At 36.6% G+C, this 69480-nt stretch overlaps 8 protein-coding genes and 1 pseudogene across 9 annotated transcripts; 3 read left to right on the forward strand and 6 right to left on the reverse strand.

Moving 5' to 3' along the window:
* The first annotated feature begins 4506 nt into the window (after positions 1-4506).
* Positions 4507-6303, forward strand: LOC110904120 (pectate lyase). The gene is made up of 3 exons (XM_022149942.2): positions 4507-5363; positions 5700-5838; positions 5973-6303. The coding sequence occupies exons 1-3, from the start codon at positions 4513-4515 to the stop codon at positions 6192-6194; spliced, it is 1212 nt and encodes a 403-aa protein (XP_022005634.1). The 5' UTR covers positions 4507-4512; the 3' UTR covers positions 6195-6303.
* Positions 6304-7614: 1311 nt separating this feature from the next.
* Positions 7615-12366, reverse strand: LOC110904122 (flocculation protein FLO11). Its single transcript, XM_022149943.2, has 2 exons — positions 9281-12366; positions 7615-7861 (listed from the first exon to the last, which is right to left on the reverse strand). Exons 1-2 carry the CDS (start codon positions 9963-9965, stop codon positions 7848-7850), a joined length of 699 nt encoding a protein of 232 aa, XP_022005635.1. The 5' UTR covers positions 9966-12366; the 3' UTR covers positions 7615-7847.
* A 6932-nt stretch (positions 12367-19298) lies between these two features.
* LOC110904123 (protein SIEVE ELEMENT OCCLUSION B) lies at positions 19299-23327 on the reverse strand. Its single transcript, XM_022149944.2, has 7 exons — positions 22626-23327; positions 22372-22515; positions 21820-22268; positions 21615-21730; positions 20836-20978; positions 20263-20754; positions 19299-20178 (listed from the first exon to the last, which is right to left on the reverse strand). The coding sequence occupies exons 1-7, from the start codon at positions 23229-23231 to the stop codon at positions 19537-19539; spliced, it is 2592 nt and encodes an 863-aa protein (XP_022005636.1). The 5' UTR covers positions 23232-23327; the 3' UTR covers positions 19299-19536.
* Positions 23328-24413: 1086 nt separating this feature from the next.
* LOC110904124 (28 kDa ribonucleoprotein, chloroplastic) lies at positions 24414-26698 on the reverse strand. Its single transcript, XM_022149945.2, has 4 exons — positions 26274-26698; positions 26069-26170; positions 25114-25389; positions 24414-24658 (listed from the first exon to the last, which is right to left on the reverse strand). Exons 1-4 carry the CDS (start codon positions 26622-26624, stop codon positions 24593-24595), a joined length of 795 nt encoding a protein of 264 aa, XP_022005637.1. The 5' UTR covers positions 26625-26698; the 3' UTR covers positions 24414-24592.
* A 3175-nt stretch (positions 26699-29873) lies between these two features.
* LOC110907520 lies at positions 29874-30742 on the reverse strand (annotated as a pseudogene).
* Positions 30743-38521: 7779 nt separating this feature from the next.
* LOC110904125 (E3 ubiquitin-protein ligase RGLG2) lies at positions 38522-44310 on the reverse strand. Of its 2 annotated transcripts, XM_022149948.2 has the most exons (13): positions 43992-44310; positions 43082-43483; positions 42660-42744; positions 42445-42585; positions 42237-42350; positions 42043-42140; positions 41878-41957; positions 41684-41789; positions 39623-39750; positions 39312-39528; positions 39158-39214; positions 38856-38937; positions 38522-38659 (listed from the first exon to the last, which is right to left on the reverse strand). In XM_022149948.2, the coding sequence occupies exons 2-12, from the start codon at positions 43433-43435 to the stop codon at positions 38857-38859; spliced, it is 1461 nt and encodes a 486-aa protein (XP_022005640.1). In that variant the 5' UTR covers positions 43436-43483; positions 43992-44310; the 3' UTR covers positions 38522-38659; position 38856. The 2 variants fall into 2 exon arrangements, with proteins under 2 accessions (XP_022005640.1, XP_022005638.1); XM_022149946.2 differs by having other exon boundaries at positions 38522-38937.
* A 1234-nt stretch (positions 44311-45544) lies between these two features.
* LOC110904127 (surfeit locus protein 2) lies at positions 45545-48399 on the reverse strand. The gene is made up of 5 exons (XM_022149950.2): positions 48016-48399; positions 47799-47896; positions 46458-46805; positions 45909-45960; positions 45545-45820 (listed from the first exon to the last, which is right to left on the reverse strand). The coding sequence occupies exons 1-5, from the start codon at positions 48288-48290 to the stop codon at positions 45745-45747; spliced, it is 849 nt and encodes a 282-aa protein (XP_022005642.1). The 5' UTR covers positions 48291-48399; the 3' UTR covers positions 45545-45744.
* A 7049-nt stretch (positions 48400-55448) lies between these two features.
* Positions 55449-57949, forward strand: LOC110904128 (GDSL esterase/lipase At5g14450). The gene is made up of 4 exons (XM_022149951.2): positions 55449-55840; positions 56115-56497; positions 57062-57335; positions 57609-57949. Exons 1-4 carry the CDS (start codon positions 55591-55593, stop codon positions 57857-57859), a joined length of 1158 nt encoding a protein of 385 aa, XP_022005643.1. The 5' UTR covers positions 55449-55590; the 3' UTR covers positions 57860-57949.
* Positions 57950-58216: 267 nt separating this feature from the next.
* LOC110904129 lies at positions 58217-63838 on the forward strand. Its single transcript, XM_022149953.2, has 14 exons — positions 58217-58804; positions 58904-59008; positions 59355-59438; positions 59806-59921; positions 60013-60114; positions 60522-60638; positions 60741-60800; positions 60887-60953; positions 61201-61254; positions 61385-61459; positions 62017-62074; positions 62190-62671; positions 63130-63240; positions 63333-63838. Exons 1-12 carry the CDS (start codon positions 58610-58612, stop codon positions 62204-62206), a joined length of 1050 nt encoding a protein of 349 aa, XP_022005645.1. The 5' UTR covers positions 58217-58609; the 3' UTR covers positions 62207-62671; positions 63130-63240; positions 63333-63838.
* The last annotated feature ends 5642 nt before the right edge of the window (positions 63839-69480 follow it).

The following is a 69480-nucleotide window of genomic DNA, read 5'->3' on the forward strand; positions in this document are numbered from 1 at the left end:
GTTTGAAAAGAAGAAAAGGGAAAGTTAGATGGTTGTAACTTTTACAAAAAGGAGATGGAAAAGAAGAAAAGGAGAAGCAATCCCAAACACCCTCAATATATATTATCTCTGTTTGTTACGTTGTCAGCTTAACCCGTCCACCGGACGGGTATTAAACTAGTTGGTATTAAACCCTAACAATCGAACCTGTTCTCAAAGAGTTGATCATGTGATCAAGGGGTATAGGGTGGCAAGAAGGGGTTGTAATTAGAACAATTGCGATCAAAGGCCTGTTGGTTATTCCAGACTCCAGTACCTGCGTTTAAGGGTGCTTGACGGCGAGAAGAAACAAGGATTGTATCTGTGGTTTTAGATGGAATGGTGATCGATCAGATCCGTTTAGTGCGACAAAGAAGGACTAAGATTTGTTTTTTTGTTTCCTTCATTGTGGTGTGCTGAACGTGGATGATATGCGTAAATGCAACATATAAATTACATCAAACAAGACGTAAAATCAATCTTTTTTGGTACTAATGTTGGAAAAAAGCATGTTTCTTTGTTTACTTTTAATTTACAGGATCAAAAGAGAGCTTAAACGAACAAAAGGAACAAATAAACAGCAGAAACCAACATAAATACAAAGAAGAAGGATTGACACGACTCGCCGAACCCCCATCCACATCCAAACCAACAAAAATAACAAAAACAGAAGCTTAGGCACAGGACCGTGCCCACCAGGCATGGGGTCGTGCCCAGTCAAGATTCCTTGCAAAAAAAAAAAAACACAACAGCAAAAGACAAACCAACACGGGATTGTGCTAACTCAACATGGGCCGTAGTTAACTCAAAGATTGGCAGAATCTGAGATAGTACAACAAGTACAATCACCACGAGGTCGTACTCTGCCACCACTGGGCGTGTTAGTACAAGACCTGACATCTGCAGTTAATGAAGGGAGAGAAACTGAAGACCAAGGGGTCGTGCCAGGTGGGCACGAGGCCGCGTGAATGCTCTTTTTCCAACTATAAATAGGGGTGTTTGGTTTCATTCCAACCCATCTCTTGGCAAACCACTTCTCTTACACTTGCCATCAGTGCACCACCACTACAACACCAACACCCACCACCATCATCCATCTTTCATCTTTTAGAGTTTGTAGTAATCTCGGGATCCAAGATCGATTGTAAGAGTTCTTATCAAACAAAGGCCATGCTTGGCTAAAATCTCTTACATCACTTGGTGAAGACGACTCTTTTATGTATTACTTTTGATTTCCAATCTTTTGATAACTTTTTATTTGGGTATGTATGAATGACTTTAATAACTAGTTTTTTATATTGAAGATGAATTTCACTTAATCATTTCTTCATGTTTTGTTGATTCACTCATTCGTGTCTTTACGGTCTATTCACTGATTAACTTTGTTACTACCACTTTAGCCACGGGGCCGTGTCCACCAGGCATGCCCCCATGCTGCAGTGACCAGTAACAACAAAATTGTTACTTTTACCTACTTTTTGCATATTTAATCAAAACAAATCATATTTGGGACACATTTAGGACAATGTGTAATTTAAGTGTGTGTGTGGCGGGGGGGGGGGGATGTCAAAACCTTGAATCTCTTGTCCGAAAAACAAGCCTTACACAAAGCTCGTCTTGGAAAACCGCTAATCACCCCTAAATGATAAAAGGGTATTTAAGTACGTCCTAGTTCATTCCTATGAAATTCAGTGACAAATTGTGAGGCTAAGCATTTTATGTGGTAAATGATGTTGCGTAATCATGGTAACTACGATGCTTTTATGATTTAAGGAAAATCAGCTATGCTAGAGAGAAGTGGGGTTGCTTCGAATGGAATTGGGGACATTTGTTGGGAATTATAGAGATAAGTTTCTCTACATGATTCAACTTCATTTCTATTCTTAGTTTCCAAAAAGGTCTAACACTATGATTTTACAGGTGTGACCTCAGGCGTGTGGCCTTCTCCGGCAGTACAAACTGCTGCGGCTGTTGTACCCTTGGAGATAGACGTCGTCTTTGGTAGCGGCGTGAATCTGTTTTATGGGAAGTGTGTTGAACACGTGCCTCAGCCAGAACCGCCAACATTTGTTTGTTCTTTTTGTAGGAAATTATTGTACAAGAAAACGTGGTTCAAGACCTTGTTGAAGCCTAAACAACGGACTGAAAACACAACTAAACACACATGTAGACGCGGTTAAAGTTCTTGTTGAAAACCATAGTTTGAATCAATTTAATTACATATGTTGTATTATACATTATATTCGTTAAGATTCGTACACGGTATATGTTTACTACAATTTCCTAAATATGTAAAGAGAGTATCTTTACTATTTTTTATTTATATAAGTTTTTATTAAAATTGTGACCCATGTCCTATAGGTATGATATGCATGACAACAATGTGGCTTAATTGGAAGACAAGAAATACAAAGGAATTCGACAATATTAATCAGGGTCGGCTATGATGGTGTGCGGGGAGGACTTCCGCACAAGGCCCGTGATTTCGAGGAGCACGAGATTTTTAAAAAAATTCGATATATGTATGTTATTTTAAAAAAAAATTGTAAACACATACCAAGTCCAATATAGGCCCATTATCAAATACTTTTTAATGGTTTATAATTTAGCCCACTACACATTAGGTTTATTAGCTCAATACTAATATGATTTTAATAAAAATATAACACACGATGGCAATTTCATGGACTCCTGGAATCTGAAAAGACGAGACGAACAAACTCATTAGAGTAATGAACAGTTGAACATCATCACTTCATCAGAAATTCGCTGAATCGTTGGGCTTAGGCTGCTACGAACAGAAGATTCAGAGACATGAACAAGAACAACATTGATCAGAGACGCGAACAAGAACATCGATCAGAAGATTCAGAACTCAAAAGGTCCATTCGTAGGTTTAGTGTTAATCGTTAAACTGTTAGTCTATTAATTGTTGTTAACATCAGAACCATGTCGTCCGTATCCGCGTATGGCGTATCGTATTGAATTTCAGAGTAAATTATTTCTTATTTATTGTTGATCAAGCTATAGCTTCTTCAGAGAGATGATTTGACCAATTCAAATGGTATGAGGGGTTATTTGGTTTTTTGTTTCCACAGAAGTTGAGAAATATTAAAGATGAAGATCTTAAGTCGTCTTGTTATTGTCGAAGATGCACTCAAGTTTGAAGGGAGCTTAGATATTGATGCCGAGGCACTATATATGGAGCTTAAGTTATTTCGTGCATCACTAACCAATAAATTTAGCTACCCTATAGATGTTTTGGAGCATATGAAAGAAGAGGATTATTTCCCAGAAGCATGCATTGCATATTGAATATTGTTAACTATTCCAGTCACTATGGCATATGCAGAAAGAAGTTTTTCAAAGTTGAAGTTGTTAAAATCTTACTTACGATCTACAATATCTCAAAATAGATTTAATGGGTTGGCCATGATAGCTATCGAGAACGAAGTCTTAGATAATATAATTTGTGAAGAGTTGACCATCAATTTGTTATAAAGAATGCAAGGAGGGCTGCACGAATCATTGGTTAGCTATTAACTTATTAGTTATTACGGTATGTAACTCATTAGAATACTATGATTTTGTCATTATCATAATTGCATTTTTTTTGGGGTAAAGGGTTTACCCCGGTGATTTCATTCCAAACAAAACAAAGCATACACAAGTGGAGTAGAAATACCTACACCAGTTCTCTTACATGACATGCCATATAAGAGTAAACACCAAAAAAGAAAAACACAGCTAACAAAGCCAAACTAGTTAGACACAAAACAACGCCAAATCAGTTATCTTCGAATGTATATTGTTTATCAAATACTACAATTTATGTCATTTTTTTCGTAATTATATTGTTTATCGTTAAAGCATATGGGCACATTTTTTGAACTCGAACAGGGTACGTGAATTCTCAGAGATGCTACTGATATTAATGAATCGCGTGATCGAACGGTAGAGGAAATAAAGGCGGAACACTTATTTATGGTTAAAAGAAAGATCGAAGTTCAAAAATTTAGATTGGGAGAGATGACGAGACTTTAATATAAGAGATGTAATCACGTAATTGTTTTGTTGTTTTTAGTGTAGTTTGTGTTTTTCCATCCTGCTTTTGCTTCTTAGGTTTTACAGTCTTCGCTCCGCTGGCTTTCGCTCCGCTGGCTCTCTTTTTATAATCATAGAATGTTTGTTGTTAAAAAAAATCAAAAGTTACTAATGAGTCGCAATATTGTATGGGGATCTAAAGTCGCCAATGAATCATAAATTCATAATGTTGTATGTGATTTAATACACCACGTGAAACAGTTGAAAAACTTACACACCAACCGAATAAACGACCCAAGTGAGAACTCCAAGAAAATATAAGGCCGTTTAACCCAAACTACACGTGGGTCTCCAATACCAGATCAATTACGCCATTTATCACGGCACCATTATTATTATTACTACTATAAAAACACTCCTAACACATTCATCAATCTCACCCCTTCACAAATGGCCATCACATTTCTTCCAATATTCATCCTCTTGCTTTCTTCACTAGCCATTGCTACTTCTTCACCACCAAATCAAACCCCACATTCAGTCGTCAATGAAGTCCACCGGAGCATCAATGCCTCCAGGAGAAACCTGGGTTATCTCTCCTGCAGCACCGGCAACCCCATCGACGACTGCTGGCGGTGCAATTCCAACTGGGCCACCAATCGCCAACGCTTAGCCGACTGCGCAATCGGGTTCGGAAAGAACGCGATAGGCGGGAGGAACGGTCGGATATACGTGGTCACCGATCCCGGAAATGATAATCCGGTGAACCCAATGCCCGGAACACTCCGACATGCCGTTATTCAAGATGAACCATTATGGGTCATATTTAAACGTGACATGGTTATACAACTACGTCAAGAACTTGTGATGAATTCGTTTAAAACTATAGATGGAAGGGGTGTGAATGTTCACATTGCTAATGGTCCATGCATCACCATACATGATGCTACTAACATCATCATACATGGGATTCACATACATGATTGTAAGCAGGCTGGAAATGGTATGATTAGGAACTCACCACATCACGTTGGACATTGGGATCAATCCGATGGTGATGGGATATCCATTCTTGCAAGTAAACACATATGGATTGATCATTGTTCGTTGTCGAATTGTCATGATGGACTCATTGATGTCATACATGGATCCACGGCTATCACTATATCTAACAATTACATGACTCATCATGATAAAGTTATGTTGTTGGGACATAGTGATAGTTTTACACAAGATAAAGATATGCAAGTCACTATTGCTTTTAACCATTTTGGTGAAGGTCTTGTTCAAAGAATGCCAAGGTAAGCTACAACCACATTGCATTAAAGTATAATCTAATATTTTTATATTCTAGGTGTGGTCTAGCAAAATAATATAAGCGTTTCTACGATGTTTCTTCGTTTCTCAGGAGTTCAATACTTGTATTAAACTCTAAAAAAATCTGACGCCAGATATTCACGTGGCAAGCGAACTCCTTGAGTCAGCCAGATATTTATAAGGATGCTCCTTTGACTAGCGGGCTCCCTATAAACCAAAACAAGTTAAATAACGATCTAGAAGCGCTTATGATTTTGTTACGACACCTATAAGTAATTACAATGGTCAAGTTTTTGACTTACAAATGTGAAATCTTGCAGATGTAGACATGGGTATTTCCATGTGGTTAACAATGACTATACACATTGGGAAATGTATGCAATTGGAGGTAGTGCATCCCCTACCATCTACAGCCAAGGAAATAGATTTTTGGCACCTAATACAAGATTTGACAAGGAGGTATGCATGCATGCATGCACATACATATAAGTCAATATACATATACAGGAAAATGAAATACTGATCAATGGTTGTTGTTTTCGAATATTGTATACTACTATTACAAGTATACTAATGGTATAATGTATGCGTAGGTGACAAAGCACGAAAATGCACCCGAAAGTGAATGGAAGAACTGGAATTGGAGATCGGAAGGGGATTTGATGTTAAATGGTGCATATTTTAGGGAATCTGGTAGAGGTGCCGCTTCATCGTTTGCAAAAGCTTCGAGTTTAAGTGCTAGACCATCGACACTGGTGGCGACAATGACACAGAGCGCTGGTGCACTCGTTTGCCGAAAAGGGTCTCATTGTTGATTATGGGTTATAGCTTATATTATACATCAAACACTATTGCATTTTGAGTTTCTTCAAATGTTGTATGTTAGCAAGAAGTCAGCGTTTGTATTTGGTTGAAAATGGATTAAGATGAGTTCTAATTCATTGGTGACAAAAGTTAAACTGTTAAAAATAACTAGGAAATTAAGTGCAAAAGAGTAGACCATTTGAATATCTGCCGTTTATTTAAAATATTAGATTTAGGGGCTTTTTGGCAACTTCTAAATGATTAAGTGCCAAACCAGTAAGAGATCTGAACCATTAAGTGCTGAACCAGTAAAAGGTATGAACCATTAAGAGCTAGTATAATGTTTAACCGTTCAGAGGCAAATGTTTGACCAATTCAGACTAGAGGTCTTAACCATTCAGACTCAGTATAATGCTTAACCATTCAGAGGCAAATGTCTGAACCATTTAGAAATTTGCTCGCGAAACAAACAGTTTGAACCATTAAGTGCTGAACCAGTAAGAGATCTGAACCACTAATAGCCTCATTAAAAGACAAACAAATAGCCCCATAAACAGTAAAGGATAATCAATATAGGGTCAGGTACACTGGTTGAAAGGTCAAACCTAAAATGAAGCCGAAAATCTAGGGGTGAAGGGGGCACCCCCCTAATGAGGTGAGGGGAAACTTTTTTTAACCCAATCATACGTTGCCATGTCATTTTCCCTCTATAACTTCCCTCTTGTCCAAAAACGTACGGGGTGCACCCCTCTTAGAGGAATTGTTTTTTTATTCAAAAAAAAAAAATTGATTGGTTGAAAATGAGGGTAGCCCCACCATCTCCTCTCTCTTTCTTCGGTGAATACTCCCCTCACACCCTCCCCGATTTGCCTCCCCTCTTGGATGGCGGCACCTTCCCGCACGGCAAATGATGATCCCCGAAGGGAGTCCCCGAGGGTGCCCCGGGTGCCCTAACACGAATTTGAACATGACACAAGCTTTCTCTGAGAATCTGAGTTTACACAAAAGCAACCCATTTAACCTGAAAACTTGTTTTGTTTTCTTTTATTTTGCTTAGTAATACACAAAATTACAAATTTACAAAAAAAAAAAAAACAGATGTATATAAAATAATCACATTTAAAAATACTCAGTTAATTTCTTTATTTTTTTTAATTATAGAATAAAATACTTATTTAGTATAGATTATGACACAAAACACATTTCTATGTTTTTAAAATAAACATATCAAAACAAACACAACCTAATTAGCTAACGAGTTTTCAGGTACAACAAAAATTGACTCAAACCTTTTTCTATGATTTCGTGTAGGCTTGTCTTGTATCAGATACTCGCACCAAGTTTTAATGAGTTAAAATAAGAGAGTCTGGTGTTGGACAAGTAGAACCCTAGAGGTCTTTGTTTGAAACAAAGGACTTATGCATAAAAATACGATCCAAATGTTAAAATTTATATAAAAAATACTTACTTATAATCGATTTATAAGTAAACGGTTTAAATACTAAATAGTCTTTAGAAATTGCTTTTTGGATATTTGTTTTAGTTAATCTTTCTCGATCTAAATTTTGTGTTTTTCCTCTAAATAGAAAACGGTGGTGAAGTAGATCTAGCTATTGGCCGTCAATCATGCATGGGTGGATAGAAGAAACAGTCACTTTAATATTCTACCCCTTCCGACCTGCAAAATAAACAAAAATAAGTTATTTTCTATTCAATATCCAAAATTTATTAAATGAAACAAACTAATATAATATATTAACAACACAAACAAACGTAACAGGGTCATGTAAGACTATTGTCATGAGAATATGAATTTTTGACACGATACGAGTCTAACATGAAATTCATATGTTTGCATTTAGTCTAAATGAGTTTGAGTTAGTTCTGAGTCGAATACGTGAACACGTGTAGCTAAAAGGATCGTGTTCGAGTCAACCTAGCGGCTTCACAGTTAACCCATTGAAAGGGTTGTGTTCATTTCATTTTTTGAATACATATATCATGTGTGTGTTCATGTGTGTGACACAACTTTTGTTTTCATGTTGGGTTCGACCCACGAACACGACCGCTTAAACAACCCTACACGAGATGTGCTCCCTAAATGATGTGAGTTCGAGTTTCATATAACCTAAATTATTATTTAGAAATTTAGTGAATTATAAGACCTATGCATTTAGTCAGCTCAATTTAAAACACAATTCATTATTTAGCTTTAACATTAAACGGTAAGTTTTTTAAAGTATTTTTTTAATAAATTTATTCAATTACTCGTAATAATTAATAACATTATTTTACTACTAAACTACACATTTTATCCAACACATTGGCCAAAATCCTTTAATCATTACTATTATCAATGTTCTACATACAATCTTAGACTACACGGTGTGAGGGAGCGCCACGTGTCTACCACAAAAACCATGAGGTGGTGGGGCGTGGTGAAGGGGACTTGAACTCTCTCTCTCTCTCTCTCTCTCTCTATATATATATATATATATATATATATATATATATATATATATAATATTAACACAAACAACAACCACATTCAAACAAATAACATCCAATCACTGTCTCTTTCTCTCTCTACAACAACCAATCACCACCATTCATATCACCTTCATCTCCACCCCCACGCCCAGCCTCTTCTTCAAGTCCCTTGCCCCACACCGTCTCCACACCACCATACAAGGTGGTGTTGGAGGCATGGAAGGGGTTCAACCCCCTCCCCCACGCCTCCACACCGGATGGTCTTAAAATAGGCCCTAAAATGCACGAAATACCAAGTAAAAACAATACATAAGGTGAAACAGCATATCTTAAGTTTATTTACAAGTATTTATTTGATGATTGTATCCATGCTTGTATATCAAAGATGCCCATTTCCTTTCATTGGCGTTAACCATCTCATGGCATAAAATCAAAAAGACTTGTAACAAATAGTGTAATGCATAAGCAGAAAAGGTGGAATATATAAAAGAGCACACCAACATTGGGTTTTTAAGTAGATAATATATGTGTTTCCGTCCTAATAAAAATGTAAAATCATAAATCGTTCTACCATCTATGACATTCATAATCTTGAAGAGAATCAAACCTGCAATAGCAGCAACACCGGAGTCGATAGCGGCCTTCAACATCTCGGCAGCCTTCAACCCTCCAACTTCATCTTCTTCAGATTCTTTAGACTTTTTAGACGCTGGTGCATCATCATCATCATCATCGTCATCAGCATCAGAACTCGGCGCAGCATCAGAACTAGGCGCATTAGCAGCGGATTCTGGTGCGTCAGAGGATACCGGTGCAATAGAGGATTCTGGTGCGTCAGAAGATATCGGTGCAATAGAGGATTCTGGTGCGTCAGAGGATGCCGGTGCAATAGAGGATTCTGGTGCGTCAGAGGATACCGGTGCAATAGAAGATTCTGGTGCGTCAGAGGATTCTGGTGCTTCGGAGGATTCTGGTGCATCAGAAGATATCGGTGCATCAGAGGATTCTGGTGCATCAGAAGATATCGGTGCAGCAGCTGAGTCATCAGCAGATGGACTAGGGGATGAAACGTCATCGTTTGAGGATGATGGGGATGGGGAAGAGGCGGGTGAGGAATCCTCTAATGAAGACGGGGAGTCAGATGAAGGGCCTGCGGCTGGCGATGGTGTTGCGCCCTCATCAGAAGCCTTTGGTGGTGACGCTTTGGGGGAGTCTGCTGGTGCAAGGGAAGCCGTGACAGCACTGATAACGGCAATGGAAACTAGAACGAGAATGAGCAATTGGCGACCCATAATGCACAAAAGTTGGATTATTTGATTTGAAATAAGAAAGTTTTATTTAAATTGTGGAAAATTGCATTGAGAAACAATGCTTATTGAAATGATGTAATGTGGACGAAAAATGATTGAAACTTTTTTGTATAGTGAGATGAGGAGAAATATGTGTGAGGTGTAGATACAAATTAGGGAGAGAATAATGGAATTCTTTTAAGGTTCTTATTAACCAATTCAAACTACTCTCAATATAGTAAATAAACCACGAGTTTTCAATGGATGAACCTTCTTAGGGCATATAAGGGTGCACGGGGTGTATTCGGTGAGTGCATTCGGTGACCACATTCACCTAAGGGGAACACCGCCGCCATCCCTTAGGTGAGTGGTTTAGGGGAGTGAAATGGGTGGGGATTCACCGAAGAGAGGGGGAGGAGAGAGGGAGGAGAGAGGATGAGTGGACCAATGAGAGATTTTCTTGCTTTTTTTTTTTTTAATAAAAAACCAAGTCATCTAAAAGGGGAGTGCCGCCATCAATTTAGGGTGTTAGGGGAGTTTAAGAGGGGAGTTGACATGGCACACGAGTATTGGTTTGGCGTAAGAGAGGGGACTCACCTCTTAGGTGAGCACCCCTTACACCCTAAGATACCACAAAAGACCAACAACCAACTATTCTTTGACCTAAAGGTGGCGGTTGCTAAACTTTTGGGTTGAATCGCTAAGAACACAATTTTTTTACTGTTCATGAATATAATACATATAAATAATAACTGTATATTTAAAAAATTAAAAAAATATATATTGAACCGTTAACATGGCCGGTTCCAGGTTCTAAACGGTTGCCAGACCTTTTAAAACCGTCAAAACCGAATCGTATAAATCGCAAACCAGGCTACTTGTCTCGGTTTCATATGATATGATTTGACATATTTATCTTTGCTTGATCCACATTTCTAGTTGTACCTTAATGATTAGGACTCTTGTTCAGAAAGAAAATAAAACAAAAATCTTTCTACATGTACTCTACAAAATAAGTTTGAAGGCGAGTTCGTATCACGTTGTCCGGCATGGTTTCAGAGGCATGTGTTATGCGTCTTTGATTTCATATCTTCTTGTTAATCTATATCTTATGAAAACGAAACTCTCTCTTTCTTTTTATAGGCTAACAAGAAGATATGAAATCAAAGACGCAGAACATATACCTCTAAAACCATGCCAGACAACTTGATCTAGCAACTATATCAACCGTCTTATCATATCTACATATATACGAACTAGCCTTCAAGCAAAGATAAATACGTCAAATCATATCATATCATATCAAAACACTCCTAAGAACTCCAAAAAACAGAACAAAAAAGGCACCAATTTAAACCATTAAGCCCTTCCAATTCAAGCAATAAAACTTAATCTTTATGTGAACTAAAATCACACAAGAACTTTACACGAACTGAAACAGGCACATAAAGATTTATAGTTTGACTATTAGATAGAACAGGGGACTTAGATATTGATGTTTAAACTCACAACCTAAGGGTTCTAGAGATAACAAACGGTCACTTGTAATCAAATAAACTATATAACCCATTTGATTCAAGCAATGAACACAAAAATTAGGTCCTGCAAAAGAAAATTCTCACGAGACTAAAATTGATTAAAAAAACTAACTGCACATTCCAAAAATGAAAAATAAATATATATAACGACTGAATGGTTTACATGGCCGGTTCCAGTTCCAAACAGTTGCAGGACCTTTAAACCGAATCATACAAATCGCAAACCAGCCTACTGTTTTCGGTTTCATATGATCTGATTTGACATATTTATCTGTGTTTGATGACCTTCATTTCAAGTTGTACCTTATTGATCTTAGGACTCCTATTAAGATAAAAAAAAAAAAAAACAAATATATTTCTTCATGTACACTACAAAATAAGTTCGTATTTATGTAGATGATAATACGGTTGATATAGTTGCTAGATCAAGTTGTCCGGCATGGTTCTGCGTCTTTGATTCCATATCTTATTGTTAATCTATATCCTATGAAAACAAGAAGCATAACATATACCTCTAAAATCATGTCGGACAACATTATCTAACAACTATATCATTTGAGTTATCATCTACATATATACGCCCCGGTTGAGGTGTGCGCATATAATGTATATATGTGTGGGTTCTCAGGGGGCAAAAGTGAAATTGCACTAATATTAAAGTTATTTTTACTAATTTCGTGAAAATAATGTTAAAAGCGGTGGACGGTTAATCATGCATCATGTGGTGGCGTTGATAGCCAAAAGACAAGGGGTTACATGCACTAATTCGCCAAGTGTTATGTGCCTTATGTCCAAGGCTTGATGCAAAACTACTATCGAGCCAAGGGTCTCATTGGAAGCAGCCTCTCTATTCCTATGGGGTAGAGGTAAGGTTGTCTACATCTTACCCTCCTCAGACCCTACCTTAGCTTTGCTATTGGTGGGATTTAGTGATTTACTGAGTATGATGATGATGATGATGATGATGATGATGATATATACAAACTCGCCTTCAAACGTGGTTTGAAATACACATGAAGAAAGATTTTGTGTTTTTTTTTCTGAACCATAGTTGTTAATGGCGAATAGCGATAAGGTACTTATATGCTACATAGCAAGTAGCAATAGATAGCGGGCGCTATTTTATAAATAGCGATACACTAGAAAAAGAATCAAATTTTATTATATGTATATTATATCAAAACACACTGGTATATACGCTATTTTACGTGTATATTTAACAAAAACCTAAAATCCAACTATCTTATAGCTATAATTAATCGCTATTTATATTTAAAAAAATAACTAAAATCCCGCTATTTATTGCTACGTACCATGTGGCGACCTTCGACCTATTCGCTGCAGCGACCGCTAGTCCCCTGGTGATAACTATGTTTGAACAAGAGTCCTAAGATCAATAAGGTACACAACAAGAAACGACAGGCATCAGGCAAAGAAAAATTTATCAAATAATATCAAATCATATCAAAACACCACTAAAAACTCCAAAAATCAGAACAAAAAGCCACCAATTCAAACCAATGAGCCCTTCCAATTCAAGCAATGAACACTAAATTTGACCCCAAAACTTAATCCTTAATCAAACAAGAACATTACATGAACTAAAATAGGCACATAAAGGAAGTTTCTTTTTAATTCCCAAAGAAGACCCCATGAGATCAATTCATAGTTTGGCTATTAATAGTTTGACACTGATGTTTGAACTCACAACACAACCTAAGGGTTCTAGACAAAGGGTCAGTTGAAAATTGAAATCAAACAAATTATTAAACTCGTTGAATTCTAGCAATGAAGAGTTGAAGACCAAAAGTAGATCCTGTAAAAGAAACCCTCACCAGACAGAAATAATTTAGAAAAAAAAAACTAAGTTTTCCTCCTGAGACGCTTTCTGAGCTTCTTCAACTTGTGCTTGTTCATCTTCTTCTTCCTCTTCTTCTTCACACTGTCAGCCCAAATCCCTGCTTCATCAACAATGTCTTCTTCTTCTTCTGGTACAACAGATTGATAAGAAATTGGGTTCAGAAAAGTCCCAAATGAGAAACTGGGGTAAACAGTTGGAGAATCAGTTGTTATGGGTAGGTTGTTGAAGAAGGGGATGGGGTCGGGTTTGGGATGGGATAAGTGGGTGGGTGAGGAGAGAATTCGTTTGTTGAGATCTGTGATTAGGGTTTTGGTCAGTGATTGCTTTCTGACGAGCCTTTGGAGAAAGGAAGCCATTGATGAGAGGTAGAAAATGAAAACATAAGAATGGATCTGTGGTACCTGGTATTGTTATTTGCTGCTTAGGGTTTTAGCGAGTTTTAAATTTGGTACATAAGAAGGGAAAAAAAGTTAAAAATAATATTTTGTATACGAATGGGAGTAAGATCAAGTACAAACCACATTTTGTATACAAATTGTAAAAACCATTTAAAAAATGTTATGTGACATCCAACTAATTATAGATAAATGGTAAAATGATAACCTAAATAATATCAATTATCTTTAATTTCTTATAATTATGCTAACAACAATTAATTATTTATTTGGATCTTCCTTTTGTTTTCAATGTGCTGATAAAAAAAAGTGTTGATATCATTTCAAATATGTGCTAAAATCAATTATTTTGATTAATTTTCATGTGCTAATATTATTCAAAAGTGCTACTTTTATGTATGCATTATTTTAGTATGTGCTAATTTAACTTTCTTTAAGTGCTAGGATATGTTCTTACGGGTTGTAGGATAAATATGGTTTGTACCGGAACCAACCCCTACGAATAGATATGGCCGGCTAGTGTGGGATGGCGTCCCCTTCCACGTCAGCTTGTTCACGCTTGGCATATCACCTAGGGGACGCCAAAGGCGGGTTTGTGTGTGGCTTAACGAGCGCTAAGGGTGGGTTTGTGTTGGCAGGGTTGACCACCAATCAAAAGCCTCCATTTGGAGGGGTGGCGCCAACCCACACCCTCTAGCCTAAGTAACCGGTTTTTCTTGTCCGTGTTCGTTTATGTTGTTTCATTAACATTCTAAACAAATGCAAATTAACAGAATGAACGAGCACATATAGATAGATTGTAACACCTCGTAAAATCACGTCCAATAACGTATGGACACGTGTCATGAGTCTTAAAACGTGTAAAGAACTGATTTAGAGGGACTGAAGTTGACAAACAAGGGATCTACGTGTGTAAAAGGATTCAAAATGTCATAAATGAATAAACGTACCCTTATATAACCCTACACGACGTTTATACCCTTAAACGAATAATTCATGGATCATACGAAGCTAATTGTGGAAGAAAGTGAGAAATTACAAACTACAGGGGTTAAATGTGTCAACATGTTTAAAGTATACCTCTGAGTGACCTTTTTAGCGAACCCGAAGCTTTGTAATGATTAATTATGCTCACGAGAATAAGTGATAAAAATTTCACAAGGTTTGATAAAGTATGAGAAAGTTATGACAATATTCGTATACGAGGGGTCAAAAGCGTCAACGTTGAAATTTAAGGCCTTACGGGTGATCACAAAGTTAACCGAGGACTTAACGGTGTTTGGTTATGCCTTGGAGCCCTTAAAAGTAAAGTTAGAGGGTTGAAAATGCAATAAACAAAGTTAAAACCATGTTTGGAAGGACCAGGGGCTGAAATGTAATTAGCTGAAACTTGTTTGGCTGGTTACCTACTTGCTAGCGTAGCGCGAGCAACTCCCCCTTTTGTCGTAGCGCTACGCAAGGACCTTAGCTGGGCAGAAATCATGTACACCTGCAAGTTCAGCAGGTTAAAACGACTTAGAAGCCTTGTATTCTATTCTAGGGGCTTGTTTGATGGGTTTTCAAGCTTAGGGACACTTGTAAATGATCAAGGAACATCTATAGACTATTGTGGAATGATCTTGTTGCATCTAAAGTGCTATATAAGGAGTTCTAAGTTGCAACACTTGGACTTGCACTTGGAAACCTTCATAACCCAAATTTTGGAGATTCCTGGAGCTCAAGACCTCTTCCTAGTGATCATTAGTCGTGCTTAGGACCTTTGTACGTGTCCTTAACCTTCCTTAATTCAGTTTTGCATAGTTTATTAGCATTTAGTCAAACCGTCGTAATTAAGGTTTGACTTCGTCATTAATCTTAATTGCTCCATTCAAATTTCATTTTGAAGGTACCTATGAGTTGGTAATTATGTGGGCATTAAACCCTTAAAAGGTCACCCTCTGATTCTCACTCTAATTAGGTCAATTGTCGAGTCAAACTTGATTATAAAAAGTCAACAGAAAGCTCATTTTCGAATAAATGCATAATTAGCAATGTAGAAGCTGTGCAACCTGTTTTGACATTAATATAACTTGGTAATTAATGTAAGAACATGTCTAAACATTTTCAACTCGACAATTTTTAGTTTAGGCTCGGTTCGGGACCGAAAGTCGCATAGTTTGACTTATGCTTTGACTTTCAGTTCTGACCCGTTTGAGCATGATTTAGGAATGCCTTAGAACTTTATTAGGACCAAGTTACCTATAAGTATAACCCTCTAAGATTATACAACTTGGTTCATTAGTTATCCGATTCATATGCATGATTCCGTTAAATGCTTAAATGTTGACTATTATGCCCTTATCATCTTAAAATGTGATTTTTGATAAAGTGAAAGAATAGAAACCTTCACTACTGATTTGTAGACTTGTCCCTAAAATTTGACATCAGTTTGAGGTCTAGATTAGGAGTTATGCTCGTTAGCGTAATTAGAAAGTTTTTTAGTAATTAAACCGAATAATTAGCATATAGCCTATCTAAACCTAATTTTTGATACCTAACTTATTACCCACTGATGTAATATAATATTTTGGGATTTTTGAAGATTTTTATTTATTTTTAGGCTGAGCATAACATAGAGTTCTAAGCTTAATTCGGTAATTGCCGGTTTTGCCCTTTTGGGCTATAAAATGAGTTTTACAAATCCTTTTGACCCCAAACCTTTTTCTACTAATCTAATATGATAAATAAAGTATTTTGAGCCTTCTGTATTTGATTTATACTTTGCTCAGGTAAATACCCTTAACTTATTTTCCCTATACGGGCTTGGGATACGATACTATAAAAGTACCGCTTGGTCGGGTGTATGTAGTCATTTAAATCGTATTGTGATTGATGTATTTACATAACCTGTTTGATATGTATTATTTCGTGTATGGCCCTTGGGGGTTAAATGACCATGTCCCGGATATTCTTGGCATCATTCAAAGAAATGGCCACGACCTAGGCACGGGGTGTAGGCGTATACCTGACAGATGCATTATGTAAAAACTGGTATCCCACTATAAGGTGTCGACCTTGTGGGCATTATACCTGTGGCGTGTCAGTTAACTTAAGTCCGGCCTTACAAACCGGCCCTAATGGACGACAAATGAGTAAAACTGTATACAAGATTATTTTGAATAATTGTCCCAAGTTATAAAATATTTTTGCCGAAGTGCATTCAAATAAATTTTCAAACTCTTTTCAAAATGAGTCAGTTAAGTTGTATTTACCAGTGCAAACTGACGTATTTTCCAAAAAAGCTAAGTGCAGGTACTAAACGAAATAGGCTGGCTACTCCAGGCATCATTACTCAAGTCTCGCAAGCTTTAGATGTCAAAGTCTGTTGAACAGTTTTCCTTTTTATTTGATCCGCCTGTGGATCCGTTTCGACTGTTTTGTGATACTTAAACATTACAATTTATTCAGTTGAAATGAATCTATCTCTTTTGCTTCCGCTGTGCATTTATATGTTGTGTTGTTTGACTATGATGATATCAATTACGTCACGATACTCCCTACCGGGCCCACCGGTGACACGTGGAAAATAGGGGTGTGACATAGATACTCGAACAAACATGAACAATTAAACGAACGAATATTTTGTAAAAGAACAGAACAAACACAGACAATGAACTAAAGGATTTTCTTATTCAGGTTCATTCATTAATATTTTAAACGAATACAAGTGAACATAATGGACGAATACAAACAAATAAGATATCGGCAGTCATTTTGGACAAAAAATTAAACCTAAGTATTCAATTAGCGATGATTTCTGAATGTTATTACCAGTTATAACTTATAAGTATCAAGAATGGGCGTGAAGACTAAAGGCTAAAGAATAGGCTGAGATCTTATTGATAAGGTGATGGATTGATAGGCTTAAACGGCTAAATAGATTGAATGAATATATAAACGAACAAACTTAAATGGACGTAAATGAACGAGTATAAACGATTAAGGGAAGCCTACATAAACATAAATGAATAAAAGATATATGTGTTCATGTTCCTTCTTTCAGTTAGATGAACATTTTTTTGTTCGTTTACTAAATAACGAACATAAACGAACTTCATGTTGTGCGAGTCACTAAACGTTTGGTCCGTTTGCAAGCCTAATCAGAAGTTGACAATACGCATGTTTCGATTTGCCGTTTTTAATTATTGAATTCGAACATGTCTCATATATATGTTTGTGTAAAAACCGTTAACTTTAATCGTAACACACTTGCATTACCTAACTTAAACACAACTCATTTCACATTTTTATCTAAACAAGTCAAACCGATAAACAGGTGGTTAACAAGTTGTGGCAGACCGGTCATAAATAGCCAAATAGGAAGGTAGGTCGAGTGGCAATGAAGGATTTGAGCTAGTGCCACTTTTGGTGGATTAAGAATATGAAGAATTTGAGCTAGGCCTTGTGCAAGGTTGCCGGTTCAAATCATGAGCCCACCCGGGTTTTCGTCCCACCATATGTTACGCCAGAGAGTTCTGCTCTTGTGGTGGCACAACGACTGTCAAGTGGCAGCCGACGGTATGGTTTCCCGGGGAAACGCCCAAGCCAAACTTTGAAGATAGCGTGGGCCCGGTTAAGACAATATAGTCTGGCGGAGTAGAGCAACGGGGCTCTCCAATTTGGGGGGTGCGATTGCCAAACACAAGAAAGTCGCCGCTAAGACCATGTGTAGTGGTGAACAAAAATAATGCCCCCACCATGGGGCATTATCCGACACGTGGCATCCTAGTCAGCGTTGGGCATTATAGCAAAAATGGCGTAGTGGGGCATTATTCCAATAACCCCCATGCAATCAATAAATAATTATTATTTTTTATAGAGAAAAGAATTTAAAAAAAAAAGCAAATGGATAATGCAAGACCCCACCATGTGGCCTGACCTTCTTCTCCCATTGGCCAATGCAAGAATCACGCCAAAAGCAAATGGATATTGCAGCGTTTTCCTCATCACGCCAAAAGCAAATTTCTGAAATTTTTTTTAAAAATAACGCCTAGTGTAATGGTGCTTTGGGTGTTTTCGGGCGTTTTTTTGAATTTTTTAAAAAAAAAACGCCCCACTACGGATGCTCTAAAAGAAAAAAAAAACCTTGGTAAATGAATCGAAATGTGAAATATTGTGCCGTGGTATTTGTGAAATTTTAAAAGTTCAAATCCATTCCTGTTCTCCAGGCTAGTAGTATCTTCTCTCTATTTCTGTTTTCTGAATCTTTGATTTCCAAATCAATTTTTGTTTGATCATATTCATAAAACATAAAAAAAGTTACAATTTAGGTATTAACTGCAGCACTTGGTGTTCTATTTTTATTTATTGAGTTAACTTAACTCAAATCATCATGACAATGCTTTCAACCCACATTGTTGTCGAGTTCAATATATTTGATGAGACTTGTTATGAAAGGATACCAATTTTGTTTAATGTCAAATCCTCAAGGTCAATACTTTTGTTGATCCTCTTTGTACATGTATGAATGGAGATAATAAATGTGATATGCTAAAATCGTTAGTTACCTCAATGGAAATAAGGTTTATTATTAAAATTCATAAATATTTTATTACATCAATCAAAAGGAGATCCATCCAACTCATACAGAAGTATAGACCCACCATATTACACTCAGGTAAACACAATTACACTCTTCACACACTCATACAGCAGCATAACAGAAACAATCACATGCTGCTGTTTATTCACTTAGTAATAAATAGTACTAGCATCATAGGCTGCGGGTTGATATTACTCGATCAGTAGGGTTCAAGAAGGCCGGTTTGGTCATGGCAACAGATAAAAGCAATGTGTTTCTCCATCATCCGATGGCACTCAGGGCAGCGCATGCCTTCGGGAATTCTACCTGCTGCATGGGGAAACTCAAAGCGGCAGCAGTTATTTGCTGCAACATGAAGCTTATCATGGTACTCTTTAAACGACAAATTGAAACCCCTAGTACTGATGTGTTCTTTCCATAGGTCATAGTCAGCAGGGGTTTGCAACATGGTGGTGCCGTGACCATTCGTCAGAATCGTTGATCCTTGGCAAAGCAAAGCCCATGATCCGTTCTTGTCGTAACTGAGTAGCTTCTTGATCTGCAGCATTATCGGGTCTTGATCGTCAGCCCGTTTGAGTTGGATCTTGGAATACAACATGCTCTCTAATCGGGTCCAGAAGAACCAGATCAGGGTGGTGTCTTGCCAGCAGTAACTTAGCTTTTCCACGTTAATGGTGGCGATCGCCTTTCGTACGTTTTCTCTTTTCTTGCTCTTTCCAACGTATGCCATCTCTAGTGGGATGCCTGCAGCCGAAGCCATGGCCCGTGCACTTCTTGTGAATTTGCGAATCCACTCAAGGTCGTCCCCGCCATACAAGAAGATGTATTTGTTATCTCTTACCTAAACGGTAATCCAATTATTTTATAAAATATACATGAAATAAATTCTATAACTGATAAGCTAGAATGGTAAATGCTGACTGACCCAATCGAGTATGGTCGGGTCCATGCCACTGACTAGCAACTCTAGCCTCCACGTTTCTTCCCTCCACAAAGCTTCCTCTCTAGCAGTGGTGAACGGGAAGGCGGTGCTTCCCCAAATCCACATCATGTGCAATGCATTCGGGCTCAACTCTCTTCCTTGTGGGTCCAACACGACAAGGATAGGCCTGCTCCTAAAGTGCCACCTGTCACCAATGGACTTCTTCACCGCCCTGTCGATATTTGAAGGGTGGTACACTGAGTACCATGGCATATTATTCCTCATCTCCTCAAATTGCATGTGCATAGCTTCAGTGTACTCAACATAGGGGTCCACAATAGGGACCCACACCACGTCATACAAAGAATCGATCCTGGACCCTTGAACACGAGACTCGCTATAAATCTGCTCAAGAATCGACAGTTCATCACGTGACATGTCCAGCCCGGATATTAGCAGCAACACATTCCTTTTCCTTAGAACTTCTAAGCCTACCTGTTAATATGTAAGGTAAAAAGATGTATTAGTTTATAGATTGATATATGTAAATAACAAAATATGAATAATTGTTCAAACCCTTTTTTTAGTAGCCCCATCGAAAAGTGGCAGTGGGTCATCCCTTGAATTAAGCAAGATTTTGAGGATTTTCATGTTGTCTATATGGATTGTTTCAAATAGCTGATTGAAAGAGTTTCTGAACTCCAACTCCTTCCTGTCTCCTGCATCAACCAAACAAGTTATATCCATTTTATGTTTTGTTACAATGTAAGCCTGGCAAAACATGCAGGTCGGGTTCGGGTCAAATTGGGTCATGACTGTCGGGTATGGGTTCAAACGAACCGAGCCAAGCCCGAGCTCGAGCTCGATTAACTTAGGAGAGCTCAAGCTTGGCTCGAGCTTTGTTTTCAAAGCTCGGCTCAGGCTCGGCTCGTTTATCATCTATTAATTAATATATTAAATAAAAATTAATATAAATAAGAGACTTGTTTAGGCTCGCAAGCTCGATAAGTGAAGCTCGGGCTCGTTTACTAAACATGCTTATCTTTAGATTCGGGCTCGGCTCGTAAACAAGTTTAAATAAGCTTGGCTTGGCTCGTTTACTAGAAAACTTTAAATAAGGGGTAAATGCTATTAAATATTAATACAAACTAATGTTACACTAAGGCTCGATAAGGCTCAACGAGCCTAACGAGCTTGACATGCCAGGCTCAAGCATGGGCTTGATATATAAACGAGCTTTATTTTAGGCTCAGTAAGGCTCGGCTCGTTTCGAGCTTTTTCTCGAGCTGCTTGTGAGCCGCTCGGCCCGTTTGCACCCCTAGGTGTGATACAAGCACAAGGCGTTAAAATAATACCTATAACACGGTGGCATTCCTCCAATTGCTTCTTGAGAAACTCATGTAAGTGGTTGATCTTAAGGACTAAGGTGGATAATTCCCATGACTGCATCTCAGAGGCTGATATCCCGTACCTGAAATCATTAAACCATGTTACGATGTTATTCACCATCTTTTTTATTTAATATACATTTTCATAACACAATATGAAAGTTTCATTTACTCATGTCCCATGCTGCTGAGGCTAGTGATCTGTGCAGCACAAGCGATAATCCCTCTAACGTTCCAGTAAACTGCAGCAGGAACTGCCTGTAACGCTCTAGCCATGGCTGGAACCTCAGTAGAGACATACATAGGTGGCAGCTCCTTAAATTGCATAATGCACCGAGTTAACTCGAGGACTGAGTGAATGAGTTTGTTGAGTGCATCGAATTTGGGCTTCAACGGGGCCGAATGCTCCATAATCGTTGGTACTTGTCTAAGAATAGCCATTGATTTTGCAAGTTGATTCGATGAATAAATCTGAGCTAGAAGCCAGAATTCACCATAGTTTAGAGCAAAAGCTGCAAGGATCAACGCCAGCTTCGCGTCCCAGTGGTAGTTTCCCACCTCGTGAAATAATGCAAGTGCGGTTGTGTGTCCATCCGCGCCACTTAAGCACTTGAATGACATCTATAAATTATTAAATATAGATAATTTTTTAATCACATGTTGGTCTCTAAAGAAGAAGAGAATATTAATATTAATATTAATGTATTAGTTTTTGAGTTCAAACCTCGCAAGCCAGCTTGTCGATTATGTGCGACAGTTGAATCAGAACTATACTGGTTTGCTGTGCATTGATTTGGTGTGCATTAGTTTGGTGTGCGCTGAGCTGGTGCGATTTTCCCTCCAGTTTTCCGACATCTGTATGTGCAACCTACAAAGAATTCAAAACACTCGGATCAGTACACAGAATACAAGTGTTGTTAAATGTTAATTCAGGATATATATATAAAATAATATTAATAATAATAATAATAGTAGTACCGATGAAGTAGAATCAACATCGACGGTAGCATGAATGGTGGCATATTTAAGGATTTCCTCCACAATGTGGACCAGTGGTTTGACATCAACATCAGTGCCATCAGGGAGATGAGTATCAAGTACTTGCTTCATGATAACATTGTCATCCGAAGCACTAAAAATCGAGTTTCTTTCACCTTTATTCAGTTGCTGCATCATTGGATTATGCATGGGACCCATCATCTCATGTTGTCTCGGGGTATGCATCGGGTTAATCATCGAGTTTAGCAGCGAGTTGCTCCTGGGAACCATTGGCTGCTGCTGCTGGTACATTGAGTTAGGTGACATACCCAGTAGCTGCTGTGCCACTGGGTTAATCATAGGGCCCATAAGTGGCTGCTGCTGTGCCATTGAGTTAGTCATAGGGCCCATAAGTGGCTGCTGCTGCTGTTGGTGTTGGGGGTGTTGCTGGAGTGGTTGTTGCTGCAGTTGGTTCATTGGTGAGTTGGACACCCCAGTAAAGGGGTTGGTGGTTGTTAACGGATTGGTGGCGGTTAAGAGCCGCTTTTCGGGGTTAGATGATGGTAAGTTTTTGTTGGTGCTGTAGTTGGAGAGTGATTGGTCCATTTTGGTTTAAGAATGGGTTGTTTTGTTGTGGTTTTCATTAGGCACTTGGTAGCCTTTAAATACATATTAAGAAATAGAATAAAGTGGTAAACAAAACTGAATCATCTTCCTTGCTTCAATTAGGGTCAAGAAAACCTAATGTGAATTTGAAGATTAATCTCTTTTGTGGTCTCTACTCTATTTGTTACAACATCTTTACACCTTTATCATTTGGCAGTTGTACCCTGTGCATATGCATGTGTACTCTTTTAAAATATTATGTAATCTTCCTAGACAATGTTTTTTTTTTAAATAAGAAACTCTTACCGAAAAACTCATCCAATATCCTACTAGCCAACAAGATCAGGTAAATCGCACTTTCTGCTAGTTAGGTGGCCTTCAAGAGGTTATGATAGAAAACTGGTGGAAGCAATGTTATATACTCATAAATAATTTTGTTAGTTATTTGCATAACTACAAGATCAAGAGTAGTGACAAAATCAAGAAAAAAATGGTTTTCCAATTTTTTATTTACACTAGTTTTTTTTTTTTTTTTTTTTTTTGCATGGTATAACTTTCTGTGATTCCCACCTGAAACATGTTTCAGATGTGTAAGATTCTTTGCTAATTATTTTTGTTTTGGAATATATTACAAGAAAAAGAAAAAGATGGCTTCTTATCCTGGATTACATTTGATGTTACTTAATTAAGGGTTTTAAAGAAAGTGGAAGCATATCTTCTTATTTGCTTTCATGTTTGTTCATCAATCTTAGTAGGACAGAAAGCTTGAGATAGTACAACGTCCTCAGTCAACCCAAATCATTGACTAAAGTAATTATGTTTATTCCATGAAACTATGATTATATTGAGTTTTTTTTTTTTTTTCATCGATCTTTTGAACTTCAAATCGGTCTGCATACAAATGACGCGAATGAGTTCAAATTTCACTAGGTGCATCTGAAACATGTTGCTCACATTTTTCTTGCTAAACGCTCTCCTGTAATTATGTCGTGTGTTGGTTGTTTAGCTATATATCAGCGTCGGTAGAATTCAGTTACGACAAATTACTGAATGTCTTGGTAAATGTTTTTCATGATTTGTGGACCTGAGTCGCAGTCACAGTCTTGACATGGCTTTCCGAAAATTCCCTTTTAAGATTATTTTTTTATTTATAACATATTTATCTGAATTTAACACTGAATATAAAATAGGACACAGAATGTGAACACCAGTACAAAAAAATTATGATACTTGAAAAAATATACAAGATTATTATTGAAGAACAATGACTCTAATTAACTTAAAAGAACCTACAATGATTCAAAAAATTGAAAAGGAAGCAGCTTCTCTGCAATCTTTAAGCCGATTATCCTCGTTCAAAATCAAAAGAAGCTACGCTTTGGGCGTTCCTCTGCAACATTAACCTTGATTGCCCTCCCATCCAAACTCTGCATCACATATGCAAAATTGCAAATCACCAATTCAATAAAGACAACCGCTTGCATAGACAAAAAAAAAAAAATTCACATGGACTCAACAATAGCAGAGCCGTAGGGGTGCAATGTCAACTTGTTTACTTACAAATCTTTTAAAATGGCTCGAATCGGTATATATATCTAAAGGGTGAAACGAGTCGACATGTGAAACGAATTGAAAGTCATTCAAAGTCTATTTTAATGCAAACAACGTTAAAAGTCAAAATATATACGAATCAGATTAGTATTGTAAATTTGTAATATTGTTTTTGTAATCCTATATAAGGTATTCGTTACTAAGAAAATGAACAAAAGGTTTTTAGCGGGTCTTTCTGACTCGGTCCATACTAAAAATGACTTATTTCAACCTGAACCCATGTGATTTGTTAGGAAACCCACCCGCATGGTTGAATTACTAGTTTGCATACCTGTCCATCTAAAGCGGCAATGGCATCGTTCATTTCTGTCTCACTCGCCATTGTTACAAAACCAAACCCACGTGAACGACCAGTTTCACGATCATAGATAACCCTTGCTTCAACCACCTTCCCATGTTCACTAAACGCCTGCTCAAGTTGACTACTATCCACTTGCCATGCCAGATTACCCACATATATTTTAAAAGCATTCGCTACTACTCGTCTTTCCGGTTGTGAACCTCTTGGTGCAGCTTTATTTACAGTTAGAAGCCTGCCACTTAAATCCTGTTTTCAAAACATTCCCAACATCATTTACATGCCCATTTACACATAACTTTATAGTTTATAATAGGTAATCATAGTTACATGGCAAGAACTTAAATCTTGGTCAGAGCCGTAAGAATTAACCAAAATTTGATATTCGACTCATATAAGTTGACCATTTCACAAAATTCATTAATATATATCTCCATTGCAAACTAAACTTTTCATTGTCCATTGGAAAAAGGTTGACAAATCACATTTTCATTTTGTTCATCTAGATGCACAAAAACAAATTGAGAATTTGTCAACTTTAATGCCAAAAAACATTAACACTTCAATAGAGTTATAAAAGCGTGGATTATATGAATCGGCCGACTTATAGGAGTCATCTTACCAATATTTATATCCTTATTTGATCCTTATTCTATAGAATTATACCTATAGGTGGAAGTTCATATCTCATATTATTAACTTATGAAACGATCGTGTTTCATCTCAAATCGATCAAAACAGTACTTAAGTATATGTTCTTCACTAATACTATATTCACCCTTTCAAAACACTACAATATATATTGTTTTCTTAACTTTTTTTTTCTTTTTCCCTAGTACTAAAATTTAAACTGTGTAATTATCAAACAGAAAAATACATTGAACACAAACAAGAAACTAGTCAAGAGTGACAAAAGGATAAACTTTACATAGCCACTGAATTTCTCCACAGCTTTCTCAGCTTCTTCAACTGTGCTCATTGTCACAAACCCAAACCCTCTACTCTGTTCTGTATCCCTATTATATATCACCTACAAAACACACATGTCATCAGTCCACCACTTCAAACACAAGTGACCCCCAAATCAAGAAAATCTTTAAAAAAAACATCAAAACAAATAAAGAAAACCCTACCTCAGAAATCTCAACAACTCCAGCAGAACTGAAGAGCTGGGCCAGCTTCTCACTGTCAATATCATAAGGCAAGTTGCCCACAAAAATCTTTGCATCTTCAGGTGGCTCAGAATATGATTCTTCTTCATCTTGTTCACCTTCTTGTGTGACCTGTTGGGACCAATCTGAGGTCTGGGGAGCAAAATGGGACAGTTTTGGAGATAAAGTCTTGTTTTTTTGAGAGACCCATGATGAAAGTTTAGAGATTTTGAAGGGTTTAGAAGATAAAGGGAGGTACCCAAATGTGGAGGGTATGGTAATGCATTTAGGGGTTAGTAATTGGAATGGTAGAAATGTAGTAGCAGAAGTCATAACAAGGAGGATGAGAGAGGAGATGCAGAAAGATAAGAATGGGTGCTGCAAGAAGCAAGGCCAAAGGTTATTTTCAGATTTTCATGAAGAAAGGGTGTGTGTTTTTTGTTTCTGTGTCTGTTGTGTCCCTTGTGTAATGAAATCTACCAGAGTTGGTCCCTGAAGTTTATTTCTTCAGCTTTAAACTCATGAGGGTTTGATTACACCAAATTAATCTTAGTATTACCCAATGCGAGGATTTGAACCCTAGTTTTCCAGGGGGTGTTCCTAGAATTTTAGTGGCTCAAAGCGAATTAAAAATTCGAGGCCCTTTTTAATTTTTTTAGCCTCGGAATTTCAGTTTGTATCTGACATGAAATGTATTAGGAAGAAACTTATAAAGCACTTAACCATTATATAAACTAAATGATTTCCCTAATCAAATAATGTTGGAATCTAATACATAAATCAAATCTAAGTTGGTCAAAAGAGTTTAACCTAACAAATAACAACTTACATTATGTGTGAAAGGAATTAAAACATGCTACTCATTTTAAGTATACTATTGTTATTAGTTAGAAACGATTTTTTTAAATAAAATTTTACATGGACATATCATGTTAAAAATTGTGTGGACAAAATATTTTAGCTTGTTAAATTAAGAGAGGTGAATAAAAAAAAATCATTTATAACCCTTTATTAAAAGAGTGAGTGAGGTGATTAATAATTTTGAAAATGAGTAGCAGATGGGATTCGAACCCAGCCCTCTACAAAAAACAAACCTTATTTTTACCACCAAACTAAACTTGTATTGTTAGCAAATATTACTGTAAATATAATATACCTTTTCTTATAAATATAGATTTTTTTTTTTTAATTTTGGAAGCCCTATTTTTTTGGAGGCCCTAAGCCGTCGCCTAGCCCAATTACACTAACGGGCCGGCCCTGTGGTCTTCTCCCTAAGAGACAAGAGTCTCTACCACCCAGCTAAAGCTAGAATGAGGGTTTGAAGAGATGCATCTCTTTTCAAGGGTTACATCCATAATTCCGTATTAATATGGGAAAAAAACTGGGTTAATCAGGTTATGTTTGGGTTAACCCACGAATACTCCTGTAATGGTCCGATTCATATGCCTGGCATAATTTTTGTGTTTGGGTTCATGTAAAATTTTCGAGTTCGGTTTAGGATGGACCTGTTTAACACCCCACTACCCTTTACCATAAGAGTGGTCTTGGCACTCATCATTCCAGCCCTCAATCATTTACAAACCAACTAATCATAAACTGCCATCTCATTCCACCCAATTTTATCACACAATCATTAAATCACTTGCAACCCCCCCCCCCCAACCACCACAAAAAAAAAAAAAAAAAAAAAAACTATCAAACTCACCACTACTATGATGGCCACTACGAAAAATTCAATCACTGGTGTGATGAGAGTGGTTGCGGTGCTATTTCACACCATCACACCCATCACTAAGTTCTATCACGATAATCACTTTCTACCTCGTGTGTCAAATAAAGTACAAATGAAAATATTTAGGAAACCATTAAAAATGAATATAAATAGTTAGGCGGGGCGGGGCACCCATGCAGGTTAACCTCGTGGATTCCTTGTCGTGCGGTAACATAGGCGCCACCCTAGCAGGTTGGCTTGGTAGCTTGTTGCTCTGGGTAGTCTTTGCTGCATGACACCAAACGGCTTGTGATGTTTTAAGATTTTAAGTTTGAAAAGGTGGGTGTGATTGGTGGGGCGGAGTAAAGGGTGGTGTCCATGGTTCTAGGGTGCTTGTGGTAGGCGCCACCAATGTTTTTGCCTCATATAAGATACTTGGGTGTAGAATTAACATGGTAGGGCAGGATTAGACATGACTCAGATACTACCCTAGGGTGGTGCCCCTTTCACCTTAAGCTCGATTCACATATGTAATAGGGGTGTGCACGATTCGGTTCGGTTTTTGGGCAAAATCAAAATCGAAACCGAAATGTGTTTTCGGTTTTACGTCGGTTCGGTTCGGTTTTTTTTGTTATTTTGATTTTTTAAACAAAATTATGTAACATTCAAAAAATAAAAAGTATAATTTAAAATAAAAAAAATCTTTCTTATATGTTTACATTTAAGTTATTATAGTTAACCTCTTTAATTAATATTGTTTACATAAATATAATCTTCTAATCTAATTTTATGTTTCTTCAAAATTTTTATTTTTTATAATAATTTGAAGATCATTTAATTTTTATATTAAATTTTGTTATTTATTGTAAGTAATAAATAAATCATTTCAATTATAAATAAACATGTAATGTTTTTATTATAAATACTTAATATTCAAGAATAAAATATATAATTTCTACTAGCATTGGGTTAAACACTTAAACATCAAAATATATGGATTGTAACTTATCAGTTCGGTTCAGTTTTTTCGGTTATTCAAAATGTTTATTCGAAAACCAAACCAAAATTTTCGGTTATTAAAAATCCAAAAACCGAACCATCAGTTTTTGTTTCGATTCTATTTTATCGATTATTTCAGTCACGGTTCAGTTATTTGAATTTTGTGTTCACCCCTAGTACGTAGTATGTTTCTAGAATCAAGTCCAATAAAAAGTAAAGGGGATTAGTGGATTACTAAACTGTACTTTCTCTAAACGCAACTCTAACAGAATTAAAAGATTATTAATCTGACATAGTACTAGTAGGCAACCCGCGCGTTGCGGCGGGCTCATGAACTTTGAGTATGTGCCTTGGGTAATAATCAAGTCTAAGATTCAGCAACTCCACCACAATCGCACACTACAATATTCTTAACATGTTTTGTATAAAATGACAAAAAGAATGGGATCGGTTGAACTGTTCAATAGATTTTCGCATTTGACCCGTTCAATAAAATTTACCCATTCATTTACCAAGAACCTAACATTGTATATCCTTTAACTTAATCATGTGCCAATCATATTCACAAGATTGACAATTAAATCCTGGACTTTTAAAAATGATTACAAATAAAAAAATTAAATGGCTTCTTATATAAGAGAAGTTTGTTAAATGGCGTAACCAATAATCAATATGGCCACATGACTACATAGTAAATTTACAAAAAAAAAAAAAAAAAAAAAAAAAAAAAAAAGACAAAATGAAAAATACCTAAGTTCAGAAGCTTTAAGATGGCAAACCTAAGGGCAGGAGATTCTCTTTTTTTGGTGAACATAAAGAGCATGTCTAGCCATTTTAATATCATCATCCATGTCAGCGTAGACAAGAAAATATATATGAAAAGTTGCTAGTCACTAACAATATATGAGTAGACAATGTTTATACATTACCAGGCGAGTTATAGCAGCAAGAACTGCTACAAATAATGATTCCAAGAAGCTGTGATTCCAGCAAGAACTTAAAGTACAATCCTACCCCTAATAACTATCATCACACATTAGGAGTTCAAATATAAACTTAACAACCACTACAAAATACATATTAAAACCAAAAAAAAATTTGAATATGTATTAGAGTTGGCGAAGTGTGATCCTCATCAGAAGCATTACCTTTCTTTTTTGTCGATGTTTTATCTTTCGTCTTCTTCACGTCTTTTATCAGCTTCACCTTCCTTTAACCGCTCCTTCACAGCCCGCCTCATCACCTTCTTGTCTTTCGAATTCTTCTTCTGCTCAGGTGGATTCTTCAAGATAAACGACATCAGCTTGTCTCTCATGTCCACATCAGACACAAAACCACACGCAGCACATTTTAACTGAACCATCTGCATCTTCGTAATCAGTATCTCCGTCTACGGGTTCCCACAACCGTAACACTGAACTTACTTTTTGATAAAATTCTCAAGAAGACCAGCTAGTTTCGCTGTGTCATGAGAACCGTTCACAAGCGACACCCCCGGTTTTTCATCGAATTTTGATTGTGCTCCAAGCTCACACTCGAAGTATTTCGTAGTATACGAAGCTGGTCTAGCCAAAGCTTTAGCAACATCTACCATGTTGACGATATTTGTTTTGATGGCATTTCCACGCCCCTCGATTTTGGTAATCATTTTCCGCATCTTGTACCTGAAAAAGGCATCATCGCTGTTGCTGGCACCAATGTTCTGCAGCGCAATTGTGATCGGTCCGAGTAGAGAATAATATCACTCAGAATAACCAGAAGTAGAAGTGTCAGATCAGAGATAATTGGGATAATTTTCAACTTTTCAATCATTTGGCACGATTAGATAAACGGGTTATACGGGTCATTTCCAGGTTACACAAATTTAAAAGTGCTTGGGTTAGGGTTGGTGTTTACGACACCAGTAATAATATGGTTCTTGTTCGGGTTCACCAATTTAACCTGCCAACCCGACATGAATACCCTGAAAAGGGGCTTTATACAACAAACAGATTAAAACATGAAAAACCTGCTCATGACAACTAAGAGTATTACACAAACAAAAAACTAAACAAACAAAAAGGTTCCCATTTTTTGTCCACGAACTAAAATTCAAAACACATGAAAAGTCAGATCTACCCCCCAACACAGACGCTATACGTAAAAGCCTGAATAAAACAAGAAAACGGTTCCCAAAATGAAGAGGTGAAAGAGCAAGAGATGACTGATTTACATCCGCATCTGCACATTACTATCATTCGCCTCTTCTAAACAACTTATGATCATAGGATTACTTTTTTCTATTTTTGTTTTCTTTTTTACTCTTACCTATTAAAAAATAAACAAAATCCGAACCTTGCTTGATTTGTGCCGAACTGATGACATCAGAATAAAGAGCTTTTCTTTCTCCATGTCATGCCTATCCATGGTCACTGATACAAGCCTCTTAATCAAATAAGGATTGTTTTCAGATGGCCCGAGTTCCCTGAGTTTAGATGCTGCTAAATCCACATCATCATTCGTGTAATCATCAACGATGGATGGCAGCTTTCCTTTGTACTTGTCCAACGGGTCAGAAAATGCAAACCCCACAAGTCAATATGGCTCCTTGATTTCAAGACTATAAAGGCAATAACTACCTTGCCATTATCGTAATTAGGGTCATTGCAGTCAATATGAGTTCACCATCAGTGTCAAGTAGTTTTCCCTAAATACCCTTATCACCAGCACAACACAGCACAGCAACACCATCTGATTTCAAGGTCATTCAGCATGACAGTATAATACAAACATTTAAAAGCTACACAAAATAAATCGAAATCTTGAACACTCGTGACTACATTAGCTTGAATTCATAGAAATGATGAAATTTTTGCAAAGAGAGTAAAAATCAGAATTGACTTACCATGAAACCGTCGAACGAACCCTAGAGTTCCCGCTTTCTTCCGTTTTTTGTTAGCGGTAGTACGTAGCCGCAAACGATCTCCTTATTAACACACCCCATCTGTAGCCTCTCTGTCCGATGAGGAAGCCATGCCACCAAACTTACTGCAAAATGCAAATACTATTGAACCCCTCTGTCGAAACCCTAGATGACTGAAGCGACATCGCTTTAACCCCTGTTAATGGCCGCTCACACATCTCCTTCTCTCTCTGTGTTCTCTGGTTCTCCCTCCCTCTCTTCTCTGAATATGCAATCGGAGGCATCAGAGGGAACACCGGATTTCCCTCTTTGTCACTATAACATGTGTATTGGGCGGATAAAATTAAGATACAAAGACAGAAAAAGGTCGTTTTATATAGACAGAAGGTAGAGGAAGCTTTAGCGGTGAGATTAAAGGGGAAGAGCACCATTCGATTAAAACTGATTGAGGGAAGGAGAATCGATTGGGGCAATTCAGGAATCAAAAGGCAACGATTGAAGGGAACGATTGAGTTGAGAAACTGATGATAACATTACGAGGGTTTGAAGATGCAAGGGAAAGCAGGGCAGAATGGGAAGAAAAATTGTAAAAATACAGGGTTTTGTTAAGACTTTTAGTCTGTCATCTTAAAAAATGGATGTTAAATTACTATTTTGTACATGGGAAATGCTTATATATAGTATATATAGATATATCAAACATCCTAGGAGTAATAGTTTTGAGGCTAAAGCTAGGTAGAAAACCCTCCATTTTGAGAAAACCCTAGAAAACCCAACCTCTCGATTTTTTTTTTTTTTTTGAAAAAAATAACACATGTAATATACATGTTTTTAAGAGTTTTGGGCCAAAAAAAAAAAACAAAAAAGCGCCGAAGGAATGTTTTAAAAAAAACAAATTTCAGCAAGTTTCAGCCTTTTTTGCCTAACACATGTTAGTCACCCGGAGTTTGCTGAAATTTGTTTATTTTTTTTAAAAACATCCTTTCGGCGCTTTTTTGTTTTTTTTTTTGGCCCAAAACTCTTAAAAATGTGTTATTTTTTTCACAAAAAAAATGTCAGGAGGTTGGGTAAAAATGGGGGAAGTTTTGAGTTTCCAGAGTTTTCTTAAATTTTTAGGGTTTTCTATATAGCCCAACCCGTAGTTTTGATTAACAACATACAAGTAAAAGAGAAAAATGGGTGATTTAAAAATATAGAAGTAAAAGGAAAAAAGGGGTGATTTAAAAACTTCATTATGTATCTTTTTATATGTTTATTGTTTACTTTTCTTATATCAACTCTTTCCTAAATTCAAAGTTTTTTTTTAACGGTAAATTTGGATCATTGACGGATCACTGGAGAATTATCATGTCACCAGCGGTGGCCACCCGATCATATCCATCTCCACTAGGCATAATGCCTATACACCAATTCATGAGGAAACCCAATAAATATGAGAAAACTCTCTTATGAGAGTCGAACCCAGGACCTATTGGTCCCAAAGCCTTATCTCACCTCTAAAATGTCACTAGGCTATAAAGCAATGGGCATCCTAAATTCAAAGTTAAAATATAAAAAGTAATAAAGAAACCAAACGACAATAATAGTTATTATGTTTGGTTACGTAATAAATTCAACATATAAATACGTTTGACTATGCAAATTTAAAATTCCTATAAACAAAAAAAATAATAAATCAAGTTATAACTTTATTTTTCTGTAATTTTTTTAACGGCCAACAAAAGAAAATAAAAGTCTGGCTATGAGCTAACCCAATCAAAAAATACGACTGCATACGTTCACGACCGTAGACAACAGTGGATAGCCCAAACCTACCATCACCAGTTTCGAGAAAAATCCGCTGCCCAAAGGCCCACTATGATAAAATCCGATTATAGGATCGAATTTGATCTTGAGAAATTTAGATAAACGAAATATTATACAACACCAACCACTAGCCCAAAGTTGCTTTCGTACTTTTTGTTATTAATAATGATCTTTTTTTTTTCTATTTTATTCATTTCAATTTCAATATATAGTTAGTTAATTAGTATTTTTCTAGCTATAAAAAATCACTCAATTATTTTTTAAATGAAATGTAATGTAGGAATAACTATAAAACCTAGTTTTTATATATTGATATTCTTTCTTACCATTATCATCTTTTTTCAGTTAAATTAAAAGGGAAAAACCATAAAATACTAAAAAAAATAACAATAGGCTCATATTGACATTAAAAAAACTTGGTTAGGAAAAACATAATTTAGATATATGAATTAAAATTTGCTAGAACAGTCGATACAAGAGCCTACTTAGATCTTCTTGATAGATCCTCTGGTAACAATTGCATGTGAAGCTGATTTCAAGGGTGTAGGAGTGACCTGCAAAAACAAGTAGTTACCAGCAAACAGATCACCTAAATGCGACTGACTCTCCTTAAGCCTCTTTAAAACCTTCGCCAACGTTGCCATAACCACCAGAGCTTTTCGCCTCAGGCTCGGGATCTTCATCTTCATTCTCTTCTTGATTTTTAACCTTAACGGCCATCGGGTTCTGGACTTGGGTTCCCGGTCAGTTTCCTTGTGGCCTTCTTCGTTTCTCAGCCTCTGGTATGAGTTACATGCGGTGGTGGACATGTTGATATTCTGATGTAACAGTTGTTGTGTTGTGGTTGAATTGCTAGTGTTGTGGAGGAGAGAATGAATAAGTAATAGCAGGTGGTGGTGGCTCCATCTGATCGGATGGTGATGGTGGTAGGGTTGGGGTGGTTTATGAAGGTGTCAGCTGTTGGTGAGCAAGCATTCAATGCACAGCTATGGTGGAAGGTGGCCAAAACACTAATTGTAATTGATGATACAACTAATTGATATTAATAATAATAATATTTATTTTGATTATAGTTTGTTATTTCTGAAACTTCACTTATTTTCATTTTTGGTTATGTTGTCTTTCAAGTCATATAACTTTTAAATTTTTGTATACATAGTAATTGTATTGTTAATGATTAATCTAATTTAATTTTTTTTTAACGCAAAAGAATCTCACGTGTAAACCCACCCTGCTTGGGGCTATGCCTAAGGTCAACTCCTCGACCGCCATAAGACAGTGCCTCTTGATGCACGGGAACCAGATGGAATCCGTAAACCCTTGCCCCCAGTCGGGTTCAAACCCAGGATTAAAGCCCCTATTCATCCCTTCACTCAAATGTCTCTCGAAAATGGCCTAAGCGGGAATTGAACCTTCGTCTCCACTAGGGAGGGCATGTCTTTTGACCACTGCTGATACTACAAATAAAGCATACGGTTGCTTACGAAAATTAATTCATACGCGAATCTTACTTGCTTTTACCGTGTAATATATTTAATCAACGGTATCTCTATTTAATAAATGAAATTTGAGTACATCTGTAAGACAATAACTCATCTAACACATACATACAAAGACCAATATGAATAGGGAGTGTTTGTAGGTTCATAAGAAAATCATGCGAGTGGTGTCGCGTAACATTTTTAACTTAGCAAGACTGATGCCATTTCATACCTGCATGTTTTCATGACAAATGAAAGAAAATGGTCAAGACATATACCTAATTTGTTGCCCGCTTTAAAAGGGCTGGGTATTCTAATCCTTTTTAATATGTTTAAGACTAATTGCTGTTTTTGTCCCTTAGGTTTGTACCAATTCACACGTTTCATTTACCCTTAACACGTTTGATCTTTTTACACTTTACCTCCCTATACCTTACCACTATTAACTTTTCTGTTAGTTTATGTGTGAAATTACTGATATATCCTCCAACTTGCCACCACCCCACCTTGATCGAACCGAAATCTAGAACTCCTCCTATGGCACCGTTTCCAGTCAAGTTAGATCCGAGCTGCCATATAAGTACATAACAAATCATCTTCAAAACCGAGCTCTTCGAAGCTTCTAGAAGGCACATCGAAGGTGTCTGAAGCAGGATCTAGGTCGTCAGGGAGATGGTAGTTGACCTCCGGTGGTCGAGTTCCATCGCCGCCCATGCTTTGTAAGATTCCAACATGAGATTGATCAGAGAAAAAGGTGAGCTCGGAAATTAAAGCTTCCATGGTGGATCCTCCAAGTGGGCGAGTAGAGAGGAACATGATTAATAGGGTTGACAAAAAGTTTGCTTCATATCTTAAATCGGTAGTGGTTAAAGTGTGATGGTGGGGTGGTGGTTTCACGGCGACCAATTGGGTGTGGTGGTAGTAGGTGGTGGTGGCTATCAAAGTTTGGATACGTTGGTGAAGAAGGTTGGAGGGCATATCAATAATTTCACAAATAAACTAATAGAAAAGTTAACGTTGTTAAGGTCCAAGGATGTAAAGTGTGAAAAGGTCAAACGTCAGGGACAAGAGGTGTTAAGGGTGGATGAAACGTGTGAACTGGTGCAAACCATAGGGTCGAAAATTACAGTTTACTCTAGTCTTTATATTTAAAGTTGCATATTTGTAATTTACATGCCTCTTTATATCTTTACCATTGCATTCCTTGGATTGTAGATTAGTAGAGAATTATTAACAACTCATTCCGGTTGGCATTCATCATGGTGTGTACATCTTCGTAGAGAATTATTAACAACTCGTTCCAGTAAGCATTCATCATGGTGTGGACATCTTCAACATTTTTTTGTTGCCGATGGCTCACCGTCTTGCATTTTTTGCTAAAGATTTTTGTTGTTTTCATTTTGTCTCATCGTCTTGCATTTTGCTATAAATTGTTTTCGTTTTCATCGTGTTAATATAGAGAACGATGTCAACCCAACCCAACAAGCCTGCCGTTTTTGCAAGTAGTGGCGTTGGGGGGCCAGAGTTAAAACGCAAACATGGTATCACATATGATCTCATATGCAAGTAATTGACATAAGAGGGATACTTGTGACCTAAAGTTGATACACGAGCAGGGGCAGCCCTGGGGTGGTTGGGGAGGACCATCGGCCAGGTCCCGATATTTCGAAGGGCGCGTTATTTAAAAAACGATATGTATACGTAAAATTCTTTTTTTTAATAGAGTATACCCATACAAACACCAACATAGGCCCACTGACAAAACTATTATTGTGGTTTAGATTAGTTATTAGCATATTCGCATTAGGTTTAGATATTTAGTGAGCCCAATACCTAATTTCATTAAGGCTTAAGTGCACGTTTTTTCGAGCTCGAACATAGTACACAAATTCTCAGGGCCGGCCCTGTACACGAGCCATGGTATCATTTAACGCGCCATGGTATGGTACCACGTATCGCCTACTCGTTTCCACATCCTATTTGTGGAAAAAAAAACAAATAATGCGTAACGTTATCCTAGTGATATATAATAAGATGTTATAAAAAATAATATACAAGACTATAATCTAATACTAATAAAAGAATACTTCTAATGCCACATGGCATTTTCTCCTCTAACATCACTTCTAATTAATGCCACATGGCATTTTCATATTTAATTCATTAATAATATATAATATAATAATTAATGTTTGATTCTAATTTATGATAATCCATTTATAATATATAATAATTAATATCTATTTCTAATTTATGATTAAAAATATACATAAATGATCTATAATTTTTAAAACTATGATTTTAGTACTTCTTAAAATAAAATAGTTTAAATTACAAAAGATAAAAAAAAAAACAAAAATTGTTATCCTTATCTAAGATTATCTATAAAATCAATATATGAGTTTTTCTAACATATAAATAAAAGCTAAAAAAGAGTAACTAACCAGAGGACTATCTCGCAACAAGATTAAAATTTTATTGAACTCGGTTTTAAAATGATAGACGGATAGAACTTACGGTTTTGAAGTTTTATAGATGAGATAATATTAAGATTTGTAGCTACATTGATTTATGGTGTATTTTCAATTTAATAGAGCTAAGAAATATATTAATTTCATTTTATACCCATTTGTGACATAGTCAATTAACCTTTAATAATGAAAAGATTTTATTAATCATATATAAACCTTTAACTTATATCATAACTTTACAAATAGTATTTATTAATTAAATTCGCATAACAATTATTAGTAAGAATAACAAATCTAATTTATGTCATACCAATAAAATTGGCTTTTATCGAGAAAGAGAAAAAAAACAACTTAAATAATGAATTTTGTTAACAGAATTGAGGTCTTAGAGATTTACTTTAAATAAAAGTTATATTTAAAAGATACACAATGCTAAAATTATTATTATTTATACATTGTTATATGTAACGTAATACATAATTTTATTCATATTAATAATATATAAATTTGTTTATTACATGTTTTTAAGTATTCAACCTTTGTAATACACAACTATTATGGTATTTTCAGTATTACTAATTAAGATAGGCCAGTATTTGTGACAAATTCAAGTTAGTTGTGTGAACCATTAATATTGTAATAGAAATTCGTTTATATAAAGTTTCATTACTAATTAATATAGGTCGTTAGTAATATAAAGTTTTTTAAAGATTACATAACTATATCATTTATATTGTAAAAACGCGTGTAATACACGGGTCTATAAACTAGTAATAAAAACAAATTTAGTTGGATGGCTATTTATGAATCTTCTCTCTTCTCAACCCAGTATATAAGGTCAAGCAGTACTCAAAATAGACTAATAGTGAAATGGAACTTGGTAACAATCTAGAAAAATATCCATATGGGTGCAACACAAATATCATGGGCTATTTTCCAAATATAAAATATGCATCAATTTACAGTTTCGTCATGAAACAAGTCTTCAACTCAAACCACTAGCCAAATCAAATAAAGAAAGGGTGTTAATATTCACACACCACTCCTCTATCTCTATCTCTATATACATAGATATACATATATATACATATATATAGATCTATATACATATATATATAGAGAGAGAGAGAGAGATAGAGTGAAGAAGGGTGTGAGAATAATATATAGAGGTGTGGGAATAAGATGACCACCAACCTTAGTAAAGCTTAATCCTGGTTTCAATTTTACTCCTACAAATCGGGCACAACTTGAGCGGTTGTCCACAATCACAACATGTCTGCAAATCACCAAACACGGGTCAAAACAGGTCAAGTCATGGTAATTGGTCATTTTTGTCCAGATTTTTTTATATAATCAGCGTCGTCTCAGATGCAATTACAAAGATTGCTTGATTTCATATATATAGTTAGCTTTTTTTGCATTAAATATACCATTTGTGCCGCTTAGCACTGTAAACTTTTAAAAAAAATGTTTTACGGATGTTGAAAGAAGCATACCTGATGTCCACAGCCAAAGGCCATATCCTTTGAGTTTGTTAGGCAAATGGGACATAGCTGCAATGTAAACAGAAGTTATTAACTAAGATTTAAGATTACTCACTTATCAAAACAATAGTAAAAACCTAAAGCCAAGAGAGATAGCAAAATGTACCTGATGTTCATATGTAGAAGCTGGGATAGGCGGTGCAGTGCGCTCTACACCAGTTGGAGCATAATAAGGAACAGCCGTAACAGGGGCATTTTGGTCATAATAAGGTTGTGGGTCATGAAAACCAGATGAATGTGATGGTTTTGAGCTGCTAAAAGAGGGTGCAATATGAACTGGGGGCGGAAGGGCGATCCTTTTGGGAGAAATTCCTTTGCGACTACTGTTAGATTAAAAAACGAAGGTCAAGATGGTCAATGCCAGGTCAAACCTATGAAACCAAAATGTGATGATGAAAAATAGAGCATTTGAATTACCCGAGTAACTTCAGTTCGATCGTTGCTTTATACTGAGTAGGAACTTCCATTAGTGCTGCAAGAGCAAATTCTGTCTCCTTTCGGATTGGTGGCACATTTTTGGTCATGATTTCCGTGAAATTCACAAACTTACATAAGATAAAAAGAAATAACATGAGAACACATGTTTACAGTTAGAAATATCTCACAAGTATCATGAATATTAGCTTGGCACTCGTGCAAAATAATTAAAGGTGGCGAGAGATTAGCGGGTCGGGTAACGGACTAACCGGTGAAACAAGTCAATTTTTTTGTAAGAGCTGAAACGAGCTGGATTGACCCAGTAGCACTTTTGTCCCCTTCTATTAATGTTTTTGAATAGTTATTCCAAAATTTAAATAAGGGGATACGGTGTGGGACGCGGCAATGCTCGGCAAACGTGTTTGCCGATCGGCAAACACCGCCGCCGACAATCTTGCGACGCGGCAAACAAAACAATTCGGTGATGGATTGCCGATTCGAGAAGAAGAGAGAGAGTGAGGGAGCAGGAGAGAGAGAGGGAGTGTATGGGAGAGAGGGTGTTGTGGGGTGGGGTCCATGCCATCTCTCAACCAATCACACCTTTTTCCTTTTTTTTTTAAAAAAAAGTTTACCACTTCACCCATTGCCAACACTTTTCACCAAAGTTTAAACACTTTTCACTGATTGACGTGGCACACTCTCATTCGTTGATTTATTAGTTTGCCACTCCAAAGTGTTTAACCACTCCTTACACCCTAAAAAACAATATTATTACAATAAAGCGCTTGGGTAAAGTTCTTGTACAAATAATCTTAACATACTAAACATACAAATTGAAGGAAAACTCAAAAAGACAAGGTGGCATTTTTGTAATTATCAATAACTATCAAAGTTACTCTACAAATATACCTAAAAAAACCTAACCACTCCCCCCACCCCCAAAAAAAACCTAAACCCCCCACCCCCCAAAAACCTAAAAAAAAACTACCCCCACCCCCCCACACCTCCAAAAAAAACCTAAACCCCCCACCCCCCAAAAACCTAAAAAAAACCTACCCCCCACCCCCCCCCCCCCCAAAAAAAAACCTAACCCCCCCCCCCCCCAACCCAAGCTAAAATGCTAAAAACTAAACCCCCCAAAAAACCTAAAAAAATCTAAAAAAAAAAAAAAAAAAAAAACACACAAATTATTTTATTTTATTTTTTTAACATTTTTTATTAAAAAATCGCTACTTTTAGTAGCAGCCAAAGAAAAAAAAATTTTTTTTTTTTTTTGCTAACGAAATGTAGCGATTTTTTAATAAAAAATGTTAAAAAAAAAAATTGTGTTTTTTTAGGTATTTTTGGTTGTAACTTTGATAGTTGGTGGTAATTACAAAAATGCCACCTTGTCTTTTTGGGTTTTCCTTCAATTTGTATGTTTAGTATGTTAAGATTATTTGTATTTGATCTTTTGCCAAAGCGCTTTTGTCCCTTTTTTTAGAGTAAAGTACATGGATGGTCCCTGTGGTTTACCAAAATTTTGGATTTGGTCCCTAGCTTTCCAAAAGTACATGGATGGTCCCTGTAGTTTGCATTTTGTAACAAATCTAGTCTCCAACCAACAAATCTAAAAGTTTCAGCATGTCCAAGTTAGGGACTAAACACATTACAAAGGCAAATCACAGGGACCATCCATGTGACTTTTGGTAAAGTTGGGGACTGAATGCGTCACAAAGTACAAACCACATGGAGCATCCGTGTACTTTAGGAAAGCTATGGACCAAATCCAAATTTTTGGCCAACCACAGGGACCATCTGTGTACTTTACTCCCTTTTTTATAAGTGGAACTCTTTAATTACTTGTTGCTAGTCCCAACCCTAATAATGGAGGTTTGTTAGAATAATGGAGGTTTGTTAGAATCTTGCGTTTGAATTTCGTTCTGGGCCCCTCTACTCATTACTTTCAACTTATTAAACCGTTCTCTTTTTCCATACATTAATAAATAGGTGGAAATTGAAATCAAAATTATTGAAAAGCCACCTCTATAAATAATATTGAAATCAGCAATTATTATATACCTGGAAATTGTCAAAGCTCCGAGAAGGGATATTATCATCGAATTCCTTCATTGTGTCCCACGGCCCATCACCAACTCCAACTAATACAATTGATAGTGGAAGCTTGCTGTCAAAAAGAGCATTCCACTTCAGCTGGAAGAAACTATAAAAAAAAAAAAACATTTTATAAACTTATTAAAGTTGCAGAAAAGCACCTTGCTTCAACTATGGCATCTACAGTTTTCTGTTCTTGTGGACTCAATTGACCACGCCCAGTATCCACACTTCTTGTTACCTATATAATTCACAAAATATTTAATTCCAGACAATTTAAAAGAAGCAAATTTTAACTATGAAACAAGAGAAATATAAAATATTACCTGACCATCAGCGATTATAACCAACACATGATATTGCCCACCACTTTCTTCAACAATTGTCATAGCCTTCTCAATTACAGGGGCGAATGATGTTGGGCCTATGGTGACAATAAATAAACATTCACGCATAGAAGTATATGGCAATATTGAAACAGTAAACATAAACGAAGATAATGTTAGAAAAGATATAACACCTGCAAGCTTTAGATGGGGTAAAAGCTCCCTGTACCTACTCAAGACTTCCTCAAATCCATTACAACACCTCTCTTCGGGATAAAAACTGAAAACATCTTGATCGTGTGTGGATGCTGCAATTAAAATAAAAGTTGAAAAGATTTTTGCGAACCCGTATATATGTTAATATCCTTATAAAGAATAAATTATTGGCGTACAAAACCATACCATCTCCAAATCCATAACAGGGGATCAAATTATCTTCATCAAAAGCTGCTAAGGTTTTCCCAATAATGGATATTGCCATTTCATAGGGATTCAAACCATCTCCAATATGATGTAAACTTTTTCGGTGGAAGGATCTTGAACCTATTTACCAAACGTATGGTTAGCATAACCACTTTCGTAAAGTAATTTAAAATTACTGAGGATTATAATTTTACCTGTCCACTCATTGCTCTTCGTGAAGTCAATACCGAGAATGAGGTTAGACGACTCGAGACCTGCACGTGCAAGAGCCTCCGTTACCTGCATAGAAAAAAAATTACCACATAATTTCTAAAAAAAGTATAGGTAAATGCACAGACTTTGCAATTCCACAAACAGCCATAAGATACCATCACATAGAACTTGCACATGCTAAAATACAAGACCGGTACTATAAAAAAGATGTTATCTTGATTGTATGATACGAGCAGAATACAAGAATATGTCCAGACATACACAAACAAAATTCATTTTTAGACTCATGGTCCACTAATAAGATTGCCATACAGAAACTGATCCAAATATTGACAAATATATATATGCCATTAGCAAAACGCTCAACAATCAGAATACTATAAGAAAATGTACATAACGGTACCTGTTCCAACGAACTGTAACTATCAGCAATTGTCGAATATCTCCTGTCAAATTTATTCTGCGGTCTATGAGGCGGACCCCCATAAGCTGGAGCTGGAGTTGCAGCCGCTGGTGCGGGTGCGGGTGCGGGTGCCGGTGTTGGTGCAGGATGGTGTTGTGGTGGATACGCTGGATATGCCTCCTGAACCGGATAATTTTGCTCGTACTGAGACGGATAATTTTGTTCATATTGAGATGGATACGAATAAGACTGCTGCGGATAATTTCCCTGCTGATTTCGAGAATAAGACGAAGTCGGTTGATAAGAAGCACCATTGTAACTCCCGTCCTCATCCCTTGAAGTATTGGCACCCATCGTAATTGAATTCGCTTAATCAAAACTAATCTTCTCAAAAAACACCCTCTGTAAGAAAAAACTTCTAGTAAATTAATTAAAACTCAGATGATTTAGACACTAAATCAAATCATAACCCTATACTTATAGCAAACTATAAGAAATAACATGGAAATCAAAGACAAATAGTCTCGAAATTAGCCCTAGAAACCGATCGGTATTTTTTTTTTTTTTAAAAAGCCTAATAAAGCGGTTACGGAGAAAGCTTCTCTTTAGATTGCGGTTACGTTACTTATCTTCATGTATATTGTGTGCAATATAAGTGTTTGAATTAAAAACCGGTAATTAAACAATCGTATACAGAAAGCTTGATTTCATACAAGTGCGTCAACAGACGGCGCCGCCGTGTAATCTGATGGATATTTGTTACCACATAACGGTCAACGTAGATCAGCGAAAGTTTGGTAATCCAACAACAAAAGTGAATTCGGATTCGAATCAAATTCAGATTTAAAATCAGTAGTTAAGCATATTCAGTACATACAGATAAAGTAATGAATGAATCAAAGAGACAAACCTGATTATAATATGTGATTGAGACTTTGCTGTGATGGAAAATTATTTCCGATTAGGATTTGTTTTGATTCTTTTATTGATTTGGAAACTCGGTGCTGAATGATGAGTAGTTAGGTGGCGTTTGAGTGCGGGTTATTGAGGAGTGTACGTGACCGGTTTCACACGTCAGCAAAGAGGATATGCTTCCAGCTTTACAATAGGCGGTTGGAAAATGTTTACACACATGTTTGAACGAAACTATTATTTGAGAGAGAAAATCAAGGGGTATCGAATAAGATCCATGTGCAGTATGGCTCAAAATTAGGCGATGGCAATTTCGAGATTCAAATAATTGAAAAAACAAACAGACAAATGATGTTATGTTTTTTCTCACTTTAACTTCCTTCCTTCTTTTTATTTTCAAACGGCTATAAATTTTTCAGACGTTAATATTTTTTTTTAAATTACATCGTATTAACGAACATTTTACTGTCTTTAATTTCAGTAGTTTATTGCTATATTTTTCTCTAAAAAAATTAAATGATTTTGAATACTCATTACATGATTTTAAATGTCCAGCGTATGACTACGTGATTTTGGATACCCAGCATATGACTACGTAATTACGTGATTTTGAATACCCATTACATGATTTCATTATTGTATTTTATGTGAACCCCACTAAGTGATTACGTAATTACGTAACAATAGTTGGCTATGTATTATTACGTGGCTACGTGATTTTGAATACACATTTCGTGATTATGTGGTTTCATTATAGTATTTTATGTAAAACCACATTGAATGATTACGTAATTACGTAAAACCAAAACATGTAATATCTAATATTTCATGTCTAATCATATTAAATGTATAATCAAGTAATAGATTTATATTGAATGTGTTATCACGTAATGTTTTATGTTGAATGTGTAATCAAGTAATAGTTTATGTTGAATGTGTGACCACGTAACGGGTATTCAAAATCACGTAGTCATATGCTAGGCATTCAAAATCACGTAATCACATAATGGACTAATGAGTATTCAAAATCCTGTAAATTTTTTAAAGAAAACTATAGTAATAGGCTGGTCGAATTAAAGAGAATGAAATGCTTATTAATACGGTGTATTTTTTTTTAAATATTAATGTATGAAAACGTTATAGCCGTTTGAAAATCAAGAGAGAAGTTGTTTTCTTGAGAAACGACTAAATTACCCTTGCTCCCAATTACACTTGTCCTCCTCTAGTTGTCGCGCATGCTTCACACGGTAGTTATGTCTTGTACAAGATCCAACCTGTATTTTACATTCACGAAAATATTCATTGTGTACCGTCACATTGGGTGGATATAGACAATGAAGGATTTGGACTAGGCCTTTTGTGAGGTTGTCAGTTCGATTCCCGAGCCCAACCGGGTTTTCGTCCCACTGTGTTAAGCCATAGAATTCTGCTCATGTGGTGGCACGACTGTCAAGTGGCAGCTGGCGGTATGACATCCCGGGGAACGAACAAAAAAGCCAAACTTTGAAGCCAACGTGGGCCCGATTAAGACAACATAGTATGGCCAAAGTAAAAACCTGATGTAGAATCTTTTTGTGATCAACAATAAGTCTCTTGATGAACAAGCAACTGCCAAAAACTTGTGCAATTCCCTCATGGAACATTCCACTTGTTTTTACAAACAACCAAATTCATCAAGGAAAACATTAACTATAAGTTCAAAAGAAAAAAAACAAACAAGCAAACTCATGAACACGGTATAGAGAAATATATCATGTGGATTGGGTCTTTTTCTTCTTCTTTGATGCCAAGTCACTTGGTTCGATTTCTATCGACATTCTCTTTGTCCTACAGAAAAAAGTTCACATTTTGTGTCAGAAAATATTGTAAGAATCAGAAGTTATGAGAAAACAAGCACAAAGAAGAAAACATATACCTCTTAGAAAGTTCCTGTGTCTCATTACTCTCTTCTTCGCCATCACCAACATCTAACGATAAGCACAATGACCACAGTTAAGTATATTCAAATTGCTTGCAACCAAATACCGTATAGAACACATACTAATGGTCAAAATTAAAGTTGTTAGGGGGTCAAATTGGGTTATGGTTTATCCCTACACCAAAAAAAAAATTAAAAAATTTACAGTTTGAACAGGTTAAAAATGGGTCAATGTGTATTTAATCACAACCGCCTTAATCATTTTTATTTTAAAAACAGCTGACTATAAAGTGTATTTATATGGGCTATAAATGATTATGGTAGAACCTGGCCAGAATAAATTTGACCCTTACTAAATACAACTGGTTTCAACATGAATATGTTTTGACCCGATACCCAACCCGTCCTTTTTGCCACCTCTAGTGTATCCCATTCGTCCCAGAAAAGCATCTAAAGACCGTTACTTTGGACAACTTCGCATTTGAATTTGATCCCACAATATCTGAAAAGTCGTATATTGATACGATTACTGAATCACATATATACCTGTTTCATCTGCATCACCATCTTCTGCGTCATCATCTTCTGCATCCACATCAGATTCTAAATCAGAACCCCAGCGATCTTTCCCGTCATCAAAGTCCCAACGATCTCCTACTGGAGGCATCCAGAACTCTTCTTCCTCAGCGTCACTATCATGTTCTTCCGGATTCCTTACTTCAGATATGACCTTGCTAACATCAATCTCCTTTTCTTTTTTCTTCTTGTTCTTCTTCTTCTTTTTCTTTGAACCTTCTTCTTTGCTCTTTTCAGCCTTTTCTGACTTCTGCTCGACACCTTCTTCTTCCACCAAACCATTTGATGATTCTTTTCCAGCTTCAGCTTCCTCTTTCTCTGTTTATCAGACACAAGGTATGTACATTCACGTAGTGATACGTTACTCTGATCCAAAACTAAATCTATGTTTGATACTTTGACTATACACTTTAGTCAAGACAGACAAATTTCTTAACCTTAAACTTGATAAAAACTTGAATTGTTGGTTTATAATAAGAAAAACAATAACTATGTTAAACAACAGAAGACCGTTGCAACGAAATGAAAAAAATACGTCATATGTTCCAGTTAAAATTTTCTTTTCGAATCAAAACACATATTCTAGTTGTCGGACGAAAGGCTTATGACGCACGCACACACACATATACATAATCAATCTAACGAGGATTTGAGAGAAAAGATGGAGGAGGACTAGAAGAATACTTAGGCTGCACGGTATGGGCTACCGTCCTCCACCGGCGCCGGCTCCATCCCGCCCCTCCCGTCCTCCATCCCGTCCCGTCTTCAACGTCCATTCTTCGACGTTCAGGACGGTCCTCCAGGTGGGCCCCCTTTGTTTCATTGTTTGTTTGTGTTATTTGACTTGTACATTAGGCTTCAATACTTGTACATAGGGCATAGAAATTAAAAAAAAATAAAAAAAGTGGTGGGGTAGGATCATCCTCCCATACCCTCTAGTGACCATCCTTGGGAGGACTATGACGTGGCGCCTACGTGGCGGATGGTCCTCCAAGGATGGGATGTCACCATACCCTCTAGCCTTATAATCCTCACTAGCTGTTTAACAAGGATTGCATATTAAACTAACTTTGAAAAGACCCCAACTTGATTCTGTGCTCAAATATCAAGAATGTCTTCAAACAATAAAAACTAAAGTAAATAATGTTTTTAGACACTTTTTAAGTTCTAAATTTAGCATACATAAAGACCACTAAGAACTATGGATTCTGATAGCCAAACAGATGAGTAATCACACAACAAACAACACATAATCAATCATACAAGAAAAGACTTGCATAATAACATTTCAGAACAAATTAAAGCACAAACCTAACATGTTGAGGAAACGTTTTCCATTGATATGCTTCCATATATGCTCCTCAGTTTTGTTCACAGTATGTCCAGTTAGCTTGCAAATTAACTTAGAACTGAAACAAAAACACGAAATCACAAAAATTTGTTATAAACCCATTGTCAATTTATAAACCCTAAACCCTAATTTTACAAAAAAAAAAAAAAAAAAAAAAAATTGAGGAAATAACAATACCGGCAAAGAGGGTCTTGGTTGAACATATTGAGGGGAGGCTTATTACGAGCCAAAGCGGAATCGATGAGACCGAGCCGACAGTGTTTGGTTTGTGCGTATGATTCTCTGGCATCGGCCGGTAATTCGTGTCCGGTTTGGACGCATTTGTAGCGGCCGTTTTCGAGCTTTTTGAACTTGGGTTTGCCTAACAAGAATTTACCTTCAGTCTGCTGTTCCTCCTGTGGTTTTTCGGTTTGTGGTTGTTGCTTGTTGTCGTTGTTCTTCTTTTTCCCCATGAATCTGTACACGAAGCTCAGTTCTTGATTGCTGTGAGAACGATGTAGTCTGGTATATGGCGGAGGGGACTGTTAGGGCAAACGAGTTATGAGTCATTGTGTCATGTTCGATTCTTCTATTTAGAGGGTGTTTGGGTTAGCTTATTTTGAAGAAAAGGACTTTTTTACAAAATGGACTTTTGTTAAAAGGATTTTTGTTAAAAGGAATTTTTAAAAAAAGTGTTTGGGTTAGCTTGTAAGCCAATAAGTTAATAAGTAGCTTTTCTAAAGAGTGTTTGGTTTAACTTATTCATGTAAAATGACCAAAAAGGGCATTCCTTTAAAAATTGTTTGGTTTAGCTTATTTAAATTTTTTTTCCTCTCTAGGTTATTGAAAAACATTTTACGAAACATGTAACATAAAATTCGATTACATATTTTATAATTTCCTGATTAGACCATAATAATATTACATTTCGATTCCTAAAAAACATAAAAATCCACATAATGACACACTAATATCATAATATGCTCATGTCCGTGATTCCATTATATCTAGCGTAATAACATCTCTTCTCGCTTGCATATACATACAAACATCATTCGTACGATTTGTAGACGGAACTTCTTCATGAAGTGCATTACTAGTACCACGAGGAATGTAAGATTCTTGTTGGGCCGTGTTAAATGCTTCGTCAAAGCTACTGGTCTTTCTAATAAAGTTATGGACTGCCATACGAATCGGAGTCATCACTGTCCATCCTATTAATACAAAAACGCTTCACGGTTTGGCTTAAGGAGCTTCATCTTTGCTGCATGAGTTGTTGGATACATAAACGCTTCACGGTTTGGCTTTTTGATTAAAACACGCAATGCACGTGTATAATCTTGTGAATCTTCTTCGAAACCGGGAAAAGTGATGACAATGTTCATGCAATCTGCAATTGTTGGGGAGGCATCATTTGGTGGAAAAGTTTGTGTGCTTTTTGTTGATAACGCATCTAATACTACATCAAGCTTGTCCTCGAAAGATGAAGTTTTGCTCTTGGTTGAACGTTTGTGAGTAACATTCTTAGATTTCTTCCTTTTACTCGAACTACTTTCGACGAAACTAGGAAACAAACCATCATCATCACCTAAACTTATTTCATCACTATCGCCTTTGCCCTCAATATTTTCTTCACTTCGAACACCGCTCACGTTGCTATCCTTTTGAAATTGTAACGGAGTCATAGCGTTTTCTCCGGTGGCAACCGAATCCCGAAACAAAGTAGCATAATCCAACTCATAGATGCTCAAATCTGCACCCCTAAATTTGGCAAAGTCTTTATCTTCCTACAACAAAAACATAAAATAAAACTTAGAGTAGCCTTGCATTATGTCTTTAATTATAAGTTTATTATAAGTTACCTTTATTTTCTCATCCCACCACTCGGGCGATGCGTCGATGAAGCTTCTCGTCCCACCAATCCCAGTTTCAAGTCTCATCAGGCGGTCATAAATCTTCCATTCTTTTTTCATGCTATCCCATTTGTTTGTCATTTGTTTTTTATCAAGGGTTTTACCTGTTTTTTCGTTCATGGTTTGTAATATATTCGCCCACCCAGCCTTAGTAAAGGACGTAGTGGGTTTATTCCCTCTTTCAACTTCAAACACGCATGCATTAATAAACTCCTTGAACGTAATATCATCCCACTTAAATTTTGATCTAACCTTGTTAGGTGGTGTTTCACAACAAACAACACTTGGATGGTTTTCATCCATTTTCTGAATGCAAAAACTGTAAAATAGTCAAATAGCTAACAATACTCTAAATGCGAATCAGAATAACCAAGGATTCATAACTTGTAGATGACAAAAATAAAAAGAAACTGATAGTCTGTCATATGCTTCAATCAACTTTAATTCGTAATATAAATAAGAGAACAAGGGTGTGAAACTACGACACAGTTAACAGGAAAGCAAAAACATTAACTTGGGATACATACCTTGCTGGTGGACTAGGAGATGCAGACCTTGAATAAACAAGAGAACAAGGCTCTAATCCTGAACGAGAATGAGATGCAGACCTTGAATAAACACAGAGAATAAACAAACAAAATTAACAACAAACTCAAGATTATACATGTCAAAATCGCAAGAAACTGCTAGTCTGTCATATGCATTATATCAAAATAAACACTTGTATGGAATATTCAAGAATCTAACATCATAAAACTGTTGTTATTCTGGTTACAAATAACAGATGGTTAACAAAATTAAAGGTCATCAACAAAATTAAAGGTCATCAACGATGGTTAACAGATGGTTAACAGTGGATGTATGGAGTATCAAATAACAGATGGTTAACAAAATTAAAGGTCATCAACGATTAACAAAAGAAAACCTAACCTAAACACGACCTATATCAAAATCGCTTAACCTACCCAAACTACAAATCGGCCAAAAGTGCAAATATACTTGTCAATTAGAGATATTACCTTACTGCTGTGAATCTGCTTCTTCAGCTGTTGATGAGAGTGCCGCTGGTAGATGGGGGCGATTGGTAGATATATAAAAATAAGGGGGCAGATGAAGGTAGTTGGAGGATTAATGAAGCTGGTAGTTGGGGGCGATTAATGAAGCTGGTTGATGACAGTGACGAGGAGAGATTGGCAGATGACAGGGGCGATTAATGAAGCTGATGACAGATGACAGGAGAGATTGGCAGCTGGGCGATTAATGGCGAGGCAGATGGGTCGATTAATGGCGATTGGCAGCTGAGGGAGGATTGATGATGATGAGCGATGTGGAGAGGGTGTTAGTTGAGCGAGAGATGGCAGTTGGGATTGGCAGCAGGGGTTGAATGGGAAATTCTCCCCCAAAAGGACTTTTAGGTTTTCAGAAGTAACAAATTCTTACTTCTCAAAGTCCCTGTTAACAAGTGCAATCTAAAAGTCATTTTAGAAGTCCTTTTGTAATTGCCAAACACTATTTTTGGAAAAAGGACTTTTAATAAGTCAATAAGTTAGAAGTTGATGGGAAATAAGGAATCCCAAACACCCACTTATTACATGAAAAAAATATCATATTATATTATAGGGTAGGGATATGGTACAAAGTGTCTAAAATGTAAGAAGGGTAAGAAGTGTTTTAAACCATTGGATATTTGATCTAATGGTTGAGATCAATAGGGTATAAAAATGTAAATTGTGTTTTAATTAGAGGGACCTTATGTAAAATTGAAGGGCAAGAGTGTCTTTTTCAATGTTTGAAATATGGTAACCATATCATACACGACCAAAACCTCCTACATTCACTCCTTTTTCCTTAAATATAGGAATTAATGATTCACCTTAATTGTAGGAGGTCTTTGGTTACATATTCGTCATACATTATCATAAAGAGAACTGTAATCAGATTCATGGCGTGGTGTTTTAAAACAACTGGATAAAATTGACTATGATTCAAGTCATGGTGTTTTATCTGGAGACATTGTTCATGGCGTGGTGTTTTAAACATCTATGATTCAAGTCATGGTGTTTTATCTGGAGACATTGTTCATGGCGTGGTGTTTTAAACATCTATGATTCAAGTCATGGTGTTTTATCTGGAGACAATGTTCATGGCGTGGTGTTTTATCAAAACAAAACATTCCCAGATTTTAAAACACCATGACTATGATTCAAGTCATGGTGTTTTATCTGGAGACATTGTTCATGGCGTGGTGTTTTAAACATCTATGATTCAAGTCATAGATAAAACACCACGCCATGAACAATGTCTCCAGATAAAACACCATGACTTGAATCATAGTCAATGTCTCCAGTTTTTTAAAACACCACGCCATGAACAATGTATGATTCAAGTCATAGATAAAACACCACGCCATGAACAATGTCTCCAGATAAAACACCATGACTTGAATCATAGTCAATGTCTCCAGTTTTTTAAAACACCACGCCATGAACAATGTATGATTAAAAGATGTTGCGATTAAAAGATGATGAAGAATATAAAACAATCAGATGTATAATGTTTCCTAAAATTTCTCCTAATTCAAAATTCGATTCAAACCTTAAAAAACTCATCGGCAGTTTTTTTTTTTTTTTTTTTTGGCAGTTATTCTTGGAAATCAATTAAATGATAAAAATGTCAAATTACTAATATACCCTTTTGAATTAATTAGGATAAAGGACACTTGTCATTCCCAAATTATTTCTCACACTTCTCACAAAAGTCCCACTTTTTACAGGATCCTCTACCTTATATTATATTAGGGAGTAAATTTCATTTACTTTCTTTTTTTTTTTTTACTTTTTTTTTTTGAAAATTGAACTTCATTATAACCAACCAAAACCACAACTATCCCCAAGGCGGAGAGAGAAGCCGAAAAACCAAAACAATACAAACAACCAATTACATTACATCAAATAAACACCAACGCCTCCAATCCACTACCCCCTCCTTGAACCTATGTTTATACCAAAGAAACCCCAAAGACTTGATGTCCGTCACCATTTCCACCACGTTAGAATTTTTACTGTTGAACACCTTCTCGTTCCTGGCTCGCCAAAGTCTCCAACATGTGATAATGATGATACCGTGGAGAAGCGTTTTCTTTACCCCCAAAACACCACTTTGATCATGCAAGTCAACCAAGTCTTTAACATGAAATACGAACGGCCTAGGAATCTTGCAACACGTCGCGATCGCACTCCAAACCCCCATCGACGTAACACATCCGGTGAGAACATGCTCAATGGACTCATCATGCGTACCGCACCACACACACAATTGATTCTCAATAGCTATGTTTCTACGAACCAACGCCACCTTGGTCGGAAGACGGTCCAGAAAAGCGCGCCACATAAAGATGTTGCATTTATTTGGCACCCAAGAACTCCAACTAAAAACAAACGCAGAATCAGAAACCGGGGACCCACATAACCAACGTTTAACACCTGCTACCTCAAAACTATTAGCGGACCCAGCGGTCCACATCCACGAATCCTCTGAACCACCCAACGAGGCCGACTGTAACAAGGCTTCTAAAGATGATTTCTCGGCGAGCTCTTCTGTAGAAGATGGAACTCTAATCCACTGCCAATATATGACTCTGTTGTCCCCTACCATCTTCAGCCGAGTATCAATCGTGACCCGTTTGGACTTCTCTATAGCAAACAAAGTAGGAAACGTATTTTTTAGCGGTTCTAACCCCAACCACGTATCAAGCCAAAATCTTGTTTGCGTCCCTTTCCCTGGCAAGCCACGAATAACACAATTCAAACCAGTGCCGTTAACCCTATGTTTGTTCCAGAATGAGGCGCAATTTTTCCACACACCCGGAAAGGCATTATTACACGGCACGATACCCCAACCCCTAGATGACCCGTGAATAGACCTTACAACTCTTCTCCAGAGAGCAGTAGGTTCGTTAAGAAACCTCCAAAGCCATTTGACCAACAAAGCATTATTATTTATCTCAAGAGACGCAACTCCCAAACCCCCGTCTTTAATACTTTTAGTAACGGTCTCCCATGCCACCCAACTCATTTTCCGGACATCATCCGTGCCACCCCACAAAAATCGCCTCATCATACCTTCAAGGTCACCAATCACTTTCTTGGGAGCCTTAAAAAGAGAGAAATAACACGTAGGAAGACTATCCAACACCGATTTAATCAATGTTAAACGCCTGGCTATCAAAAGATTAATAGCTTTCCATTTCGAAAGCCGACGTTTGAACGTAGACATCACCGGATCCCAACTCGCCACTCTATTCATATTAGCCCCAACCTTGATGCCCAAATACGAAAATGGTAACGTACCTTGTTTGTAACCCAGCTCCTCGGCCATACTAGAAACCTCGGCATCATTAACACCCACACCAAATAGAACCGATTTATGGAGATTAATCTTCAACCCGGAGCATAAAAAAATACGAAGAATGCGCCTCATATTATAAAAATTAAAAGAAGACCACTCCCCCATGAGCATAGCATCGTCCGCATACAAGAGATGAGACATAGTTGGGCCGTCATTAGGGAGGTTAACCCCATTAAAAGCACCAATATCACAAGCCTGCTTCAACATCCCCGAAAAAGCCTCCATCAAGATAATAAATAAAAATGGTGATAACGGATCGCCTTGCCGAATGCCTTTTTGACACCCAAATTCAAATGTAGGAGACCCGTTTACAATAACCGCAGCTCTAGAAGAAACCAAGATACCCCGAATCCATTCGCACCAAACCTCATCAAAACCCATCTGAGCCATGACTGACAACAAAAAGTCCCAATTGACGTTGTCATATGCTTTATCAAATTTCTTATATCCGATGTCGTTATAGGACTTGCATTCAATACCTCTTCATGTATTTAAAGGTTTTGTCTTTTTTTAATAGACAACCACCCCATTAATAGTAAATTTTTTTTAAGTATTGTTTTAGTGGTGTTCTTTTTAAGTACTATTTGTTTAAGACTAAGTATTGGTTTTAGTTACACTTACACCTGGCCATTCTGACCCAACCAATTAGAAATTGGTTGATTTGGGTTTTTAATATTAGTAAACGGGTTGTTTTGGGTAATTAATTATTTTCAAAGGGGTCTAAATGGGTGAACTTAAAAATAACAAAAAGGAAGGAACGGGTCACAACTTCTAATCAAGTTCCGCCACGTCATTGAGTTTTATTCCATCACTCAAAACATTTTTTAATGGAAATGCCAATCACTCACCACCACACTCAACAATTTCCCCCAAACCAACAATTTCCTCACAACAATCATTTCATCACGCGTCATATTCTTAACGTATTATCTAATTCACGCGCGATGGTGTTTTGTTAAGTTTCACAAGTGAAACTCTTTTATAACGTCTAAAATTTCAACTACCCCGGATAGCCTAAGATGTTAATAAGTCGTAAGTTCGAAAGGAATCCCAAACATTCCGATGGACTGATGGAGTTCCTCCGCACACCCATTGGCCTAAAAAGTGAAATGACAAAGAAGCAACAAAGAGAGAGGGAATTCGGAGCGGGACGGAATGTGACGTGGCATGACAGTAGAAGCGGGAACACCGTCTCCTCAACCTTCAGCATTAATATTGATGAGTCACCCATCACTATTCGCCACCTAACGTTAGAATGCCATATGCCATGTGGTTTCTACTCAAGCTACTATATTTAGAATGGGGAATTGACGGATCCTTCAATTAAAACATTAAACACCAAACACCCTACACTCTTTTCCTTATCTTCAATCACATGGAACTTCACACCCGCCATTATCTTCCTTCCAATCATATATAACTCCACCAATAGAAGCTAATTTTGCCACAAACAATGGAGTCGTTTGTAAAAGTTACTGTCATTTGGATGTTAGCTTTGTTCATCTTGGAAATGACAGAAGGGGAAAAGTTAGGTAGTTTACCACGTTGTAGTTGGGCTGGAATCTACAACTTCGGCGACTCTAATTCCGACACCGGCGGGATCTCTGCAGCATTTATTCCGGTTACATCACCCTACGGTATGACTTTTTTCAAGAAGCCCGTCGGAAGGCTCACTGATGGCCGCCTTCTTCTTGACTTCCTAGGTATCTCTACTTAACACCTTTACTTTTCTTTTTAATTGTAATTTATCAATCCAATCTTTTTTGAACGATAAATTTGGATAACTAACGTACCACCAACTAACGGAACAACACGATCATAAATTTGAAAGTTAATTAGTGTCATTTGTCACATTGTAAAGTACGGATGATTGTCTAGCATTAGTTCATAGTTCAGATTGTTAAAATCCAATTTACGTTTTTTTATAAAAAAATAAATCACTTCAAATTCTCATGTGATTCATTGGTGTTGTTACAGTTGAGTACATCGGGCTACCTTACGTGAGTGCATACTTGGACACGATCAACACAGACTATCGGCACGGCGCCAATTTTGCAACAGGAGGATCAACAATTCGCAGGCAGAACGAGAGCATATACCAGGGTGGCATCAGCCCGTTCTCTCTCGATATCCAGACCATTCAGTTCACTCAATTCAAAGCCCGAATCATTGATCTATGGAGTTCGCGTCATCCAGCTGCAGATATAAGCCAGCTCCAGAGGCCTGATGACTTCTCTAAGGCCCTGTTTACATTGGATATGGGCCAAAATGATCTTTCTGCTGGGTTTCGAACACTTGGCGAACAGCAATTACGTGCACAACTTCCTGACATTATCAATGATTTCGCCATTTCCGTTCAGGTTAAAATGCATGATCATACCATCATTGTAGCTAGCAGTTACTTGCAGAACTACCCAATTTTTTTTATACTTGATTATACAAAAAAAAATGTTATTTTGTAAAAGATTTTAGGATTTAATCATGTAAAAAAACAATGACTTTTTTGAAAATATAAAAAAAATACACTAAAAGTAAATGAGGGAGGGTCCTTTTAGGATTTTCCTTGAGCAATTGCTCTGTTTCTTTATAAAATAAATAATTAATGTGACAAATATAAAGTTATCATTTTAATAATATCATGTTTTGAATAAAATGATTTATGTAGTAAAAATACACTTTGCAGAAGTGTTATGTACGACTCATTTGACCTGTTTCCTTTTAAGCCGATTTTTTCATTCTATCCGTTTAACTTGTTGGAAGTATACATGAATGAATCCGCCTTTTTATAAATAGATTAGTCGAAATTGACACACATTTAACCTGTTAAATGCATACATAGTCAGAATCAGCATATTAATAAATAAATTAGTTGAAATTACCATATGTACTAATATTGAAGTTAACTAATGTAATGATGTTGGCAGCAATTGTATGGACAAGGGGCGAGGTCATTTTGGATTCATAACACGGGACCAGTCGGTTGCTTACCCGTGACAACATTTAATGTAAAGAACCCGAAACCTGGTTATCTTGATCAATATGGGTGCATAAGGTACCAGAACGATATAGCCATGGAGTTCAACAAGCAGCTCAAGGCTCGGGTTATCAAGCTTCGTTCAGAACTAGCCGATGCTGCCATAACATATGTTGATATCTACACGGCCAAGTACAAGCTTATCAGCAACACCAAAAAATATGGTAATTTACTAGTAGTATCGACAAGTTGTGAAAGTATAATATATGTTATTATTATGGGAAAAGTATGAAGCTTGGCTCGAGCTCGTATAGTCGTGTATTATAGAAAGTAGCTTCATCTTAGGCTAGAGCCTGTTGAAACCTAGCTTGATTAATGACTCGAGCTTTTAACAAGTCGATCTCAAGCAACGGCTCGTTTACACCCGTCTGACATAATGCATAATTATTATACGCTGTTTTTGCATTATTAAGTTATTAATCTTGATTCGCCTGCAGGATTCAAAGATCACCTGAAAGTATGTTGTGGGCACCACGAAAATGACGTTCATATCTTTTGCGGGAAAACAGGAATTGTGAACGGGACTAAGGTTTTCGGCGGTGCCTGTGCAAATCCCGAGACATATGTGAGCTGGGATGCTGTTCACATGACCGAAGCTGCGAATCGATGGGTGGCTAACCATGTACTAAATGGGTCATTATCCGACCCACCGATCCCAGCAACCCATGCTTGTTATAACCACTTGTAAATGTTGTAATTCTGTTAATGTACTCTTTTTAGAGCCATGGTATCTAATCTTAATGATCCAAGTATTTACATCCACACCCTTGAACTTTTATCTTATGACAATTTACACCCTTTGTGCAATTTATTTATGGCAAATTGATTCTAGCCGTTGATATTTTGATGGTTGAAAAAAAACTGAAAATAATGCAATAAAATCGGAAACAATTGAGGAAGAAAAGTGAAACCAAATTTCTTCCTATTGTAAACATGAATCTTCAAATTCTGGATCCTCTTTCTCCATTATATCACATTTAGGTCAGTTGAATTTAGTGGCGGTTATGAATTATTATGATGTCATATGCATTTTGTCTAGTGCTATTACAGTTTGATTTTTCTTTATTTGAATTGCTGAATATCTTCATGACTTAAGATCATATATCAAATTTCAAGTTAAACATCCGGGTTAACTTAATTTAATTCACCGAATGCAGTAATAGATGTAATTTTTTAAATAAAAAAGTGCTTAAAGTTTTGCTGTCTAAGTTGCATTCTTCTTCTTGTATATTTCACTTTTGTTTCAGGATTGGACCGACCGCGATGAGAATACCGAACGAGAACTCAAGATTAGTTTTAACAACTTTTACCGGTGTTGTCATTGGTTTCTTCTTAGGAGTATCATTCCCAGTTGTGTTACTAGATAAGGCATTATTAGATTTCCATTATATTCTATGACTCATTTCAATCTGATTATGTTATAACTGATTACATTTAAATGGATAATTACGGAAGATTAATAAGTTTCAGTGTATCAACTATGCAGAAAACAAACCTATACTCTACCATGCCTTCGTCCATTTATCTTGATCATATTAAGGAGATGTACCCGGGCCTCTCGACCCAAAGAATCTTAAATCTCTGGTCTTCTCTTCATCACAATAATGACATGTCATCGCCTAATGGTACTAAGGTGAAAGCTTTGTTCCATACTGTTTAATAAATTTCAATATATGCATGTGGGAGGAATCAGTAGATGTACATTATTTATTTTTAAGTACTTGCAATGCAGATCTGGGCTACAGAAAACCCGAGAGGTGCTGAAAGGCTACCCCCGGGTGTAGTTGAACCCGAGTCTGATTTCTATCTCCGCAGGTTATGGGGTAAACCTAGTGAGGTATTCCATATCTATATTCTGCAGCTACTTTTCTCAATATTTAATGAATTTACTGGTAGATGTATTTGTTGATTTTTGGTCCCAAATTTTGAGATAATGACATGAATTACTAGGTTTATTTAAAGAGAGAACTAAAAGTTGTTGTAAGATGATGTGGTTGAATAAGTAGACTGTTTTCCTTACATTAATTCACATGATTAGTTGTATGTTTTTCTTATCAACTATCTGCAACATTACCTTTATATTATGCTTTAGCATTACACTATTTTGATACAGCGTAACTAATTAGGTCTAAATGCTGTTGAGTTCGTTGATAAATATTAATCTGGTAGTGTGAAACTTGCAGGACTTGACTATCAAACCGAAGTACCTTGTAACCTTTACTGTGGGCTATGAGCAGAAAGAAATAATTAATAAAGCAGTAAAGAAGGTTGGTTACCTGTCATCTGTCCTTCTTACATGTGACAATTACAACCCGTTTACTTATGATTGGTCGATCGGTGTTGTAAATGTCCAAACATTTAAATTTTTCTAAAGGACGAATGGATCAAGAGAGTTGATCGTCGCCCACGGTCTACTTAAAATATTGTTTTAACCATAATTAACTCGTGAACTATTTATTTAAAAAAATGGACCAAAAGTGGTTGCGGGTCTGTCTCACCCAACTCGTACTAAAGAATGACCTGTGTAAAGTGTAAACCCACGCTTTGTAAAGCCCGTTACCCGATCCATCTGACCAGCCCATCTTTCGACCATTAGTCTCCATATATGAATATATCTAATTTCGGTGCTTTCAGTTCTCAGAAAACTTCACTATTTTGCTCTTTCATTATGATGGTCGAACAAGTGAATGGAGTGAATTTGAATGGTCAAAGAGGGCTATACATGTCAGTGCTCACAAACAAAGTAAATGGTAAATTTGGTATAATTATGTTGAATCTGTAACGCTCAAACGTTAAATTAATCAGTTGCGTGTCAATATAACCCCATGAAGTTGGTTGTAGGTGGTATGCTAAACGTTTTCTACATCCGGACATTGTGGCACCCTATGATTACATATTCATTTGGGATGAGGATCTTGGATTAGATGACTTTGATGCTGAAAAGTAAATACATAGCTTTAATATCTTCATGTTTACTTATAATGAGTTGATGCGGCCAATGATTTAGCCTTTATCTATAACGGGTCAAACGGCTAAAATTAAAAAAAAAAAGTCAAGATCTATAACGGGTCAAACGGCTAAAATTAAAAAAACAGTCAAAAGCGAAACAAGTTAAAAGTCGGCCAAAGTGTATTTCTAATTCATAAAGCCTCCTATATCATTTTAATTAGAATAATAATGAAACTGAAAATCTCTTCATCAGTTTTGACATGCTAATTATCTTTAAGAAAAAATGGACAAAAACTGTTCCGGGTCACCCTGATCTGACCCGTTTCTGTCCGGCATAAAAGTTAACCATGCGGATCCGTTACCAAACCTAACCGACATGTTACCCTCCCTATGGTTTGTAGGTACATAGAACTGATAAAAAAGCATGGCTTAGAAATTTCTCAGCCCGGTTTATCAGAAAATAGTGGTTACCTATCATGGCAAATGACCAGAAAACAGAATGATACAGAAGTGCATAAGTAAACCATTCCTTTTATTTTTACTTTCTAACCTTATTTTTACTTTTTAACCGTATATGCCTTAATTTCGTATCGATTTTTTTTCACTGATTTACCTCACAGAGTAGCGAAGGAAAAAGAAGGTTGGTGGTGTCTTCACCCACATTTACCACCATGTGCGGCGTATGTTTGCTATCATGTAGTTTCAAGAAATAGTGTGTTATTCTATTTTTTGGTTGCTAATAAACTAAAGCGTTTATAATGCACAGATTTGTTGAGATTATGGCCCCTGTATTCTCACGGAATGCATGGCGTTGTGTCTGGAATATGATCCAGGTTTTGATGACTATTTTGACTATAAATTATTTTCCATTCAAAGATAAGGTTATTAGGAAAAAAAAGTTCATTTGATAACAAAAGAACACTTTTGGGTTGGTCCATTCTATACCAAAAATGACCCGTTTCAACCTGAGCCCGTTTTGATCAGTTACCCAACCCGCCTTTTTTGTCACCCCTACAACCACTAGTCTTTTTTTTTTTTTTTTTTTTACTTTAAGCACGAGTATCATTTTTATATCTGCAGAATGATTTGGTTCATGGATGGGGTCTTGATTTTGCCCTTAGAAGATGTGTAGAGGTGAGTGTTTGCATTTTATTATTCTTTAAAATATATAATGCACTTGCGGATTTGATGTACCACTTTTATAATAGAATTTGAAGATTAGTATCCATTTTTAGTTAACTCGGTTTCTTGAATCTTGATACAGCCTGCTCATGAGAAGATAGGAGTTGTAGATGCTCAGCCAATAGTTCATCAAACACTTCCTTCACTTGGGAACCAGGTATGTCTTGTTCTCGATACGCGCGGATTGGCTAACGGGTCAAAAGCAGGTGAATTTTGGTATCGGTTGGCCCAAAACATCTTTCGTTCAGAAACTTTAATTATTGTGTCAAACGTGGTTACCAAAATCATATTGTTTCAATGATAATCCAATTTCATAGATAAAAATTAGAGTTAATTGCCCGGATGGTCGCTGTGGTTTCACGTTTAGTCCCCACCTTTTGAAAATAGCAGGTATGCTCCTATGGTTTGTTATTTTGTTACTCGGATAGTCCCCTGAGTAGATGTCAGTTAGTTTCGAAATAGCAGGTATGCTCCCTATGGTTTGTCATTTTGTTACTCGGATAGTCCCCTGACACATAAGGAGCATACCTGCTATTTCCAAAAGGTGGGGACTAAACGTGAAAAAACTTGAAACCACAGGGACCATCCGGGCAATTAACTCTAATTTTTATTCAGGAGGTTTATGCAGCAAGAATAGATTTTGGGTCACTTTCGAACCATTTTAGCTGTTTTCATTTATAGCTTATTTTTATTTGACATGTTTCATTAATACAGATTAATTACTATATTTTTGAAGGGCAAAGCAGTAAAAGGAAAGGCACCACGAGAAGCGGTATTTTCTAAAATAAATTTATCATGCATTTGCATTTGCAATTGTACTAATGTTCTTTAATTGATATAGAGAACATGTAATCTTGCTAAAGTTTTCAACTATTTTTTGGTATCAGGTAAAGAAACGGTGTAAAAGAGAATGGATAATGTTTCATATACGGATGCGATTGGCAGAAAGAGCATATTATAAGCTCAGAGAAATGGCATCAAATCAAACCAATACCGCACCATTAATATAAGTCACATTCCGAACAACCTAAAACATCAAAGAAGACAGTCAACTGCTGTATGATATTTTTTTAGTTTTGCGTAAACTTGATTGCATAATTTCTGGATAATCATCAGCAGGCTTAAAATTTCTTCGGTTTCATTTTGAGATCGAATTCATGTAACCCTATATAAAATATATTATACACCTATCATATGCATTGTTCTTTTTTCTTACACCTTTGTTCTTTAGCTTTATTTGTGTGCTCTTATTGTTCAATCCCATGGATATCCAAACAAGCTTCATCAGTAATCTGAATCTGTTAAAAGATCCATTGGAGGCCGTTCCAAGTTATATGATCCTAACTATAGAAGGCTGTGTATTATCAAGGTCTCTTTCTTATTGCTACTTATTTCATATGCTAAAAACATATTTATATATTATAGAGGAAGGTTAACGTACATCACGTACGACAGGTAATTACGCACGTTCATTTTAAAATCACGCACGTTATAACTCAAAAATCAAACTTCACGCATGTTGAAACACAATAATCACGCATATTGAAAACATTAATCACGCATGTTATAGAACAAATCACGCACGTTGTTGTACGTGAAGTACGTTAAGCCGTAATGTACAATATACTTTTTCATATATTATAAGCTTATTATGCATCTGCAAAATGATTTTATATTTTGCAGGTTTTCCATATGTTTTAGTAGGCTGTACTTGCTTATCAATTTAGACATTGATGGAACCACGGAATTAAAATTACAATTATTGATACATGAAAACTTTTAGTATCATTATCATGTATTACTTATCATTTTTTCTTTTGTATACAGTTTTTTTGCCAGCTTGGGTGATGATATATTAAGTCACTGGTTGACCATTATATCCTCAAAGTCATATTGAGTTGAGAAAAAAATATTGATGAACTCATCGAAATTGTTGAGGTAATTGTTTATATTTCATCCTTATTTTGTCTAAATTTTGCTTTGCTATCCTTAATAAACTATGAAAATAAAGGCGTTGATTAAAAAAACAGGTTTTGCTTGGTCTCTGACGTCCATCTGGCGGGAGCACTGTCCGTACATGATGTCAGACGAACTTCCTGTGTCAAGGAACACACACTTGGACCTGTAGTGTCCGATTAAGGACTTGATCACTAGCGGGCGCCTATGTGACGGTCCGCCTCTCACTACCGGAAAATTTACTTTTTGCTCCTTCCATGATTGTTGTTCATACTTCATAGATTGCGGTCCTTCCTTGATATCTTTAAGAGGTGAGCAAGCTTGTCTGATTTGATGGCGGATTCGATCTGATTCTTTAGTTGGATACATTCGTCAGTTTGGTGCCCTACATCCAGGGGCGGATCTACTTTGGAGACACCGGGTTCCCAGGAACCCATTCGGTTTCGAATTATTAGTGAAAACCTATATAGAAAATAGAAAGCGAACCCATAAATAAATTACGAGTGAACCCATAACAAAGAATCTCATGTGATAAGCTGTTAAAGCGCTCCTTTTCTAATAATGTAGACTTTAGTTCGAACCCTGTCCCCTTCACTTTTTCCTTGAGATTTTTTAGAACTTAGTTTTTAATTTAAAATCCAATAAAAATTCAATGTCTGCCTTTTTTTTTTTTGAACGGCGAAACTTCTATATATATATAGAACCCAGTAAGGAGCTGGAACGAAAAACATACAACGAGAAACAAAACAAAACAGAAGGGAAACCAACTACACTATCTCGACAACATCAAAATTGGACTATTTATCCCAGCCTATCGATATTCCTTCCTTCTATGACAAATCCATAGAAACGTTTCCTTCTTAATACTCTGACTTGTTAGTTCATCCATTGATGATAATGATTGTATTAATTGTATATTTATAGATTCATAAATATTAAACAATGGTTGTTTTTCATTTTCTACATAAATTCTCTTTACATATTTTTTATATTTGGAAACATTAGTTTTTTCAGCGGTTTAATGCTATACAACGTGCGTGTTAGGTTTTACTTTTTCTTATATAAAGTTTTCACTGAGACATACTTATTTCTATCTACATTTTTTTATTTTTGTTAAAAAGCAATCTTTTCCCCGCTACTAGTTAGGGTTAAAGTAAAAACAAGAGCCTCTAACCTCTTCCATCATTCATTCCTTCGCATCGCTACCCATTCCAAAACAAAAGAAGGCTGGCCCGAACCGTCGAACAAACCCGAAATTGTTTATGTATGATCCTATGAATTAAGAGCATCTAAAAAAGTGAACCCAGTAGAAAAAAATCCTGGATCCGCCACTGCATACATCCTTGTGAAAGTCGCAGAACTTTGCGGTGTTTAGCTTCGATCTTGGGGCAAAGGTTTTGGTTTGGTGAAACTTATGGCTTCCGTCATCAGGACCTGCAAGGGTGTTTTGGTGAGTAAAGTCCATGGGTGATGCCCACGTTGCGTCCTTTTGGGTGCTCCCTGTTCTGATCTCGCCTGGTGTCTGATGATTGTGAGTATTACTTTTTGTCCGCCGTCCAGCATGTGGGTTGTTAAATCCTTGCCCAGACTGAGAAGACTTGTTCCTTTTTGCTCTCGAAGTTCTGCCCTATCCCAGTTCTTGTTGCCAGATAATGATTTCTCCGTCTGCAAGAAAACTATGGCGGATGTCACGAGTTCGTTCCATGACTTAGGCATTCCATCGCGTCCCGTAAGGCAACGTATGAGTTCATTGTTGCACGCTTCTTGCGTGAAGCTTGCCTGCATGAGATTCTTACCTATTTCTCTTGTTTGGAGTGCTTCCTTGTTTCTCTTATTCTTGCCTTTGATGTCAGTTGGATCCTTGGTATGTCGATGTTGCTTGCTGAAGTGTTGCAGAACTTCTTGATTAGCTCCTTCAACTGTTGAGAGATGTGCGGGGTAAACGTAGATTTCTTTGTTAACGCTTCAGGTCTGTATGATGACATGTGGTTTGTTGGACTTTAATTGTGTAAGTCTTGTTGATCAAGTTTGAAAGAGAAGTTTAGAGGTAATTATAAAGTTCGGGGACTAGAAGTGACAAATGGGAAGTTGATAACTGTTGAAACAACAAGGATAAGGTCAGGGGAAGGTATGAACGCTCCTCGGGTCAGCCTCGTCACCTCCTAGCTTGTACCTACAACACGAAAGAACCCGTTAGAAGGGGCCAGGGTCTCTGGACCACCCTCTGACGCTCGAGAATAGTGTATAAACATAAAGCATAGATGTATGAGTAAGTATAAGAGAGATAGAGAATGCTTATGGAGTTTGTGCTCGAGATCCAGCGGTTAGCTAGCAGCTGTGGTGATTCCAAGTTGCATAGCTCGTGACTAGGAACTGCTGGTGTAGTCCCTCATGAGCTCGTGACCTTAGGTAAGCCTAGTGGCTTGTGTTCTTGAGAGAGAGTATGTGATTCTAGAGAGAGAATGAGATTCTAGAGAGAGAGAGAGAAAAAAAAATGGCTGGAATGCCCAAGCCAAAGTGGGATCAATGAAGTAGAGGGTGGACCCTCTATTTATAGGCATGTTACCTTTTAACCCTAATGTGCTTGGTTGTGATGGGCCGGGCTGGCCCACTAGGTGTGTTCTCCTATTTGGGTTGCTAAGCTCCGGGCAGGTAGCTCCCATCTTCCTGCTCTTAGCTTCTTGCTTTCTGGTTTTACTGAATGGGAGCCTCCGGGCACCCACGTCATCAATAACCAACTTCACTAAAGGAACAAATGTGTCTCTTTGGACACACCAATTCGATTTCGGCAACATCAGGGAACAAGGGGACGCGACTTTTTGATTCTAGAGACACACCTCTTCATGTTTAATCACAACCACATATTTAAGAGACATAACCGTCGCGAGGAGACGCGATGGTTCAAGACGCAACTTTTCAATATGTATAAATAGATCAGGTTTTCAGTTTGTTTTTTGTACCTTGAAACAATCAAATTCAATTATTCAGTGTATTAATACGATTGTGTATTAGGGTTAATCCTCCTCTTCTTGTTCTTTGTTCGATTGTTATTTTGTTCTTGATTGATGGGTTGAATCCCCCTCTCAAACAACCTCTTACTGCCTTCATTACCCCTCAACAACCTCCTTCATCTTCCTCATCTCACACATCGAACCCAACAACCTTCGACTAACCCTACTCATTTCCCCCCAAAACCACTAGAAATGTTATCGTGCTTAAATCTGATGTATATATTAATCGTCTCCCAAACAGCCTCTTAATCGTCCATGCATTCTTCAATTTGTCCTCTTCTTCTCCTCCTCCTCCTCCTCTGCCTCCTCCTTCTCCTTCTTCTTCTTCTTCTTAACATAACTACACACTTATCCCCTCTGTTTTCTACATCACTCAAGTCCATTTACTCCCATTAACCATCTCCTCCTTTGAACTCCTCTTTACTTCCACACAAATTATTCTCAAACAACCTCCCACTACCTTCATTACCCCTCAACAACCCTCCTTCATCTTCCTCACCTCACACATTGACTCCAACAACCTCCGACTAACCCTATTCATTTCCCCCAAAAACCACCAGGTATGTTATCGTTCTTGAATCTGATGTATATGTTAATCATCTTCCAAACAACCTCTTAATCGTCCATGCGTTCTTCAATTCTTCTTCTTTTTAATACTTGAATAAAAAGCCCTTCATTCACGCTTAGAGGGAGTAAGCAACACACATATGTGTTTGGTGGTTTTTTGGCCATCAACGATCTTGGCAACCGGTAGTAGGTCACTTTCAGATATAGATATTAGAATCTAGTTTTGATTAGTCTTGACTTCAGTTTATCCGACGGTCAGGACTTCCACGGTGGTTCACCACCTAGGCAGACTGTTAGGATCCGAGTTTACTTGTTTGTGTTTTTTTATAAGAAATGATAAATGGAAGAAGATAAACATATGATAATTTGCAAGGGAATGAATGAAAACTTTATAACACAAACAAGGAAAGAAAAGCTTTCATCATATATACTCTGTGTCGAATGATTTCATTACAAAATATTCAACGTATGCAGGAACACTTTCTCCCCCTCAGCCTGAGCTCACTAGTGTTAGTTCGTACAAGATGCAAGTGTGTGAAAAGAGCTAATAGAACAGTACAAGCGCTGCCTATTTATAGTACTATCCTAAACACTGTGGCATCTTTGCTGACATCACCTAGACAGTGACAGCTAACAATTTTAACAACCTCTAAACACTGATGATTAAAGACATTGTTACATTAAACACCGTTTATCAAACTACTGATGAATGCTATCCGCTGATGGGCTTCAACCACTGATGAAGACTGAACAGTGCGTTCCATAAAGGTTGATCAGGCCTTTGACTTCTAGCAGTTTTGACTTCAACAGATGATAGGTCTTCAACAGACTTTAGACTTCAGCAGTTCTTTGTATTTAACAGACTTTGAGTCTCAGCAGACTTTAGAGATCATCAGATGTTGAATGCCACTGCCATTGAAGGGAAAATGAGTTCGAAACATTGTTGGTGATCCACCAATGCTTTTTTTTTTTTTTCCAACATAGGCATGAGAAGGAGATATAACCATTGATGTTGTTGATAGGCGGTGAGCAAGCATCAAAACTTCATCTGCCAGTGTGAGATGAGGGAAAAAATTTAAATGTAAGAGAAGGGGTTAAGTAACTATTGTTGGCCATTGAAATTTGTTTTTTGTTCAATCTGAGGTGAAAATAAGAATGCGGTGAGAAACTAAGAAGGAGATAAAATTGTAGGTCTCAAGAAAAAGGAGTAAAACACTAATACGAAAGTCAAAATAAACTCAAATGAATAAACGTTTGACATCCGCGTTACATGCAATTTGGAATGCCTCTGTTGTATTGTGTAATTAAAATGTTGTGCCATATTTTATAAGAGTTAAACATCAGTTTACATGTATAGGGTTTTTTTTTTTTCTATTATTACATATACAAAAAAGCAACTTTTTAGTGCATTATAAGTTGTACATTGTGCTTTGCGCAATTTTCAAAAAAAAAAACTTTGATTTTTTAGTTTTAACCCAAAGGTTTTACCTTTTGCAATTTTAACCCTACATAATTTGTTTTTTTTTAACTTTAACTCAAAACTTTTCATTATTTGCAATTTAACTTCACAACTTTTGTCACTTATACTTTTCATCTTTCGCAAATTTTCGTTTTACGTATAGTTCTAAGTTTTTCGAGTTAATACGACGCAGCGTGCATGTGTGGTTCAACGTTTTTACCTCTATTTTCTCATGTTTGACAGGTTCGTCGCAACACGCATACCCTACGTTGAGTCAGTGTTGGTGGTCGATGACGGTTGTGTGACATTAGTACTACTTGACACCGTTTTACGCCCCGCCACAACGCGAGATGTGCTTTGGGGGGTTTTTCAAAGAAAAATGGTTATGCATATGGTTATCGTAACATTGGCTTTGGGAGTTTTCCAAAAAAAATATTTTTTTTACTTTCACCAAAAAGTATTTCATAAATTACTTTTAATCCAAAACTATTTGTTTTTTTTACTTTTAACCCAAAACTTTTTATCTTTTGCAATCTATTTTCACAACTTTTTTACTTTCAACTTTGGTCCTTTATAGTTTTCATTTTTCGCAAATTTTTCGCTTTATGCTTCGTTCTAAATTTTGTGACTTAACACATCGCAATGTGCGTCTTTGATTTAACGTTCTTACATTTCGTTCTAAATTTTGCGAGTTAACATGACGCAACGTGCGTGTGTGGGTGAACGTTTTTACATCGTCTATTTTTTTCCCGTTTAACATAACGTGCGGGTTCTAGATCCACTTAGTTATAACTAAAGAATCCCCGCCGCATTGCGGCGGGTCGCAATTCTAGTTTTAGAATGTAATGTATTTCAAAGTTAATACATCTAAATTCACACTTAAAATTTTAAATTTTTATGATAAGATTATACCAATCCATATATCCATTTTAAATTTCTTAATTTTTGTTATCAATAAACATTTAAAATTTCTGCTGTTCGATGGCTATTCTAATCGAACGTCATCAGTATTGATATCCGTGATTTCGATACCATTGCCAATTTTCATTTTTATAATTGTCATTTACTTGAAAGCACATGTTTACATCTTTTTGAGTATTTCAAGATTTTTTTTCTTTCATTTGCTATACCAAGTGTTGTTATTGTAGTAATATCGTAACGAAACAAACCAATACCAATGAAAAT

The sequence above is a fragment of the Helianthus annuus genome, chromosome 14 (genome assembly GCF_002127325.2).
Source record: "Helianthus annuus cultivar XRQ/B chromosome 14, HanXRQr2.0-SUNRISE, whole genome shotgun sequence".
Taxonomy (NCBI): Eukaryota; Viridiplantae; Streptophyta; class Magnoliopsida; order Asterales; family Asteraceae; genus Helianthus; species Helianthus annuus.

What these genes read in the sequence shown, in the direction of transcription:
- LOC110904123 (XM_022149944.2), bottom strand. Translation starts at nt 23,231, where the DNA reads ATGGACCAATCACTCTCCAACTACAGCACCAACAAAAACTTACCATCA. An exon ending in CTCAGCAGCATGGGACATGA is followed by an intron (nt 21,731 to 21,819) that starts GTAAATGAAACT and finishes TAATGATTTCAG; the next exon opens with GTACGGGATATCAGCCTCTG. An exon ending in GGAATGCCACCGTGTTATAG is followed by an intron (nt 20,979 to 21,614) that starts GTATTATTTTAA and finishes TGGTTGATGCAG; the next exon opens with GAGACAGGAAGGAGTTGGAG.
- LOC110904128 (XM_022149951.2), top strand. Translation starts at nt 55,591, where the DNA reads ATGGAGTCGTTTGTAAAAGTTACTGTCATTTGGATGTTAGCTTTGTTC. An exon ending in CCTTCTTCTTGACTTCCTAG is followed by an intron (nt 55,841 to 56,114) that starts GTATCTCTACTT and finishes GTGTTGTTACAG; the next exon opens with TTGAGTACATCGGGCTACCT. An exon ending in ATTTCGCCATTTCCGTTCAG is followed by an intron (nt 56,498 to 57,061) that starts GTTAAAATGCAT and finishes TGATGTTGGCAG; the next exon opens with CAATTGTATGGACAAGGGGC.
- LOC110904125 (XM_022149948.2), bottom strand. Translation starts at nt 43,435, where the DNA reads ATGGGTGCCAATACTTCAAGGGATGAGGACGGGAGTTACAATGGTGCT. An exon ending in GTTACAGTTCGTTGGAACAG is followed by an intron (nt 42,745 to 43,081) that starts GTACCGTTATGT and finishes TTTTCTATGCAG; the next exon opens with GTAACGGAGGCTCTTGCACG. An exon ending in ACCCCATCTAAAGCTTGCAG is followed by an intron (nt 42,141 to 42,236) that starts GTGTTATATCTT and finishes TTGTCACCATAG; the next exon opens with GCCCAACATCATTCGCCCCT.
- LOC110904124 (XM_022149945.2), bottom strand. Translation starts at nt 26,624, where the DNA reads ATGACTTCTGCTACTACATTTCTACCATTCCAATTACTAACCCCTAAA. An exon ending in GAGTTGTTGAGATTTCTGAG is followed by an intron (nt 26,171 to 26,273) that starts GTAGGGTTTTCT and finishes TGTGTTTTGTAG; the next exon opens with GTGATATATAATAGGGATAC. An exon ending in TGGAGAAATTCAGTGGCTAT is followed by an intron (nt 25,390 to 26,068) that starts GTAAAGTTTATC and finishes TTTTGAAAACAG; the next exon opens with GATTTAAGTGGCAGGCTTCT.
- LOC110904122 (XM_022149943.2), bottom strand. Translation starts at nt 9,965, where the DNA reads ATGGGTCGCCAATTGCTCATTCTCGTTCTAGTTTCCATTGCCGTTATC.
- LOC110904129 (XM_022149953.2), top strand. Translation starts at nt 58,610, where the DNA reads ATGGATAATTACGGAAGATTAATAAGTTTCAGTGTATCAACTATGCAG. An exon ending in TTAATAAAGCAGTAAAGAAG is followed by an intron (nt 59,439 to 59,805) that starts GTTGGTTACCTG and finishes CGGTGCTTTCAG; the next exon opens with TTCTCAGAAAACTTCACTAT. An exon ending in GTGTCTGGAATATGATCCAG is followed by an intron (nt 60,954 to 61,200) that starts GTTTTGATGACT and finishes TTATATCTGCAG; the next exon opens with AATGATTTGGTTCATGGATG.
- LOC110904127 (XM_022149950.2), bottom strand. Translation starts at nt 48,290, where the DNA reads ATGGGGAAAAAGAAGAACAACGACAACAAGCAACAACCACAAACCGAA. An exon ending in TGGTGATGCAGATGAAACAG is followed by an intron (nt 45,961 to 46,457) that starts GTATATATGTGA and finishes GCTTATCGTTAG; the next exon opens with ATGTTGGTGATGGCGAAGAA. An exon ending in ACACAGGAACTTTCTAAGAG is followed by an intron (nt 45,821 to 45,908) that starts GTATATGTTTTC and finishes TTTTTTCTGTAG; the next exon opens with GACAAAGAGAATGTCGATAG.
- LOC110904120 (XM_022149942.2), top strand. Translation starts at nt 4,513, where the DNA reads ATGGCCATCACATTTCTTCCAATATTCATCCTCTTGCTTTCTTCACTA. An exon ending in CTTGTTCAAAGAATGCCAAG is followed by an intron (nt 5,364 to 5,699) that starts GTAAGCTACAAC and finishes GAAATCTTGCAG; the next exon opens with ATGTAGACATGGGTATTTCC. An exon ending in ATACAAGATTTGACAAGGAG is followed by an intron (nt 5,839 to 5,972) that starts GTATGCATGCAT and finishes ATGTATGCGTAG; the next exon opens with GTGACAAAGCACGAAAATGC.